Here is a 72,089-nt window from a genome sequence, read left to right as displayed (position 1 = left end):
GTAAATCCTAAGAGTTCTCATCACAAAGAAAAAAAAAATTTTCTGTTTCTTTAATTTAGTGAGGTGAGATGACGGATGTTCACTGAACTTACTGTGGTAATCATTTCATGATATATGTAAGTCAAACCATTATGCTGAACTCTTAAACTTATACAGTGCTGTGTCAATTTTTATAATATTTATTTATTTGGCTGCATCAGGTCTTCGTTGTGGCATGCAGAATCCTTAGCTGCGGCATGTGAACTCTTAGTTGCAGCATGTTAACTCTTAGTTGCAGCATGTGGGATCTAGTTCCCTGACCAGGGATTGAATCCAGGCCCCCTGCATTGGGAGCACTAAGTCTTAACCACTGGACCACCAGGGAAGTCCTGTTAATTATATCTTAATAAAACAGAAGAAAAAAAAGTTAAAGAGAAAAAAGTTAAAGAATAAGTGACAGGAAAAAAAAACAAAGAAGTCTTGGACTTTGACTTCATGCCTTCAATTTTCTAAGGAACAGCTACCCATATTTAAAGTTTGGAACTCAGGTATATGAAGATGCAAAAGGCAGCACAATTCAAGAACAGCTAACTCCAAGTCATATTATAGCTTTGGAAAAAGAAATCACGCAAAAACTTTAAAAAGAAAGCATTAGGGGCTTCCCTGGTTGCTCAGTGGTTAAGAATCCGCCTGCCAATGAAGGGCACACGGGTTTGAGCCCTGGTCCGGGAGGATCCCACATGCCGCAGAGCAACTAAGCCCATGTGCCACAACTATTGAGCCTGCGCTCTAGAGCCCACGAGCCACAACTACTGAAGCCCGCACACCTAGAGCCTGTGTTCTACAACAAGAGAAGCCACCACAATGAGAAGCCCACACACCACAACGAAGAGTAGCCACCTGTCGTTGCATCTAGAGAAAGCTTGTGCACAGCAACAAAGACCAACAAGGCCAAAAATAAATAAATAAAATTAAAAATTAAGAAAAAAGAAAGAATTAATAAAAGAGAGAAGAGGGAGAGAGATAACAATGTATGGAAAACCTTGCTCAGCTTATAACATTTTTATGTTTGAAAGCTTCCAAAAGGTTAAGGATGGTTCATCATAGGCAAAGCTGATGACTGTAAGTGAAAACTGAAAAAAATCTGCCCAGTCCCAAAAACAAGTATATATTCAACTTACTAAAGATAATATAATTCATTATGATAGTGGAATGAAACCTTCTGAAGAACAATTGCAGTTGGATGCAATGATCATATAAATTGCAAAATGAAACACCAAAGAAAAGGTGACACTGAGGGTGTTAAAATATAAGACTGAGTAATGTTCATAGTGGGTAGGATCAAGAAACCAATCAGGTTTAAACACCTGAATCTGTTGTAAAATTAGAAATAATAAAGTTGGTAAATTTTTATATTTAATTATTCATTTCCCTTTTCTTTAGCCATAAACTTCAGCCATTTTAACACATTTTGTATCAATATCTTGTTTTGGGAAACCCAAATAGTATAAGTACATGCTAAATTTATTTTGTGTTTCAGAACTACTTAGGATCGGATATAACAGTGAATCATTTTACCTTTTGATAAAAGTAAATCAGTCTGTGAACTTTGTTTATACTAGATGACTTACATAGAAAAATTATTCTTATTTCCTTATATTATGGAAGCAGGAGTTTGCGTTCCTAAATTGACTCAAATTGTAGAAGCCACAGTGTTCTATAATATGATTGTATAATTTAAAAAAAAAACAGGCAGACTAATCTAGGTAAATTCTACTTCTTACATATAATTCATATTATATTCAGAGTTGATGGTTGTACATGTGATTGCTGGTTTCTGTTGCAATACTTCATAAAAGGAACTAAGACATCTACAAACTTTTTTCTCATTATCTTTTCTTTTTCCTAAAATAAAAATAAAAAGTTATGTGAAAATTGCAAACTTTGCTTGAAACAAAAACAGATAAACCTGAGAACATTCTTAGGATACCATTGATCCATTTCTCTTTAAGCTTAATGGAACAATTTGACAGAAAAAAGATATACCTAATATATCTTAGATAGACAGCTTACATATACTGTCTTAATTCCTATAGGGTACTTTTTGCTTATTGGTTGATTGACAAGTCAGAGATGATGCATGTTTCTTACAGAAAATTAGTTATGGTTCTTAGATAAGATTACCTATCAAGGAAAAGACATGTTTAAGAGCAATTGCAAATTTCTCAATCAGGGGTCCCCAACCTCCAGGCTAGTACCTGTTAGGAACCGGACCACACAGCACGAGGTGAGCAGCAGGAAAGCGGGCAGAGCTCCATCTGCCGCTCCCCATCGCTCGCATCACAGCCTGAACCATCCCTCACACCTCCAGCTCCGTGAAAAAATTGGCTTCCACAAAACTGGTCCCTGGTGCCAAAAAATGTTGGGGTCCTCTGCTCTAAATGACCTAAGAGATATTCCCCTCTATATTTATAATATAAATAAAATATATTATAATTACAGTAAAAATATTTTAAAAACACAAAATTTATCTCTTAAATTAACTCATTTGTCTCATAAAATTGTCTATGTATATCCAGTTGCCATGCTATTCTATTATTAAATCTTTAATCATCACAAACCAATATTAATATCCCAAATTTTCACCTTATTCAGATTACCTGAGAAATTAAAGAGGCACTGGATACTTGCACAAGTTTTCATATTATGTTTAGTGTCCAACCTAAATTTTTATGACAGAAAAAAGTACTGTAAGTTTTTCAGTGATTAATTTCATGTTACAAGGTATGGTTGAAATTTAATGATATTTCCACAAGAATCTAATTATATAAGTTATTAAACAGAAGCAAGATTTAAATATTTACTCTACAGTGAGATGATAGAGTAATGATATTAAAACATGTCTTGAGTTTTCAAATTGATAGTGGAAAAGTTTACCCCTAGATAACAGTTCCAGAATTTTACTGGGTTTTCAAGATCAGCATAAACAACTGCCTAGTTCAAATGGCTGTGAGATAACAACTGAGAGTGAGAATATTTTTCTCCCCTCTCCCAAATCTTTCATTTGTCATTTGCAAATAATGTATCTATTTTGGAAGAAGATCATTGATGAGGTCATTTGAACTTGACGTACAGTACCAAAATTGTCTAAAAAACCCCAGTTATAAAATTTGAATATATATTCAGGGTAATATTCTTCCCTCAGGTTAAAATTTTCAGCATGTATAAAGTATCACATTTTATGATTATAAAGTATAAAATTCCCTAAATTATACATGTTCCAAAATTTTGTTTTTAAGTAGATTTTTAAATAATTGAATATATTTTTCCATACAAGTTGTAAGAACTTATTTTTAAGGAAGAAAAAAAAAAGGTAGATAACAACACCATCTCAGAAATGTCAACAAAAAATAATCAAAAGGATTGGAATGAAAACTATCATAGTTTATGCTGAATAGTAGTTCTGGAGGGAAAACATGTTTAACTAGAAAACGATAAAGAAGATGTTTGTGAAGGAGATGGTGTTACATTTCCAAGCACATTAACAGCTAATTTCTGTGGTTCTCCCTTTATGATTTTAAATTCAAAATGACTATTAGATACACGCACACATGTACACACGGCCCATGTACATTAGTAGATACATACATCCTTCTTAAATCTATCCACTGAAAGAGTCTAAAACAATGATATCCCCAGGACTATTTGAAGTAATGACTGATTCTGGGGCTGGTATAGGCAGTTAAATATGAGCCTTGAATATCTTTTGGTGCCAAAAAGTGAAGAAGTGCTCAGAAAATTATAGAGATATATAAGGACACAGTGGTTCCATTATAACTTTTTTTAATATTTTTTAAATTTTTTGACCACACCACCCGGCTTGTGGGATCTTAGTTCCGCAACCAGGGATTCAACCTGGGCCCTCAGCAGTGAGAGCGTGGAGTCCTAACCACTGGACTGCGAGGGAATTCTCCATTATAACTTTAAATCATAGAGCCCTGTTTCTTTATGTATTTATTCCCAGCTGTGAAAAGTGAGGGAATTAGTGTGCTTAAACCACCACTTACCTTTCTTCTCCCTCTCTACCTTCAAAACTATGTTATAATCTTGGGTTATTATCATTCAGCACGGACCTAATACCAGGCACTACATAAAGAGAAGGGTCAGAGAAGGAATAAATAAAGTAAAATAAAAATATTTTATTTTTCTTATTCTTAATCGGGCTAATAGACAACTATTTTAAAGTAATAATAGCAACAATGTATTGGGCAATTATAGTTTTTAAATAAGTAAGATGAATGACATCAATGTTATAAGAGTGGGAGAGGTGACTTGAGAATACTCTGTTATTAAAGGTACCTGCACTGTCCACGAAGCATTATAGTGTTATTTGAAGATGTTCTTAGATTTGTTGTAAATGTATATTGCAAACTCTAGGGTAACCACTAAAAAGTTTTTAAGAAGTATAATTGTTATGTTAAGAGAAGGGAGAAACTGGAATCATAAAAGGCTCAGTTAACACTAGAGAAGACAGAAAAATGGGAAGCAGAAAAGAAACAAAGAACAAGGGCGATGAATAGAAAGTTACCAATTTGTCTCCCATGTGCTCAGAAACAAAACTATCTGGTACTATGGTGGTGGAAGATTTGCCATCTTTTCTATTTGGATCACTTTGGTCACCAGATGCTAAGGATTCTGATACTCAGATGTTGTGCCTGCTCCTACTGGTGATCAGGAGAGTGAAAAGAATGTATTATATTCAGTTATGTGTATCTTTTTTTGTTTTGTTTTTGTTTATTTATTTATTTTTGGCTGTGTTGGGTCTTCGTTTCTGTGCGAGGGCTTTCTCTAGTTGTGGTAAGCGGGGGTCACTCTTCATCGCGGTACGCGGGCCTCTCACTATTGCGGCCTCTCTTGTTGCGGAGCACAGGCTCCAGACGTGCAGGCTCAGTAGTTGTGGCTCACGGGCCTAGTTGCTCTGTGGCATGTGGGATCTTCCCAGACCAGGGCTCGAACCCGTGTCCCCTGCATTAGCAGGCAGATTCTCAACCACTGCGCCACCAGGGAAGCCCAGTTATGTGTATCTTAAAGCAATGCTGCCATGAGCTCCTTGCATCTTACAGGAGTCTTAATAAAACACACCTCTCAGTTTTCATTCACCAACACTTCTCTCAGGACAAAGTAATGAATCCATGGAAACTGGGCCAAAAGATTGTCTCAATGACAGACACATTCCTTCACTCAGAATCACTGTCCCTTTTTTCTCTTCCTGAGATAATATCCTTAAATAGAACTCCATTTATTCTGAGAAGTTATTATGCATGCAACACACGATGGGAAGGACTGGTGAGCAACAGTGAATATAAACCCAGTTCCTGCCATCAATTACTTGATATTCTAGTAGAAAAGGTAGGGGACAAAAATAGACAATTACAACATAGTATAATAAGTGCTATGACAGAGAGGAGTGTATGACTATAGAAGCACAGGGTAAAAGTATTTAACCTAGACTGGAAGGGCTAGTGAGAACAGATATGATGACCAAGATAGGTTGTGAAAGATGGGAAAGGGTTAGTTAGGTGAAGAAATATACTGCAGACAATGTGAATCACATATGCAGAAACAGGGAGTTGGAAGAGAGCCTGACATTTTCAGGGCTGTGCTGGCACTCTTAGGATAATTTCTTTTCCAGAAGGCTCCTTGCTTCCTTTTACAATATGACCTCTGTCTGGGCCTGCACCTCAATCCACCAGACATCCAAGGACTTTTCTTAAACTGAAGATTAATAGTTAAAGTGCAAGATGGAATCGTGTCTGAGTAAAACTCAATAACATTGTTAAAAAGAGAATGTGAAAGGTAAAATAAGGAGAAGAAAAGAGATAAAACCTAACTTCCTTCCCCCACAAAAATCTCAGGAGGTACCATATTCCAGGTATTTTGTTGGTTCTGGGCCAAGAAGTAGGGTGGGGAGATGGTATTCAATCCATCATGCCAAGAAGAAATTTGTATTAACATATTTGTAATTTGTGAGAGATGCCAATACCTGTCAAATTAAGATATGAGAAAACACAAGCCTTTGTCAGCAACTGACTAAAATGACAGGTGCTGGCTTTCCTAATATGACCCAATCCAGTGAATTCTCATTCTTTGCTGCAAAAACAACTGCAGAAATCATCTGATGTCCCGTGTTAGTCTTGGTCATTCTGCTGGCCTAACATGCAAGACATTTGCCAGGAAGAAGAGGGTCAGTTGTGTTTTTGAGGCCCATACTTTGTGGTCCCACATTTTGGTATCCTCAGAAAATCTAGCTAATTTATCTTTAATTGCCTTTCACCTTAATACAGTGTCCTACGTTAAGTTGAGAAATCAGCCAGTCATCCCTAAGCAACCATAGATGTCAAAATCAATCAGATCTCATCCTACAAACAAGTTAAACAAGTTGCCAAAGCTTGGGATTTCATCCTCACAGTATGTAAACGTAGCAATAAATTGTGGACTTAGCATGCCAAGACAGAGGATAAAATGAAAATAATTGGTCATCTAAAGTTCTCTTTGCAATGGGGGGCTGGATCTCAAAGAGAATAATTTTTTAAAGCATGAGTGAAAATGCTTATGCTTAACCCCTTGCCTTTCATTCCTATTCTGTTCCTTCTTGATCGAGATTATTAAATCAATAAAAATTTTTTAAACTCTTACCTTGATTTCATAAACATTATTATCTCTAGCTTCCCATCTCACTTTTCCCCTGGATTCAATCCAGCAGAGAAAAGTATCTTTACCTGTTGCTTAAACCACAGCAAGCCCAGTTTTCCTTCATGGCATTTCTTTTCTTTTGCATTAAGTTCAGTTGGTTTACTAGGAAATAATTTCTTTCCTCAACATTACCCTTTGAACTTAATAAAGGTATTGAGTAGATGTGGTTTCTAGATTTGGTACCAGAAAATATTTATGTGGAGGAAAGTTGAAAATAATAGATAACTCTAGAAATTATTCATTTATGTCAAGTTTTATGTCTGTTAAGAGCCTCTGCCCCAAACCTTTGGATTTAAAAACACCTTTTTCGTTTTCAGAAAGGTTAAGGATCTAAGGTAACATATAGAAGAATAAGTAGGTAAGAACATTTAATAAAAATAGACTGTGAAATAGTAGACTGAGCTCTAAAAGATCCTCGATAATAAAACCTATTCTGAAATCAAAATAACTTTTATGATGCCATTATAACACAACACTAGACACAGTTCAATAAAACAGATTTGATGGACCGGAACTGACTCTATTATATGTAAATTATAATATAATATGGGAAGTGTCAAATCAATTAGAAACAGATGGGCAGTTTAAAAAACTGTGTTGGCCAAAATATTCAATGTCATAGAAAGTTGGGAAGAGACGGTTAGAGACTGAAGAGACACAACAAAATGCAACATATGGACTTTGTCTTGTCTCAAATGCAAAGAAATCAATTGTAAAAAGACAACCGTGAGCTATGGACTGAGTATTAGTCAATATTAAGAAATTATTTTTAATTTTGTTACATGTGATAAATGCATGGTAATTATATTTTGAAAAAAGGAGGTGTCTTTCTCAGGTAGAAAAGTATACTCAATTATTTACAGGTGAAATGACCAGATACCTGGGATTTGTTAAAAAAAAATATTCAAGATTAAAAAAGAAAAAAGGAGTGAAGGAGAAATGAAATAAGAAAGACAAAATAATCATTGGGAAAGTATAGGGATTCATTATATGATTTTTGCTACTTTCAAGTAGTTTTGAAAATTTCTGTAAAAACGTTTTTCTAAAAAACACTGGAATTATTTCTTCAAATAAATCTCACATTGAAACAAAGCAGAGTGTTTTGCTGAAGGAAGAGAGAGAAGAGAGCTACAAACTCCTAGCTCTTGACCCTTTCCCAGGAGAGTCCCTGAAATGTCTCTGTTGGAGCATGGTATGAGAACAGCAGCATCTGGTTCAACTCCCTCAGCTGATAGACAGCAGAGCTCTCTCCAAGCACCACGGTGTCCGAGTTGACTCTTCCCATCCCATAGCTGATCTTTTTATAGGAGTACTCACCTTCCTGCACAAACCCCTCTTCACCTTTCCAGGTAGGGATCTCCCTGTATACACTCTGACTTCAGCCCTTCCCTTGCTCTTGGTGCCTGAGAATTTGGTAAATATGCTATTCATCTTTTGATTTGTTGTCCTTATATGCAGAATATTTTATCATGGGACTAACCATAGTTTTCACTTTAATAAAGGATGCTTTTTAAAAAGAAAATGGTGTGGAGGCAATCGGTCAACTACTCAGAAAAAAAGTCAATAGATGCCTTAGCTAGGTTCTACTCCAAAAATACAAGAGTAGTAAAAAGTCAAATGTAAAATAAAAAGCATAAAATGAACAGCTAAAATAAAATTGTGGTTAAATATCAAGGTACAATATACCTAGGTAAAAGATAGGGTTTTTTAATCTTGAAAGTAAAAATCAAAATCTTTACTATACAAAGTCTAAAAACTTTCATCCCCAAAACATACAAATGTTTTAAGGGTTAAAATCATATAATAAGCTAGAAAAAGAGCCATAGCAAAAAAAGACAAGTGGTCAAACATTTTATTATTAAAAAAAGCTCTTAAAAATACTAAGATCACAGAAGAGCAAAAGGCTAAGGTCATAAATAGTCATTTCATATGAGAAAAATATCATAGGCATATCTACATAAATATCTATATTATTCTTGCCACTATTAATTAATGTAATTGTAAGGTAAATGAGAATTTTTACCTACCAAAACAGCAATAAAAATGTATCAAATATAGTTCTCACTCAGTTCAAAAATATCTCTAAAATATTCAAATCTTTGACTCTAATTCTTAGAATTTATCCTAAAGAAACAAATCTTATTAAAAAAATAAATTGTTCATTAAATTTTGCTTATCACAGTAAAAAGCTGAAAACAAGTTAAATGTTCAACAGTAGAAGATGATTAGATAAATAATGATTCAAATGTTTAATGACATTGTAAAAGATTCTGTTAATGCAAAAATGTTTATGTTTTAAGATCAAGTCTAAAAAAATTAAAGGATGTAGATTTTAATATGAAAATAGTCACTAATATTTTCAAATTAAAGGCTAACATTTTCATAGATTCAAAATAAAATCTATTTAGTCATTCTTTCCTTTGGATGTTGAGATTAAATGATTTTGTTCTTTCCTGTTTTTTGTTAACTTTTAAATTTCTCTCAAATTTTCTCTAATAAATACTACTTTTATTATTTTGTTAAATATAATTTAACAAAGGAAAAGATGTGTGCTCTACTTGCAGTGTAAACAACTTTACACTGTGTGTTTATTAGGAAAGAATGACATAGAAGTTTGGCAGTATGAGCTGTTCCTTGGTCTTCATAGTGTTATAGTATGTCATATTGAAATTTATCTTTTCCCTTAGTTATAGATCTTTGTATCAAGCAGCTAGCTAGGCAGAAAGTGAAAAGGAATTGCTGGGTGAAGATGAAATAAAGGTCTCTGGCAGAGCTACTGATCTTCCCTTAGCAAAATTCTTGGAGATTCCGAAAGGTAATGCCTCATATTATACTGAACCAAAAATTGCCATCATGATCAAGACATTTTCTGTCATGAGCCTAACACAATGTCAATAATGTTAATAACCACATGCTGATCATGGAACATAGTGAAATATTTGAGATATGTTATTTAGGGAAAAAAGAGCATTCTGCCTACTAAAGTTTCTTCTTTTAATTTTAAAAACATGGCTAAAATATGCATACAAGTATTGTAGTATTATTTGTAATAATGGCAAATTGGGAAAAAACTGAAATGCCCAACAATAGAGGAATAATTAAACACAGTACTGACTATTCATCCTTGTGGAATATTATATAACCATTAAAAATGAGGTAGGTCCATATACTTTGACATGGAAGTTTCTTGTAAAGAATAAATAAAATAATTCACAAGCTATATGTATACCTGTGTATAATTTCATTCTCTTTAGGGGGTGGGTTGGAAGGGGCCTTCACTTTTTTACATACTTCTGCCTTTGCTTTTTTTTTTTCTTTTGCGTTCCGTGGGCCTCTCACTGTTGTGGCCTCTCCCGTTGCGGAGCACAGGCTCCGGACGCGCAGGCTCAGAAGGCCATGGCTCAAGAGCCCAGCCGCTCCGCGGCATGCGGGATCTTCCCGGACCGGGACACGAACCCATGTCCCCTGCATTGGCAGGCGGACTCTCAACCACTGCGCCACCAGGGAAGCCCTGCCTTTGCATTTTTGTGATGAGAAGATGTTGCTTTTATAACTTAAGAAGAAGGAGAGGGAAAAGAAGAGGAGGAAAAGGAAGAGGAGGATGAAGAATCAACAGTAACAGGAGCAGCAACAAAGCAAGGAAGGAAGGAAAGAAGGAAGAAAAGAAGAAAGGAAAAAAGGAAGGAGAATTTGCAACTGACGCCACCAGATTGATGCAGAGCCATTCTCCAGAGCTGGTCTTGACTATCCACAGAGGGTGTCACACAACAGCAATGTCTTAGTGAAATCACTGTAGGTCACGGTATGGTTCTAAATTTTTATAGCTCAAATATCAGTTTACCAAGAGCCGATCTATTTCTGAAATTGAGGCCTGATGTTTTTTCCAAATATGAGGCAGATGTAAAAACTAGGAAACCACTGCATACATTTATTATTAGAAATAGATGTAAATATTGGCCCAGAGCCTCACATTCTCTGATCAACCTCGTCCGCTCACTAACGAGGGCATTTGGGAGAGCAGAGTGGGCAAGGATGCAGACATGGTTGCAGAACTTAACTGGGCCACTTACTGCTACTGACTTTGGTCAAGTTTCTTAACCTCAGTTTACACATCTGTAAAAAGAAGATAATAATTATCTCTCAGGTTTGTTGTGCAGAAAAGCATATATGAATATACAGAGGAGGTAGTTTGATGAGCATAGAAAATGGGGGAAGAATTTGATGTGGGTGGCTAGTTTCAACCTATATGTCTATTTCCCTAATGGAGGTATACCTGACTTAGAGCCAGAGAAGTGTATCTGCTACAATTGCATTCATTAATTAGCAGTCAATATATTATTACTTTGCCAGACAAAACACTAGGCAGTAACAATACTGCAGAGAAAAAGAAAAAAAAAGGCCCCTGTTTTCATAGTGAGTCCCTGACTTACTATGGTTGGAGTTATGACTGTTTTACTTCGTGATACGCATTCAGTAGAAACCGTGCTTCAGAATTTGAATTTTGATCTTTTCCAAGTGAGCGATAGCAGTACAATGCTCCCTCATGATGCTGGGCAGCTGCAGTCAGCCACGCAATCGCGAAAGTAAACAACCAATACATTTACAACGATTCTGTACCCATACAGACATTCTGCTTTTCACTTTCATTACAGTAATCAATAAATTATGTGAGGTATTCAACACTTTATCTTTAATTGGCTTTGTGTAAAGATGACTTTGCCTAACTCTAGGCTAACGTAAGTGTTCTGAGCATGTTTAAGTTAGGCTAGGTTGTTCTGAGCGTGTTCAAGTTAGGCTAGGTTAAGCTATGATTTCCAGTAGGTTAAGTATATTAAATACACCTTTACTTATAATGAGTTTATCAAGACGCAACCCCATCTTAAGCCAAGGAAAATCTGTATTAAGGAAGTCAAACACTAAACCATTCAGCCCACATTGTAAAGAAGAGAGCAAGGTGCCATGGGAGTATAAAATGGGCAGCCCCAGGAAATCAGAGAAAGGTCCCAGGAGGAAGCAACATTTCAGTTGAGAATTGAAGGGTGAGTAGGAGTTAGCTAAGTGAAAGATGTAAGAAATTAATAAGCAGAAATCTCAATTAACTATAAAGTCAGAAGACTCTCACACCCAGCTCCAATAGCAGAGCCCAACAGGAAGAAGAAAGGCTCCTCTTCTTTCCTGACAACAACACAGCCAAGGAAAAACCATGGACTCTTTGTTTACTACAGCCCTCCCAACTTCCTTTTCCCCTCTATAAAAGCATCCTCCTTCCCTTGCTGTGTGGGCCTTGCCTGTGGCTCCCTGTGGTTGCAGACCCCGAATTGCAATTCTCTGCTGATCCCAAATAAACCCATTTTTGCTGGAGAAATAACTGGCGGTCTATTAGCTTTAGGTCAACAAAGAGAAGGAATGTGACTCAGGCAGAAGGAACCATTTGTGCAAGGACCACAGGTGAGAAGAAACTGAGAGATTTGGAGGTACTAGGAAAAGTCGAGAACAGCTGTGACAGAGGGCTATGAAGAGCGATGAGACTGCAAAAATGTCAGATCCAGCAGATCCAGTCTGCTTAGAGGCAGACTGAGGGATTGCAGTCATTTCCACAAAGACAAAAGGAGTCATTAAAGATTTCCAAACTGGAAATTCATGCTGTCTCCCTTCTCCATTCTTTTCCTTTATGTTAATAATACTCCTTTTAGCTGTCTTATGGTGGGGACACATTCTGACCCTTATTCTTTATAAGGTTAATATTTATTCATCAAATTCTCAGAGTTCTGAAAGTGACCATGTGTCCCTATCTACTGTAAGAACTGAATTTATTTAAAGTATTCTCACCTTGTGTTCTTTTCATATTTGTAATGGTCTTAATTTTCTAGACCTCATGTATATCACCAAATGTGGTGTCAGACACTAAGGTTTGTTTTTCAATGGCTTCTGATTACACAAATTGTCCTAACAGTGTTTTACTTATTACAGTTTTTTACAGAAGTAGAAAACACAGAGGTAATATTTTGACATTCAGAATTTGACCACGCTGGATTTTTTTTTCCTAGCCATACTAATTTTCCCTTTGTTCATTTCCTTTGAAAGAAATTGTAGCCATTAGTTAATGCCACCCATTTGTCAAGGACTGTCCTATACACGTCACTCACATCTCATTTAATCATCACAATAACGTTGCAGGAATGAATTTCTATTTTCTTTAGAGTTGGGGGACTGAGGCTCAGAGGTTATATATCTTGTTCAAGGTCACACGGTAAATAAATGACAAACACTTCCCTAAATCGTCAGTTTCAGTTTACCTGTGCTTCTGCCAACTTCAAAAGTCCCTAGAACCATAAATGTAAATTTTTTTTAAAAAGTATTCCTAGACTCAAAAAATTCATGTTTGAAATTATAGGCACTGAAGAAGGTGAGAGGAAGAGTATTCTACTCCTCAAACCTCTGGTCCACAAACAACTAAAAATATGCAAAATCTGATCATTGATGAAAAATACACATTACTTGCTATAAATGGAACTGAATGGTTAGAATAAAAGTGAGTACTCCACGTCCAAACCATCAGTACAGCTTTGCCCTGACACATGGTTGTATTTATGGTTTGAGGAGATACTAAAAATAACAAGAAAGGGCAGAAGTCTTGTTTAAAGCAGCATCTTTTAAAAATGTGTAGCGTGCAAGGATGAACACAAGACCAAATCTTATTTAATGTGGTAAGAATTTTTTCAGACACCCTTTTCTTATAAATTTCTCATCTAGTTCCACTTACATCATTTTTGCTTGACATATCATTTCACCACAGAGCACATTTTTATTGATTATCCAAGTTCTGTGAATACTTTTTAAGAGACAACAGAGTGTATGTCTCACAAATATTGGAAATTCCCCAGAAGTCCTGGGAATTTTGGAAAATCTTAAGACATTCCTGTTTCTAATTCTTGAAAACATTTGCAGCTTTAATGTAATGTGGCTTTTAAAAACAGTGCCTGCTTTTTAAAGGTCATCTTGCATCTAACCACAAATTGAGAGGATTGTTCAAAATATTTTTTGAATGAAAAACAAAACCCTGTCTAAATACCTAAACGAATCAGATTATTTTTGTCATCACAAACTATGGGGTTAGCACTATGGTAGACTGATTCATAACAAATTGAAAGAGTGAAATTTTGTTTTAATAATTTGTTTCCAAAGCTAAAATGCTGCTGTAAGCAAACAAAAAAGCAGTAAGTTCCTTAGTCAACTAGCTAACTACACTTTTTTTCTCTTAGAACTACTCTTCTTTATCTTACAAGATTAGAATACTTTTATATGAACATATTCCCACACAGAAATCTTTCTTTAATTTGATGTTACTTATAACACATTATAGCTTTTTTAGCTCTTTTTCTCTCACACATCATAGCTATTTATCACGTAGAATCATCAGTTTAGAGGCAGAGTTTGGCTATAATGCTGACTAAAAAGACTGGTCAAATGCCAAATGGTAGCCTGCTTCCCACATTTGCCGCGTTTGGAAGTTTGGATAACCATCACGTACAGCTCTTACACTCTTTAATCATAAAGTGTTGCAAGTCCTCCAGACAAGTGAGGACGAGAGTAAAAATGAACATTAAACAATTTTTTTGATGGTTTCTGATGATACTCTTTAATTACAAATGTTAAACTTCTGCTAGATTATTCCAGAGTTACTATCTAAATGTTTAACTTGCACTAGTTTGTTAAAAGGTAAATATTTAAGGGAACAAGCTATAAGTTATATATGGCAAAAGGAAGTATTTGATACAAAAAATCAACAAACAAAACCCAACAACAAAATTGTTCTAAATGTGTATAAGAAAAAGAAAGAAAGGAATTTGGTGGAAGCTTTATATCACCGAAATTGTTTTAACTTCTACTGTAGATTCATGGTAGGAAACAAATTCCATAATTGAAACTCCAGCTATGAACAAAACCTGAGAGGAATAGAATGTATATATTATATTTTAAGCTATCACAAGTCAGAAAATTCTAGTGAGAGATTAGACTGAAGAAATAAAGAATGTGAAAATGGAGAAGAAATATGATTGAAAGTTCTAAACTGAAAGAAATAAATAACATTATAATTTATTGCATCTGCTGTCATTTTTATTTTACAAATTATGAATTATAAAATTATCAATTATATGATATTTCAAGTATACAGAAATAATATAACAGGAAAATATCTATTATAGTTTTATATTTGCCTTGAATTATAAATGACAGGATGCTGGATATAGTTACATTTAACTTCCAAATTACTCAGTCTCACTGAAATTTGAAACTCATGGTTCCCCCAAATATTTCTGAATTAACCTGCCCAAGGAAGGGCAGTCATTGACAAGCTTGGCTAAAATATGAAAAATTGTCTCAGAATAAACATTTTCTTTAACTAGCTCTCTGGTTGTGTCTACCTTTGAAAATGTCTTTATATAGGGAGTAGCTTGAATGATTAGAAATTAATATGTTAATGAATTATAAAGGTCAGTTTAATTCCAGTTGCTCTGAGTTGAGAAAAACTTGAATGTGAGCCACAATCACATTCAAAAGCAATGGCCAATTTATACTCTAGGACTCTGGGTGGAGTTGAGACTTCAAGTGGTATTTTAAAGAATCTCAAAATATACCTTTTACCCTCCTGAGTTCTTTGAGTTAACCTCAGTTGAAGTTGTTTTCTCACAGGCTTAAGGTCAGTTTAAATTTTTTCAGGGAAGGGTTTCTAAATTAGTTAACTGTGTTCAGAATTAATAAATATACCTGAATATATGAAATATATAACTCTGACCCAAGCTTTTCAAAGCAGAAGGCAGTCTTACATTTCTCTCCATTTACTTTTAAAATAAAATAACCCTCATGGTTTCTGCTACCATAGCAACTAAAAGCTCTCTTACTGTCTCTACTAATTCTGATGAACAGTTTTGTTAAAAGTAACTGACTAAGAGATTCCAGCACAAATACCCGCCCAGGCTCCATTTCATTCCATGTCTTGTAGGGACAGATGGCTCATTACATTAAATAAGGCCTGAGACCAGGGTTGGCTTTCTAAAGTGGGTGCCTCTTGAGACAGATTTTATATTCAACAGGAAAGTGTGTGGGCATTGAAATTACTCTACACGTCACAGCCCAAATAAGCATTGGGTCATTTGAGAGAAACATCCGGAGACCAGAAGAAATAATCTGACTTAAAATTTCAACACTTTGAAGACCAGGAAACAAATGCAAACATTTTCCTCCAAATTTTCTTTCTTCTTTATGTGATATTCTTGTTACTCTACTGTCCTTGAAGCAAAGTTCCACGTCTGCTCTTGAGTTCTGAAAATTGCCAGCTGCAAATTCTGACATGCCAAGGGGCTCAGCTATATTTGCCCAACCAAGAAAAGGTAAAAACAGAATCTTGGAGCCAGTAAAGATTATAAACATGTTTCTATACTTTGGGTGTGCTGTTTATAAAAAGAACCCACTTTAAGACTTTAATAAGCCCCCAAACTTCATTATTTTGCTCTCCCTCCAAGTACAAAGCACAGATGTTTTGGCATGTTGGAATATGAAGTTTGGAATTTTTAGGAGAGGCAGTGTGTGGGCAAGGACCTAGCACCCTGGGCAGGTAGAGGTTCAGCAAGTTTCTCAAAATAAGGTGAAAGAACAGCCCATGGCCTAGAAGCTTCGTGAGGACCCACAGGGGCTAGGATGATAATGCAGTGAACCAAGAGGGTTCACTAGACTTCTTCCCAATATTTAAGGACTTGGGGCAATCCTACCACTTTTAATAATAGGTAGCATAAGTTTGTGCATGAAATTCTGAGGTAAAATGATGGTAATATAAAATATATGATTATCTAACAAGACTAGGTAATTTCATGTAAAAGCAGAGGCTTTGCTTAAATAAGTTTCCTATTGTTTACAGAGTAAGAAACACTATTATAAGACTATAAAAATGACCCTGAAGTTTCTCCTTCCAGTTTCTAACATGACCATCCTTTCCTCCATTTCCACCCAATATTAATTATTTTTTCCCCAGCAGATTCTAGAACTGCACCTCCCAATTCAATAGCCATTAGCCATATATAGCTATTTAAATTAAAATTAAAATAATCCTTTTCTAAACAACCCTCAGAATAGGAGAAAATAGTTGCAAATGAATCAACGGACAAAAGATTAATCTCCAAAATATATAAACAGCTCATGCAGCTCAATATTAAAAAAACAAACCAATCAAAAAATGGGCAGAAGGCCTAAATAGACTTTTCTCCAAAGACATATAGATGGCCAAGAGGCACATGAAAAGCTGCTCAACATCACTAATTATTAGAGAAATGCAAATCAAAACTACAGTGAGGTATCACCTCACACCAGTTAGAATGGGCATCATCAGAAAATCTACAAACAACAAATGCTGGAGATGGTGTAGGGAAAAGGGAACCCTGTTGCACTGTTAGTGGGAATGTAAATTGATACAGCTCCTATGGAGAACAGTACGAAGGTTCCTTAAAAAACTAAAAATAGAATTACCATATGACCCAGCAATCCCACTACTGGGCATATACCCAGAGAAAACCATAATTCAAAAAGACACATGTACCCCAATGTTCATTGTAGCACTATTTACAACAGCCAGGTCATGGAAGAAACCTAAATGCCCATCGACAGATGAATGGATAAAGAAGATGTGGTACATATATACAATGTAATATTACTCAGCCATAAAAAGGAACGAAACTGTGTCATTTGTAGAGATGTGGGTGGACCTAGAGACTGTCATACAGAGTGAAGTCAGAAAGAGAAAAACAAATATCATATATTAACGCATATATGTGGAATCTAGAAAAATGGTACAGATGAACCTGTTTGCAAGGCAGAAATAGAGACACAGGTGTAGAGAACAAACGTATGGACACCAAGGGTGAAAGTGGGGGAGGGGGGTGGTGGTGTGATGAACTGGGAGACTGGGATTGACATGTATACACTGGTATGTATAAAATAGATGACTAATCAGAACCTGCTGTATAAAAAATAAATTAATTAAATGAAATTAAAAAAATAATAATCCTTTTCTTCAGACTCACTAGCCATATTTCATGTGTTTCAATAGCCACATGTAGCTAGTGGCTACCATAGTGCACAGAATAGAACATTTCCACAACAGAAAGTTCTACTACTTCTAGAAGATTCAAAAATTTCCCATTTTTTAAACCTGAAATTTTATGCCAAAAATGAGTATCTAATAAAAATTTGTGGAATAAAACTGCATAGTTTTCTCATAATTTTAAAACACAGCTCAATTTAATTTTTAGTTGTGGAAAATAGGCAGCCAATTAAGGTAAGCAAAACGGAGTGGAACATCATTATTAAAACTTCTGGAAGGCTTCACATTGTAAGCTTCATGGAGCAGGGGACTATGGGGTCATTCTAATAATCACCACTACTTAACAAAGTGTCGGATATATGGCTGGTGTCTCAAATTTTTAACAGTGATTTCCTCTGGAATTAGAACTTCGCTGATGTCTCTGTTGGAGAATGGGGAGACCTGAGGTTTGATTTTCAATTTCGTATACTAAAACTGTAGTTTAAAACTGTATATTTATAATATACTTAGATTTTATTTTTTTAAATAGTGAGAAGCTTTAAAGTTTGGGAAATGTTTAAGATGGACTATTTTTTAAAGATGTAACTTGCCCTCCCACCTCCACACACGTACATCAGAAACCTACATTCAGTAGTCTATTTGTCCATCTGTACCCTATGAACTGTTTGTGAATACACACACACATTCAAATAAACCACATTTCTTTATTCCCCGTAGTAAATGCAAACACATACATGCACAGAGAAAACTTGCCTCTCCCTTCAGATTCTCAGCCAGACAAATGGTAATACTTGAAGACATGTTGATACTACCAATTATATTGACTCAGAAACTGGTTAGTAGACAATCCTTTGACTTTAGGCGCATCCTGTAACATTTGTTCATTAATTAAAAAAAAAAAAAAAAAGAAGCCACTGAACTGAACTAGGTTATTTCTAAACTAGTAATATTTTTATGTTCCAGGCATTTACTAGTTTGCTTTGTGATGTGTTCATGTAAACAATGTTAGTAAGTTAAAAGCTTTTGGGACTTCCCTGGTGGTCAGTGGTTAAGACTCCGTGCTTCCACTGCAGGGGGCATGGGTTTGATCCCTGGTCTGGGAACTAAGATCCCAAATGCCACATGGTGTGGAAAAAAAAAAAAAACTTTGTTGAAATGTGACTTAAAAGTGATAATACATTTTATATTTTAAACTACAGCAATACTATCAGTTGCCCAGAATTGTTCTTGTCCCTATGAATGGTTCAATTTTTCTTGGGTGTTAAGAATTTTAAAATTCATATTTTCTGTGTTTTCACAATGTCTTGGAAAAATAGAATCATAGATCTATTTCATTCTTTTGTCACACAGCATAACCATACTCAAACCAACCCTGCATTATTCTTTTATATCTGGGAGGCCCTATAGCTTTAAAATTTTAGCACCCTCATCTTTTTATGCTTACTTCTGTCATGTATGGATCTACTAAATTACTCACTTTAGACTCTATCACACATCTCATTAATTTTATATTCCAAATTCAACACTCTAATACTTTACCTTCTCTGTTGAATAAATATCCAAATATGTTCATCAATGTTGCACTGAATCTAGCTAATAATAAATACTGTCCTTTTAAAGATTCTGGAATCTTGTGAATCTTATTTGCCCATATCCTCATAACCAATGGAAATGTCTTTGATAATTGTGAATTGATGCAATAAAAGTTTTAAAAAATCACATGGGATATAAAGGCTATCTTTATACTAAATTAAAACTTTATTGAATAAAGAACACTCTCCAGAACACATGATCAGATGGACTAGGTCTACATTACATGCAATGAAGCTGAACATGACAGTAGTTTAACATGGAATGTCAAACAAATTAGTATTTCTCATTGTACAAAACTGCTTATGTAGTTGACATGCAAGAAGAAAAGTATGATACTCTGCATTTTCACTAATCATCCGTGATGAATTTTAAAAAGACATTTGAAGAAACTGGTAGATTTCTTTAGGATAGATTTCAAATAAATTAGTTACATGTGTACTATTGAAACTTCTTTCAACCTCTCTTGCATTCCAAATAAAATCTTAGTGCAAACATCAAAGTTGCTGGTTACTCCAAAAGACTGTCAAACTCATGATAGAATAAAAGTTCTGAATTAATGTGCATAAGTAGGACAAAACCAAGAATACCAGTTACTGCAAAATTCATCTAGACACACTTAATAGTCCACTCTAAGCATTTTTTCTAAGTCTCTCACATTAAGTACTAAAGCCTGTTTACAGTACTAAAATTCTATCATTCAAGCATCAATGATTATATTTCAGAAAAAGAAAATCATTCATTTCAGCAATAGCATTACTGCTATATTCTAAAAAAAGAAAAAAGAAAAAAAAAAGAATCATAATTAACAAAACCAGTATCCATAATAGGATACATGGAGAAAAAACATTTTAGGGGAAAAAAAAAAAATGTGCTTTACTTGCACAGCAGGAATTATATAATGTAAACACCATATTGGCCCACACCACAAAATCCATGAGAAAGGTTCAAATTTGAACACCATGTGTGCATTATTTTCAAATCTGTGTTTGTGAGTTTATACTGCATCTGCTTGTACCAATACATGACAAATAAAACACACTCTTCCACACACATTCACATACAAGTGATTGTTAAACATTGAGCATGGCTTGCTTCCCTGACTTTAACTCAAAAAATGGTAAGTGATATCCCAACTGTTTTTTAAATGTCTACAGAAATCATTAAATGAATGTGAATAGTAGTTGAGGAATGATGCAAAGTGATGGTAATAATAACGTGGATGTAAAAAAGAATGTACGTAAAACTGGCTGAGATTTGCAAATGCATGGAAAGTCTTCTTCTGTGGGCCGTGTCTGAACTTTTAACTGATACCAAGAATAAAAAATATAGTAGCACAAGTCCATTGACACCTGGAGGGTCAGGCCTAGAAAGCTTACCTTCAAAGTGCAAATTTTAACAATGGAATGTTTTAGCAGGGACATAAGGACAATCCTCTGTCTTCTTCTTGATAAAGAGAAGTAGGATGTTCAGGAAGTATTTTCTCCTGGCCAAAGTTATTTCAGTTTCTTGGTAAAACAAAAAAGTATTTGACCAAAAATATCACCCACCCAGTCTTTCACATACACAGAAGTATTCTTAAGGGTGTGTGGGGAGGAAAAAGCCCTTAACTATGGATCACCTAATGCAACTTTTATTTAAAATTTAAGTTCTTTGAATCAACTACATTAAATACCAACATGTACCTCTCTCATCCCTTCCCTCTCCACCTGCCTATCCCTAACACCCCCAGTGAACCAGGTATTCTAATGTCTTTGTATTTTCTAAGCCTCGTGACAAGGCTGTTGAGTACCACCTCCACTGGAAAAAAAATGAACACCTAAGGTGCACTTTCTATAGCACCTTTTTCTTCTCCACAACTGAGTGGAATCTTTATGCTCTCAAGACTGGACCTAGATCTCTAGGTCATCAGGCCGAGGTCGGCTGCTGGCACGACTGCTGGCTCTGCTGGAAGGCCGCTGGTCCACAATGGCTAGAGGCTGTAGTTCATGGCCAGCATCGAGCTTTTTAGAATTCTGGTGGTCATCAGGGAAATCAAAAGGCTGTGCGTGGGAGTTAGAGATGGTGCTTCCTGCCTGCCCCATTCGATTTTGTTCTGCACTGTAATTAGCCCAGTTTTGCTCACTTGCTTGTTTGTTGTAATTGCGGCAGGAAGAATTGTTTCTGTCTCCGGTAACCAGCTTGTACCCGGGAGGAGACATGGGTGAGAGGGGAGCGGTTGGGGAGGAGCAGCCATTGAAATAAGCATATTTGGGAGATCCACAGTCTTTGGCGTGGTTCGGTGGGCTGCTGGTAGTGTGGTAAGGATCGTTCTTTCCCTTCACGCGATCCTTAACACCCTTGAAGAAGACATAGAAGAGTTCGATGATGTTCAAGCCAAGAGACACCAAGGACACGACCAGCATGAAGATGATGAAGATGGTTTTCTCTGTGGGACGAGAAAGGAAGCAGTCCACCTGATGCGGGCAGGGATCTCTTTTACAAGTGTAAACAGCACTCAAACTGAATCCATAGACGTACCACTGGATCAGCAAGAAGGCTACCTCAAAGACAGACTTGAAGAGGATACTGATGATGTAGGTTCGCAGCAAACCCCCTCGCATTTTCACCTTGCCATGCTCTTCGATGCCATACTTGAACTTCTTTATTTCAATCTGCTTCAAGTGCATCTCCAAATTCCTATCATCATTTTGGGCTTTGAGTTCCTCCTCTTTCTTGTTCAGTTTCTCTTCCTTTCGCATCACGTAGAACACATGAGCCAGGTACAAGAGTGTGGGAACAGACACAAATATGATCTGCAGGACCCAGAAACGCACATGAGAGATTGGGAAAGATTTGTCATAGCAGACGTTTTCACAACCAGGTTGTTGAGTGTTACAGCGAAAGGCAGACTGCTCATCACCCCAGGCTGACTCAACTGCTGTCCCCAGTAGCAGGATTCGGAAAATGAAAAGGACTGACAGCCACACCTTCCCTCCAGCGGTAGAATAGGCTTGAACCTTGTCAAGGAGTTTGCCTAAGGCACTCCAGTCACCCATGTTGCCTGGGCACCACCTGAAAAGAAAAAGACAACTAAATGATCATAGGCCACAGATTGTTAGTTTAATATACAGTTTCTTTCAGCCAGCAGTCAAAGTACTGTAAAAGATCTCCTATCTTTCTAGCACTCTTCAAAAACAAACAAATAAACAAACAAAAAAGCCACAAGTGCAAACTCTTCCATTTTCCCCTGAAAAGAGCTCTCAAATTTTCTTGAGATACGCTAAATCTTCGAAACAGCAGAGCCTATGTGCAGAGTAAATTGCGATCTTAACCTTGCGAAGATGTATTACTTGCTCAACCACTGTCTTACCACGTGACTTGAGAAGTTGTCTGCGCTAAGTGTCTCTGCTTATTTTATCCCCCTGGACGGTCCAATTAGAGGACTGTTCTTACCTGATAGGCCTGTGTCTGCATGCACACCCAAGCAAAATGCTGATATGTGGTATTCAAAAAGCATGGGTACCTAAGAATTGAGGTAAGAACACCCATACCCAGGCACATGCATGCAACCTGTTTTCAAACCTCATTCCTATTACATATAGTACTTTATTCCTAATTGTATCCTGAAATGTTTCTCCTTGGTAATTCAAGTGTCATTTGTGCATACTCTACAGTGTAGTCATTTATACTTCTCTGTTTCTTCTTAAGCAGTGACTCATGTGGTTCAGAAGTCTGTCTTCTGCCCAGAGGAAAATACGTTGTGCTGAAACACACCATTTTGACACACTGTGTCCCTAGATGCAGGAACGTACTTTCAAAAAACAAGACTAAATGCACATCACGTTTCAAGTAAGAGTTCAATTGACCTCGATACTAATTATAGCCTGAGAAATAAAAAGACAACTTTAGTGTTATCTCTAGTAAAAAGGATTGGTTTTAATCTTTGGATTGCTGTACAAGTAAGTTCCTTTACTGGGCTTTGGGTCCTCAGCCCACGCACTCTATTTAACTTCCTATCAATACCTAGATATCTCAAGCCTAGGACTTACCCATTATTGGGGCTGATATGACAGGAATCCCAAAAGTTATTTAGTTCAATTTATTCTTCTAATGCCAATAGTCCTTTTAACTGATGAAAATTGAGGTCTTAAGTATATAGGAAATATTCAGCTATCCGTAGAGCCAGAAAAAGACTTTCAATCCCAAGACCAAGGCATCCCAATGCATGACACTGGTCTTAAAATTATAGCAAAGCTGGGTTAACGTTAGAAATGTTTCCATGCTTTAACATATACAATCTTAGCGGGGGCTGAGATCTGGTAAGAAATGAATAACATTGCATGTGGCAGCCAGAGAGAATATAGTCTAATTTTCAGCAGAGAGTAATTGGAGGGTTCAGAATGGGATGAAGTAGTCAAAGATTATTTAATCATTAAAAACAAGCAAAGCAAAGACTTTTCAGGAGCTTACTGAATTTTAAATAGTATAACTAGGGCTTCCCTGGTGGCGCAGTGGTTGAGAGTCCGCCTGCCGATGCAGGGGACACGGGTTCGTGACCCGGTCCGGGAAGATCCCACATGTCACAGAGCGGCTGGGCCCGTGAGCCATGGCCGCTGAGCCTGCGCGTCCGGAGCCTGTGCTCCGCAACGGGAGAGGCCACAACAGAGGCCTGCGTACCACAAAAAAAAAAAAAAAAAAAAAATAGTATAACTAAAAGTAGGATTATATAGACTTCCTAGAAATATGTTTGTTGTCTGGATATAAAGAATTTTTCACCTGGTATTAAACTATAAGCCATCTTCTCCTTGTGGGAAGTAAATGAGGTCCATGGGAATCTTCTTCCCCACCAAGCAATGTTACATTTCTGTCTAATGCCTGTACCTCCTGGCTATAGAGGACAGAAAAAAATGAATTGGATACTGGCCTGGGATTTCCTGGATGGAACAAAGAAGAGATGGCTGATTCATAAACTGAAAATGTATCAGCTATCTAAATTAGCAGTCAGTGAGTATTTTTGATGACAGCCCAGAGACTGGTGCCAAAGAAAGGGGGGTGGGTGATGGGTAAAGGTTGGAGGTGAGTGGTAAAGGTTGGAGGTGGGTGGGCAAATTACAGTAAATAACTTTTTTATGACCCTGCCAGTGGTCATAAAAAAGGGAGCTTCACCTCTAGGAAGGGCCATTTTAGATTGTGAATCGAAAGTGAAATTGATGTATGGAAAGCAGTCAAACAAGAACAAAGGCTTGTAGGACTGACAAAGAGAGTGAAATAGCCAGGGGAAAGCTTGAGAAGCTTGAAGAGAGGCAGTAATTTAGCTTTGACGGACGGTTTGATATGACAGAATGTAAAAGAAAGAAACTACAATTTAGCAGAAGATACTACACTGGCAATGAAGAAGCACAGTCCGTGAGGACAGAATTTTTGAAGCTCTATCAATAGACAGTTTCGATGTGATGATGTGTAAATTGGTCCCAATTCTGTGTAGAGAATTACAATATTTTGCCAGTGTCATCTGCTTTTGCTCAATACTCCAGTTTTGGGGGGGGTGGGGGTGGGGATGAATGACAAAAACAATCAAGTATAAAATGATAAACTGCACACATCTCTTCACATTCACGCGATGATCGAGCTCAAGAAAAACTTAACGTGCTTCAGGTACACTGAGAAGTTGTCATTTTAGTCAGTGTTTCGTTATTATTCAAAGTAAAATATGTAGATGCTTGTGGCAATTAATTACTAAGTTTCTTTACACTCTATGGAAAAATAAAACTTGAGTTTCCTATAATTCTGAGATTCCACAAAAATACCCTATAGTGCCACAGTATGTGAACTGGGTCACTGGACAGCTCTCTAGGTAGTAGCCAAGTTGTCTTTTCTTTAAGCAGCCACCCAGTTGTCATTTGCATTAACTGAGTTATACTCTTTTACCTGAATGAGTTGAATTATCCAATTGGACACCTAGTATCCTGCAACATGTAGATACCTGTTATTAGCACTATCATAGAGACCATCAGATAATGTTTAATGTGATGGCTTATAATGCCGTTATCTTTTTGGTAGTCATTCACTTTGCTGTGAATTAAAAGTTCTATCAACCGGTTGTCCCCTCATCCCCATTATCATTTTCATTTTTCCAAGTCATAATTGAAAAAGTAATGCCCTTTTATAAGAAGAGGTCATAATTATGTTTACAGAATCCCTAGCATTGATTTATAGACTATATACCCCATTCACATTCACTAGTATGAGATAGGTATATTCCTTATTTGATATATGATAACATCATGGCAGTTGAGCATATATCCTGTATATATTCATGCCTTCACCTCTAGGTTCCCAGGGTGGAAATTTATATGTAGATTAAGGTCTAGGTTAAGGAGTTGTACAAACTTCTTATTAGGAGCATATGCTTGACAGTAGCTGGACCGTCCTTCTTGTGTCCTCTATGTACCATGTTAGATCACATTTTCCATTGCTCTTCATGGCCCTCTAGACTAGAAGCCAAAAACCAGTCACGCCAGGTGTGACCCGCCCAAGGACCCTCTGGGCCCTTTGCAGGTTCCCGAAGGGCATCAGAATCACTTAGCAGCATGTGTTAAGAACACACATTCCTGACACTCACCAGTTTGAATGAATATCATGGGGTGAGGGTGGGGGGTGGCTTGTGAATCATTCTTTTGTTTTTTTTTTCTTTTTCTAAACAAATGCACCAGGTGATTCTGAAGTAAGTTTTCAGGCCAAGAGGCAAATGTTTCTTGACATTTTTTGGTGCTCTGTCTCGTCTCTCATTCAAAATATTTAGGAGTGGAGAAATGGCAGGAGAGCAGAAAGGGATTGAGTGTCTAAAAAGGTCAAGGGGATGGGGGGGCAGGGTTAGTATGGGGGGCAGAGGTCTCTGGGCAACTGGGAACTGAGCTTACCCTTTACTGTACAGCCCCCTGTCCCTCCACCTCCATCGGCTGCTCCCCAAGAGCACAAGGACTCAAATGCTTTATTCAAAATGAAAAAAAAAACTTCTATTTTAAGTTACTTTTTGACCGTCCCCTGTTCCAGAGCCATATAAACAAATCACTGTGCCAAAGCTAGACACTTTGCTGTGTCATTAATGTTCTAATAATTATTAGGAGAATTAGAATATATTTTACTCCCAATTTTAAAGATTTTCCCAAGAAGAGACACTGTAATGAGTTGAGAGTGGGGAACTAAAATAAAATAAAGGTAAATAGGAGTGCTTCCTGATAAAAATCCACTTAATGGATTTGGGGGGTGGGGCGGGGCAGAAGTACTGTGTGTGTTTCTAATATCCTAAACCAAACATTATAAGCCTTTTGGGACTTCCCTGGCAGTCCAGTGGTTAAGACTCCGGGCACAGGGGGCACAGGTTCAATCCCTGGTTGGGGAACTAGGAGCCAGCATGCCCTAGGGTGCGGCCAAAACAAAAAAAACTATAAGCCCCAAAACTAAACTGTAAACTCTCCTAATGTTTTTCTTTAATTTTTGTAAGAACCCCTCTCCCTTGCAGTAAATGTCTTTGAGTGGGCTCAGTTGTGACCATTCCTCTATAGTTACAACAGCCAGATGTGTTTTTGGTAATATTCATACCCACACATAATTAACATAATCTACATTCAACCTGTCTGCAAATTCTATAGGTTTTATCTTCCACCCAAAACAGACTATGAGTCTCACCACCACCCCTGCTCTTAGCCTGATCTCAGCCATCATCAGGTTACTTGTCACCTTTCTTCAGGTTATATGTCAAGACCCTAGTTACCCTGCTCGCCAATCTATTCTCCTCAGTCAGTCTTGAAAAACTAACAAGCCGATCTGCCTTGATCAGCTTGGTTCCATCTCCATGGCTTGTTCTGGTATCACCTCATCAGCCAGCACTCTAGGTCTGTCACTTGCTACTCCCCTTGTTCTGTTTTTGTTTTTTTAATGGCCCTTGGCTCTACTTGGCACATTATGTATTTACTTGTTTATTGTTTGTCTGCCTCCATGACAAGGACTTTTCACTATCTGCTTTCCTCAGCTAGAATGTGAGCTCCATGAGGGAGTTTCTTTTGTCCACTGCGGTATCTCCAGTGCTTAAAAGAGTTAAGAGATAGTGAATATCTATTGAATGAATTAAAAGCGGCTTGTACAAAGAAAGGTACTAGGTTTCACCAGTTTTGTTTGTTTGTTTACTATCTCCTTGGGACTCTCTTAATTATAGTTATATATCCCAAACTTCTGAAGTTTCAAATTAATTAAAAAGAGACTTCCACAGTAAAAAAAAAAAGTGGTAATTGTCAGCATCTCATATTACACGGACTATTAAATTTTCAAGTGATAATTGCTGTAACAGAGAACTGTCTGAAACAACATACTTTAAATGATTCCTGAACAGGCAATATGACTGAATTAAGAAAACAGACTCTTTAACAAAGAATTTGTTAAACAAGGTCTTGAATTTATTACACAAGGTCATAGTGATTTGGGATTCTTGCAGAACTGCACCAGGTATCATAGATATTTATGCAGTTTCACTATTATGCTGTTTTACAGGTTAAGATTTTAAAACAACACCACCAAAAAAAAAACTTGTTCGGTCCAATTCTGCAGTATTCTAATTCTGACTGGACTACACAATTCAATTGTCGCCGAAAGAGACCCCACAGTGTCTTGCAATAGAAGAAATAATCTGTTAAAACTTGTGTATATTTTAAGAATGATAAATCTCGGGGTAAGATTGGGGCTCTGAACGGAAGAATAACAGCTGATATCAACCCTGGTTAATATAACATCTCTATATAGTTTGAGTGTATGTTAGGCAGTTAAGTGATTTGAATCAGGTACCATAGAAAATGTATCTTCCCAGTTCATCAGGTAATATACAACCTTTGCTTCCTTATACCTGGGTAGTTAGCCTAACTCTGTGATGTATCAAACCTATTCCGTGTAAACCTCTGTTCTATTTAAAATTCTGTCTCATGGCTCCCTGATTATCCTTAGATTCCTTTGTAAAGACTGAAATACTGCTACATTTCTGCAGGTATCTGATGTGTGTGGCATTGCTTTTTTGAGGGAGGTAGGATGGGGAACACACTAACAAGCCTTCTTTCCACGGCCCTCACCCTTTTTCATCACCCTGTCAGCACACATCAGCCTCCACAGAACAATGAGATGAGATGGGAGTTGAGGAGTGAGGGACTCCATCCAAAGAGACAATCCCCTCCCCTAGTCCAATAGCTACCACTCAACTCCCCTACTAACGGAAGTTTCTAATGGTCACTTGAGGGGTGCTAGAGGAAAGAGCCTAAGTCAGAAGCTGCAGGCTAAAAGCCATGTTCTTAGATTGTGATTGGATGGACTTTAAAATAACGCTATTTCTATCAGTTTTGGTGCTTCCCCCAAATGTCACCTCCAAATTTACTATTTTTATTGAACAGCCTAGTTATTTTGTCATCATATAAACACACTCTTAGAGCCCTCACAAGTGTATTGATTAAGAACAGTCTATTTTCCTTAATGAGCATTGAATGAATATCTCATGCACATGAAGCTCTTAATAAAAGCTCAATAAAGTTTAGCTATTACTCTTTAAATGAATTTTAGATGTAGATATAGCCCACTTATTTTCTAACTTTGGCATCCTTTCTTTAGCAAAATAGCAACTAAGAAGTGATTAACATTTGCCTAATGGTAATCAAAATTAGTTTTCTAGATGCTCCTGTAATGAGTACAATATTGCTATTTTAGCAACCTCAAAGAGATTTATGAGAAGGAGGAATTTACCCTTTATCAATTAATAGGGAGAAAGGACCATGAAGAGGGTCTTTGTGTTTCTATTTGGAGGCATCTCCTCTAAATCATGGAAAGTCATATACTATAGAATGTATCTGCCTTACAGAAATTGCTAAAAAACACTATATATTTTCTATATTACTGTAAATTTTAAACATTCCATAAAACACATTTTTTTTTGGCCATCCTGCGTGGCATGTGGGTTCTTAGTTCCCTGACCAGGGATCAAATCCGTGCCCCCTGCAGTGGAAGTGCGGAGTCTTAACCACTGGACCGCCAGGGAAGTCCCAAAACACATATTTTTAAGAAACTATTTAGAAAGCTAGGAAAACTTGGATGTGAAAGTTATTGAAAGTTAAGAAATTCTTAAAGAAAAAATTTATATATATATATGTGTATATATATATATATATATATATATATATACACATATATATATATATATATATATATATGGCTCACCCTGGTTTGTGTTTTAACTTTGGCAAAAGACAGTATGTACACACATAGTCAAATGGTGAATCTAGACAGGCAAAGTGGAGACAAAGTGAAGAATTTATGTAGTTACCCGAAGGAGGTTGGGGGGGACTTCTGTTGAGAAATTCTGGGGATATTTTTTTAAACTTGACTTATCTATACTGAATATTGACATTAATGGTAAACACTAGATAATTAATAATTAATAACTTGTCTCCCCAGAGCTGAACCAACTTAACGTGTGTGAATATGCTCCAACAATCTATTCAAACAATTAAGAATCTTGAAGGGAAGTCAGATCAGAACAGGAAAGGTGGAGTAGAAGGTATTAATCACTGGTGACTTTCCTATCATTCCCTTCCCTCAGTATCATACATAGAGGCTCTGAGGCTCATACCAAGCTACCCCTCTGGATATCATCAGAGAAATGAAGGAATGCACTGTAATGTGAGGTTTCCATCCTTCTCTACGCAGGAACTGGAAACATGTACGTAACAAAACAACTCTCGATATCTGAAAACACACCCTTTCAGACACTTGCTTGGAACTGTGTTTCCCAGGGTCAGCAATGTAAGAATTACACTGTAAAGGGCCAGGAATTGAGTGGATGGGGTGGCAGTGATAAACTATAAAAGGTAGTAGAAAAATGTGGAACATATTTAAACAGTGAAGAGAGTAGGATCAAAGCATTACCACTGCATTTTCCAGGCAAAGGACAGGTGATAACTATACTGACTTTGGAAACTACAAAGCACCAGACATGCACACTGCTAGGACGGAATAACCTTCTGGCAATCTGGCCTACATAGAAGAATTACCCTTTCTCCTGAAGGGTTTTCTACTTGGCTTTTTTCATTCTTTGAGACAGGGTTAATTTAATGAGGTCTCTGCATTACTGCAGGATTTTATTCTTGGCAATCCTTGTATAAGTTAGGCTTTTTAAAAATTTTTCATAATCTACTCTTCAAACTGCCTGAGGCATTTTAGACTGAGTTCAAGTGTGCCCAATTATCAGAGGGTGAGATTAAGCATCTTTTCATTACCAGCTTGGTTTGGGAAGCAGAAGAAATTAAACCCACCTCCAAATAAAGCCACGTCTATTTTTCCAACAGTTTGTAGCTCTCCTCTTCCCACCCCCACTTTGTACTCCTGGAGAGAAACACTGGCACGCCCTAGGGTTGAGGGTGAGGATGAGGTTGGTCAAGGAGAGCTTTTGATAAGCTTTATCAGAGATGCTCTGTAAACATCTGGATGGCCAGCCAAGAGGATAAGGGTGGGCGAGCCGCTGCTGGGAACTCAAGGTTTGAGTTTCCGAATTCTGATCTGCCTCTGGACACGTCATGAGCTCTTTACTCATTTCATTATGGGGCTTCCTCCGCTCTCCCCACCCCATCCCTATTCTTGGGAAGTTTTGAGAACTTACAGAAGAGTTACAAGTGCCATTTAGGCACGGTAATTCCCAAGGTACTCAGATTTCCTTATGCTTTATACAGTAGGATTCAACAAGTTCAAAAAAAAAAAAAAGGACACTGCGGGTGCGGGTTTTGGAAGGGAAATTAGATTGACACATTTAATTCAATTAATCACTTGCTCTTCTTTTACCATTTGGCCACAGTCCATCTCTCCCCCCACCCCCGCCTCTCTCCCCCTCCCCCTTCCTTTCCAGTGGCGGAACTCGGACCTGCGCTGGGTTTGACCGTGAGGATTTGAGGGAAACTTCTCAGCAAACGTTTCCAAAGCGCGGAGGCTCGGCAGTGCAGGAGCCCCGGGCGAGCCGGGCAGATGATAAGATGGCAGGAGGCTCCCCGAGCCCTCCCGGCCCCAGGCCCCCGTCCTCGTTCCGCAAAGCTTTCATTTTTATTTGCTTTTCAGCATTCTCTGGTGCAAATACTTCAAACTGCAGGGTCACACCAAGAATTTAAACTAATTAGTCTGTGGAGTTAGAACAGACAAAATCCCGACCGGACACGAAAACGCACGGTTGCATTTCTGGCTAACAGAATGTGTGTTACCCATAAGAGCATGTAAGAAATTGAGCCCTTTAAAATAACAAATCAGTGTTATCTTTGCCTACTGGCAGCACCGCACCCTGCGGCTCAAACTCAAAAATGTTGCCCAAGAGCTCTGAAGTCTGCTACAGGTTCGGACAAGCGGAAGGCGGCGGGGGCGTGGGGCTGGGGGGAGGTAGCTCCCTCTAAGGCGCCGATTTAAGAAATTTCGTTTCCTATTCTTTCTAGGAGCCCCTGTCTTAGGAGACCGTTTTGGAAATGCACCCTGGCATATACTCTCTTCTAAACGTCCGTTCTCTCTCTGTTAATGCTTTGTTAAGTAACCACCACCCATTCAAGGGATTTCACCTCCGGAACTGCCAGCGTGGTCGACTCAGTGGTGGCTCTCCTGAGGGTCTCAAGATTTTTGCATAGTGGGTGCTAATACAAAGTAACCCTTTACTGTTGCTTTAAGAACCTCAATATTACAGCTCTGATTTTTATACCTTTTTGTTTACCGGGTAAAATTCTAGGAAGGGACCACGTGGAAGTCAAGCAGCAAGGTCTTAACAAAGCACTTTGTTAAGAAATTTGCATTGCAAGGCTATAGAACATCAATCAAGATTTCCATATGAAAAAGTACAAAGAGTAGAATTCTATAGCAAGCACGCTAAGCAAATTTGCACTTTGATTTTTCTGCTGTTGTCAGTCAAACCCCCCAACCTAGGCCCCCTAACCCCGCCCCCCTCAAAGTTACAAAGCACCTAGACTATTACTGATTACCCAAAAACGTAGAATTATCCTCTAAAATGGAGAACCAAATATCCAGTAACTTTATTCTAATATTCTGATTCTAATCAGAAAGATCTGAATCTTATTTACCTGTTGCATTATTAAAAGAACTTTTAACAGTCAAAAAGTAAATACCGTAAGTTCAATTTTAAGTTTAAAACTATAGACACTTTCAAGTTCATCATTCCCTTTACAATATCATGTGAAAGCTACATTTAACAAATTTTAAAACTTTAGAAAAGTTTTTCTTGTAGAAAAAGAAAGGAATAGGTAAAGATCTTTTAAAAAACTTACTGTTTCTCTTGAAAGAAGTGAAGTAGTCACGCCAAGTGATTGAACTCCTCAGAGAATGAAGTCAAATGCAAAAACAAGTCCAGGCCCTCAGACCTGTCTATTTAAAGTTTAAAAGTCTTCAGCTATTTGGTATTTTCCTCACTCCTTCCCCCTAATGAAAGAAAAGTGCTGATACCTCATAAAAGCTTTTTTCTTACTTGGAGCACAGAGCTTTTAAAAGTTTCAAGCCACTGACTCAACAAGGAGGAGGGACTAAAAGAAAGGGGCGGGGAAGAGGAAAGGCGGGCAGGAGAGTGGAGAGGAGGCCGGCGAACGTGGACGGGTGGGGGAGAAGAAGCAAAGAGGAGTAACCAGCCCGGATAAAGCTGTACTTTAAATCTGCTGACTAGAGAAATGAAATAGCATTAGAGACGTGAGTTCCACTGCTTGTAGTTGCTCCTTACAAAAACAATTATGGGTTTTAGTTAGCGCTTTTTTCACCAAAAGTCCAGGGATGATAAAAAGCAGTGTATTTTAGAATATTACTACCTCTTCTAAAATTTTACTTACTGTAATATTACAGTAAATTAATGTGGTGGAAAAGAGTATAGCCAAGGCATACTTGTTGCCTATTGGCCAAGGTGTGTGAAGTTAAAGGTGTGTGTGAGTGAGTTATTTGATGAGCTAATTCCTTTCCTCTTAGTTTAAGTAGGGAGAGTGAACAGAGGAAATGGAGATGGGAGAGAGAAATGTCAGAAATGAACATTTTATGGTGGTATGCCCATCCCAAATCCACCTTCCATCCCCGTGACTGCTTCGAATTTTTTTCTTTACTGCAGTTTAGCAAAACCAATGTAGTTTTATGTAACAATAGTTATAACTGTATAATATATAATACATTTTGACTGTGAAAATCTTGATATCTAACCTCTGCCAGATCTCCAGGGAACTGAAGATTTATAATATCTCAGCCCCACTCATGCCAACTCACTAAAAATGAAATCTCTTTTGTAGTGAAATGTCAGGATATTTTTATGAAATACTCATATGTTAAGTTGGCATTAAGTGGGTCCCAAAACTATCAACCTTCCTTGAGACCATCTCCCTCTCTAAAACCCACTGGATAGTTTTCTGCCTGATGACCGCAGAGGTCTGCATATAATTTTTATGTGCTTTTCCACTACTTCCATGGTCCTCCCTCTTCAGCACTCTGCATTAGGGTTTATAATAGCCTGAGTCATGGGGCCTCAATCTTAGAGTGGGTAGGTCCTTTGAGGACTCTCCAGATGCCATACTAGAGGGCTGTGGTAGGACAATTCCCATAAACTGGCTTCAGTGATGCTCCTGAGGTTGGGCAGGGAAATCTCTTGGCCATTATTCTCTGGAAACAAAGCAAACTCATCCAGCCTTAATACTCTTTCCTCTTCTCAGTAGTACAGATATCAGAAAGGGAGAGGATGGCAAATATTTTCTGATAGATACCTCTCCCTAAGTTTCAATTCATTGAAATAAGTAATAAAACACCTTTTGAAATGTTGTAGTGTTAAGACAGAGTTTTGCTCTCTTATTTGCTGGCTATGTTATTTCTAAGGGTACATTTTTCTTTATGTTAAAGAAGGGGAAAAAAGAAATGGAAATTATAATCTGACTTTCAAGTTTTCATGCTCAGCAATCCATAAATATTGTTTTGGTCTGGATTTACATTGTCCTTTCCTTCAAATGAGTTTATTGTTTTGTCCTAACTATTTAATTTACGTAAATATTTGGTTTACTTTTGTAAAAGGATTTATCAAGTACAATGATTACTGAAATCATCCATTTTATTTTTAAAAATTTCCTAAAATGCTAATTCAGAATTAGTTACAAGAAAGAAAAGTTGCAATTGGCTATTCTGTAACAGGGTTTTTTTTAAATGAAAAATTGTGTTTATTTCCAATTCTGTTAGGTGTATAAAATGAAATTGTTATCTAAGTATTCTGGAACCTTTTCTTTTAGTCTATTGCTTATGTGACCAACTGGAAAGAGAAAGACAGAACTTCTTTATACCAAAATAAGTTACTCATGGAAATTGCTTGAACCATTTTCTAAGCCAAAGAGATTAGTCATAGCATTAGCCAGCAATTAAATAATAAGATCTCCTAACATATGGACTGTACTATATCTTTTATTTCTAAAGTGATTTCCACAAAATCTTTCATAAAAGATGAAGACATTCTATGTGATCTTCTCTTCTTTTGGAATAATGCCACCAAGATTTGATCCTATGAGTAAGAGTGCTCAAGAAGACCTGGGCTGCTGAATGGCTTCCTTGTTGGAACATTGACAACAGTTTCCTTTCATGGACCCCTCGAAGCTTCTCCAAATGTCTAGCAGCAACTCCTATTATACTTCATGCTGTAGCAGTGCTGGTGAGTTGTATTTTGACCAATAATATACATTTTTAAAAGTATCCCATTTATTTGAACTTAGAAGCTTATCTCCATTGGAATCTTTTGCAAAAATTGTGGGATAGCTTTTTTTTAATGTTTTTCTCATATTCTTAAAAATGCCAATGCCATTTCATTAATATAAACACTGACTTTTCAGAACTGTGTATTCTCTGACTGCCAGGCCCTGTCTATGCAGAAGAAATGGATGCGGCCTGATGTGCTAGGCAACACTGCTCTTTGAGAGATGAGGGACAGTCACTTAGAGTTCTGTCCTCTGCAGAATTTCTTTAGGTGCCACCATGAGCCAGGCCTTGGACTCCGTTTTATCCATGTTGCTCTGTGTATTGAGAGACACACATTATTGGCACAGTGAAGAGCAGACTATTTTTCAGAATCGTGCGAAGTATTTCTTAATATGAAAACCAACTGCGTTTTTTGATTTTTACCTTTGTTTCAAAATAGCAATTTTTGAAATTTTAAGAGATGAATGGATTAATTTTTAAGGATTTTGAGTGCTTATCTCACACAAACTCTGATGGATTACTCCCACTTCAATGCGTCGCATGGATGTTAAAAAATAATTGATGGATAAAGATTGAAGATTAGTAAGGAGAATATTGTAATGGTAGAGGAGTGAGTTAGTTATAAGAATCTGAACTAGGGTACTAGGAGTAAGAAAGGACAAGAAGGTAGATTTACCAGAACTTGATGATAGATTGAATGGGGAGGACAAGAGAGGAGTGTGGAAACTGATTTTGGAGTTTTGATTGGGAAAATGTTACTAACACACAAACAAAAAGGAAGTCCGGAGGAGGAACTGATTTGCTGAAAGATATTTAATGATTTCAACTTGGAAAATTTGGTATGAAGAACTGAAACATCTTGGTGAAGATATCTGGTTGGCAGTTTCAAACATGGGCTGTGGAGTTCAGTTTAAAATTGCTATGAGATTTGGGGTTTTACTCATAGAATTGCTATTTGAAACCACAGGTACAGGTATTATAACTGAGATGGTATGTAGGCAGTGTGCCAAAAAGACAGCACTCACACAGCCTCAGTGGATTTCCTCATTTAATACAGGCAAAGAAAAAGAATGAAGAAAGAGGCAAGGTAGAATCAGGTAAAGGGAAGTGGGTTTATTTGTAAGGAAAATATCACCCTGGTACTTGGGGGAGTCTTGACTTTGGATAAAAGGGCAGTTACTCCTTTCAAACAAGAGTGAATGAAGACCATAAAGGAAAAAAAATGTTTTAAAGTAGAGAGTATATGCTTTAGAAAGCTAAGGTTTAAAAGTAACTTCTCAAATAAAGTAGATGAGGTTATCAGCTGACTCTCAGATTAGAACAAGTTGATCAGAGTTGAAGTTTGCAATACCTCTGTGGGAATTCAAAGGCAGCTGTAGAAGAATAAAAGGATTATCAAAGACTGGGAGGGTCTAGGATGATTTTGTATTGGATTAAGATGGCATTGTTTTATGGATTTCCTTTCATTAACATCAGAATAATTCTAACCAGGTACCAAATTTCCATTTTATCTAATGTTTATTGGACTGTAAGGAAGGAGAAAAAGTTAATTTGCAACCCCAAAAGTATGCAAATTCGCAAATACTCTACCCAAATTGGTAAAACCAGCCAGAAAATGAGTTCTTAAAGTGACTGTTGGTCAACCATATTTCCTTTGGAATAGTGTAGATTTCCCAATATATTACCCACTTGTGCTAGAATCCTTTTTCTTTTTTTTTTTTTTTTTTTTGCGGTACGCGGGCCTCTCACTGTTGTGGCCTCTTCCCTTGCGGAGCACAGGCTCCGAGACGCGCAAGCTCAGCGGCCATGGCTCACGGGCCCAGCCGCTCCGCGGCATGTAGGGTCTTCCCGGACCGGGGCACGAACCCGTGTCCCCTACATCGGCAGGCGGACTCTCAACCACTGTGCCACCAGGGAAGCCCTAGACTTCTTTTTCAATAGATATATTTCTGGGGTCTGACAATTTACTTCGGAACTCCAGAGTACTCACTTAACTGAAACTTGCTTGCCATTTATTTATCATTCTGTCATCCTTGAGAGGGGTTTGAGGATAAAAGGTTGTCTCAACCTGGGTAAAATCTGAACTTATTCTCTAGCCTACACCTATTTCCAAGTGAATTTTTCTGTGAGGCTACACACAAAGTATTTGTCGAGGGAAGAATCTTTTGTGTTGTTTTGTTTAATGGGAAAGACTCCCAGCCAGTAGATAAATATGTCTTTGGCTCCACCTACTGTACAGAGTGAAAATCAGCATCAGAAGAAGTAACTGGTAAACCATTTATTTAATACTTTAACTTTGTTCACCTTTTTCATTAAGCATGGTTAATTTTTTGGATCATTTGTGAATATTTACATTAATTCATTTAGCAAATATTTATGTCTCAGGAACTATGCTACTGAGGGTTTGTTAGTTATGCAGGAAAGTGGTTACTGATATAAAAACAAGGTCCAATCTGTTGGAAGTTTTAGGTGACTTTTTAAATTCTTGGAGATTCATGTTGTCACCTACAACAAAACACTAGAGGCCAAGGTCAGCTCAATATAAAGTCAGAATATTGTCACCCAGTGAAGTACAGCTTAAGGACATGCAAAGCTCTTTCAGACCAAAACCATCAACCTACTCATTCCCTGTAGAGGCTAGGTTTTCCATCATTAAGTTCCACCTTTGGATTAAGACACTGGAGTTTTAAGAAGGTGAAAATGGAGATGAAAGTATACTCTTGGAAAGGGTAAAAGAAAAATTAACAAAAATTAGTTTACCGTTGTGACTTACAAAGACAGTTTGAAAAGGCTGAGGATATAAATTCTTATGGGAATGAGCAGAAATCAAGGGGCCTGTGAACTCACCTAAATTTGATAGAACTGACCTTTAGTTCTTTTTGGCACCTATTAGTGCACATCACAAAAGACTGAGGTGTATTAAAGTTACTCCCTCATGACACCAGTACCAGCTCAAAACAAAACAAGCTTTAGACCAAGTTTGGCTTCACATTTAGACACTTATTTAATAAACACCTATTAGTAAGCAGACTCTAAACATTTCATACAACTTGCTTTGTATTCTCTACAACGTCCCAACTCTCTGTTCTTTTTAGGTGCTGAGACTATCACCTTGCATGAAAAGTTCTTTTTTTTTTTTAAATACATTTATTTATTTTTGGCTGCATTGGGTCTTCGTTGTTGCATGTGGGCTTTCTCTGGTTGCGGCGAGTTGGGGGCTACTCATTGCAGTGTGCGGGCTTCTCATTGTGGTGGCTTCTCTTGTTGCAGAGCACGGGCTCTAGGTGCCCGGTCTTCAGTAGTTGTGGCACGTGGGCTCAGTAGTTGTGGCTCGCAGGCTCTAGAGCGCAGACTCAGTAGTTGTGGCGCATGGGCTTAGTTGCTCCGCAGCATGTGGGATTTTTCCCAGACCAGGGATGGAACCCGTGTCCCCTGCATTGGCAGGCAGATTCTTAACCACTGCGCTACCAGGGAAGCCCGAAAAGTTCTTTTAAAGCAGAAGCGACAATATTCCAGAAACAGCACTTGCTTGTACTAGAAAGACTCAGCCACCGGATATCCTCCCAACCAATGACTGGATACATGACCATTTGGGGGTCAAGTAAATAGTTTCTTAAATTCTGTTCATGCAAATGTCTCTAGATTATAGCCAATCTACGCAAACTGAATACCACTCATTTCGCCAAGGAGAGGCTGTTTCTACCAACCATTATGCTAATTAACAAATCACTAATTTCATCAGTAAAAATCCATATCTGACATTCAGGATGCTAATTAGCAAATATCTGGTGTGTTTCAAAGACATGAATACAGAAGCACTTGTAGTCCTCTCTGAGGTGGCCTTTTTGATGTATGTTTGCCACCCATGCTATGCCATGAATTCTTGATTAAGTACCCATACTCTACATGTAACTAACTCTGTATGCAACCAACCAACACACACGTTTATAGTACTGCATCTTTGCTGAAGTTTTTAAAAGTAAATTACAGACATCATAAAACAGGGAAACTGTGTATTGCTTTTATATTGCAACTTAGTACCCTGGAAAATGGAATTAGCTCCTGGCTTCCTGGTGTTAAGAGATGGAAGCAAAAGCCATGAGTTGAAAGGAGATACCAGAAGAATTGGAGCATCTTAAGAACATATAGGGATATTTTAACAATTTTACATTTGAATGGCCCCATCTCAAGACGTTATATATCTACCTTTAAAAATGGCATAGCTATTTTAAATGCTTTTTGTTTGAAGTTAATATGTGTTCTTAATGCTTCATAATGCTTTCTAAATATTTGCTTCATAAGTAACTTGAATCCTACATCATGTGAAGTTCAGACTGATTCATATTCAGTGGGCTTTCCTTTGTGTTTCACGCTGACCCTTTTCAGTCCACCCCTGCACCCCTGTCATTTTCCTGGCCTTGGGCCACTCATGTTGAACTACCGACAGGAGGTTGTTATCACCTAACTTCTGATCTTACTAGCATCAGCAACAGTTGGTCTTCAGTATTCTCCTGGCAATCCTGTTTTATAAAATTTCCAGTCAAAACAGCAAACTTGATGTGTTTGGAAGATTCAGGTGACTTTTTAAATCTATTAGATGGGATTCATTCCAATAACTGATTTCCCCTCAATAATTTTAGTAGTTCTTTTATTTTCATTCTTGAATAAAGTATGAATGGATTTTAAATATTAAAGTTCAAAATATTAACGTGTGGAAAGTGAAAGAAATCAAGCTTTGATTATTATAGATTATAGAAGGTTTTTTTGTTTTTGTTTTAAATTCCAAAGCATCAATAGAGGCAATGGATATAGCTCAGAGATATGATTCTCCTTTTATGGATTTCTATATAAAGAGTTTCAGTAACTTTCTTGGCTTTTTATGAAACAGTTTATCCATTGGGGGAAAAGACTACAGGTTTGTGAATCAGACTTTTCACTTACACTCATCCATAAAAAGATAGCATATTGTGTGTTTAGACTAAATTCTAAATTATAGCCAGTTTTAACAGAAATTTTTAATGAATTGACCACTAAACCAGATAGGACATAGAATCAATCTTTATTTTAGACCTTAATTAGGCAATGAAAACTGCAATTTTGGATTCAGATTCAAGAAACATTTATGGAAACCCTATTATTTCTTTAATATTTTTGTGGTTTTACGTACAGGCAATTCTAATAAGTCAGATTCATTTGGAGGGGCTTCCGATATCCTCAAAAATGAAGACATGCCAAAGCCATATTATAAAATGCTTGATATACTTTGAAATTTAAATTAACTAGTTAATAACTTTAATATAAGCCCCCATAAAGATATATAACTTTGCTATTCATATCATAAATTACACGATCTACTAAAACGGTATATAATTGTTTAATAGTTTATCATAAGGTAGGATGAGCTGGTAATGTTTAAAGATTCTTGATGAACATACTCTTCAAAATGTCAGTTTATCTCCTAACTATATGTATAAACTTATTTGGAAGTGATATAAAAACTTCACATTTGGGGCCCTTCCTGAATAGGAGGTCCAGACCAAATGGTCCTTCTGATAATGGCCTTTTTGTCCAGCCCCCACTCTGTCCCCAGCCTCTGAGTGAAAGGATCTGCATTCCAGGCTAGAAGTTAGAACTCCTCTTTTGCCACTGACTTGCTAGTTAATTTTGCTTTGGATAATTCCCTCTGCCTCTCTTTTGTTTTATACGAACTTTTTGATGTATAACATACTTAAAGAAGAGGGAACATATCCTGAATGTAAAGTTTGGAGGACTTTTGCAAATCAGATACACCTGTTTAACCAGCAGTCATATCAAGAAATGGAAAATTACATCAGTATCATCCCTGTAGCTTTCCTTGAAGGCCCTTCCTTTCATTAATACTTCCTCCATAAGCATAATCACTATTAATTCTTTCCTATTTTTCCCCTTCTCTTTAATAATCAAGTTGAATCTTAAAGAATGTACTATTTTGTGTGTCTGGCTTTTTTGGGGGGATTATTAAAAACTTTATTATGATTATAAAATAATGCTAATGTGTTAACTTATTTGTGTGTCTGCCTTCTTTCATTTTCATTCATATTCTTGCAGGCCGTCATAGATCATTCATTATTATTGATGTGTAATATCCCCTTGTATGACTATATCACAATTTATTTATCTTTTCTACTGTTAATGGGCTTTTGGGTAATTTCCAAGTTGAGGATTTTATAAATACATATCTTCTGAACATTCTAGTACAGGTCTTTTGAGTTGTCTGTCATTCTGTAGGAGTTCTTTATTTATTCTGTCTATGAGTCCTTTGTCAGGTAAGTGTATTGTGAATAGCTTTTCTTTCTCTGGGTTGCCTTTTTACTTGCTTAAGGGTTTCTTTTGATTAAAAAAAGAATTGTAGATGTAATATAGACTAAATTGTCAAATTTTCTCTCTACAGTTTGTACTTTTTAGAATCTTTTAAAGAAATGTTTGCCTACTCCAACTAAAATCAAGAAGATATTCTCTAGGAACTCCGCTGGTGGTCCAGTGACCCTGCACTCCCAGTGCAGGGGGCCTGGGTTCCATCCCTGGCCAGGGAACTAGATCCTACATGCCACAACTAAAGATCCTGCACGAAGCAACGAAGATCCCCTGTGCCACAACTAAGACCTGACACAGCCAAATAAATATTTTTTAAAAAAAAGATACTCTCATGTTTCCTTCTAAAAGTTTTACTGTTTTATCTTTCACATTTAGATCTACAATACCTGTGAAGTTGAATTTGTGTATGGTATAAATTAGGGGTCAGAATACATTTTTGTTGCTATAGAAATTCAGTCTACTCAGCATCATTTATTAAAAAGATCATCCTTTTCTCAGTATTATCTTTGTTGTGAATCAGGTGACCATACATATCTGGGTCTATTTCTGAACTCTGTATTTTGTTCCATTGGTCAGTTTGTTTATCTTTGCACCAATAACATGTTCCCTTAATTACTATACTTTTATGATAGGTCCTAATATATGATAGTATAAGTACTCTAGCTTTGTTCTTCTTCAAGATTGTCTTGACTGTACTTGGCTCTGCATTTCCATATGATTTTTTAAAACCATCTTCTCAGTTTTCACATACACACAAAGTATTTAAAAGATAAACAAGAAAATTGAACTGTTGGGATTTTGATTGAGATGGCATTAAGATGGTTCTATAGATTTTTATTCTGCCTTTATTTTCAAGGATATTTTTTCTGGTTATAGATTCTGGGGTTGACAGTTTTTTCTTTAAGTATTTTCATGCATAATGTTCCACTCTTTTCTGGCCTCATAATTTATGAGAAGTGAGCTGATTAATTGGATTATTATTCTCTTATATGTAAAATGTCATTTTTCTCTTGCTTCCCCACAATTTGCTCTTTATCTTTCATTTTCAATAGTGCAACTACTGTAACTGAAAATTTCTGTCTTTCATCAGATTTGGGAAATTTTGGCCATTATATCTTCAATTAATTTTTTTTCTATTATAGTTTCATTTTCATATCCTTTTTGAACCATTATGCATATAGAACCATTTGCTATCATCTGACAGATCTCTGAGGCTCTCTACTTTTTTCCTCTTCATATTGGCTAATTTCTTTTGATCTATCTTCAAATTCATTCTACTGTCATCTCCATTCCTCTAAGTCCAACCATTGGTGATTTTTTTTTAACATATTATATTTTTTGGTTCTAAAATTTCCATTTGGTTTTTCTTTTACCATTTTTATTTCTCTGCTGAGATCTCCTACCTTTTTATTCAATCGTGAATATATTTTGTTTTACTTCATTGAGGTAAGTTAAAATAGCCACTTTAAAACCTTTAATTTCTAGTACCGACACTTGTGTCATCTCAGAGTTGCTCTTAATTGGTTTTCTTTTCTATTGGCAATATGTTCCATTTATCTGGTTTCTCATATGTCAGGCAATTTTTCATTATACCCTAGGGATTATAAACGTTAAGTTGTTGAGATTCTGGATTCTATTATTTTCCCCCGATGTGTGTCATTTCTTTTGTTTTAGCAGGCAATTATCTTATTGGAATTTGTGTAGGATAAAATTATTTTAGATCTGGACTAGAACAGCTCTATGTTTATCTCCAGGGACATCTGGAAGTTTGGCACCTTATCTTGGCCAAGAAAAGATCAGTCAGCTAACTAATGATTTATAATATTCTGTTTTAAGTTCAAAACTTCCCCGGAGGCACCCAAGATCAGCTTGTTTATTGATGAATTACACCTGACATGACCATTTAAACTTTTGGGCTTGGCTTTTATACCCAGAAGAGCATAAAAGAGTCTGCCAGAAACTTTTGGGCAGCTCTCCTGAAACCAAGATTTATCAGAGAAATATTGGCAATTCAATCCCAAGGTGAAATACATATTCATTTTGTGAACATAACAGACCCTGGGGAGCTGTGCCTGGAGGTTTCAAGCACCCTCAGTGCTTTTTTTTTTTTTAACTTTTTTTCCTCTCGACATACAATATCCTCTGCCTTTAATAAAAGTCTTACATGAGTACAGTCATCTCTCGGTATGCACGGGAGATTGGTTCCAGGACACCCAGCAGATACCAAAATTCACTGATGCTCAATTACCTTTTATAAAATGACATAGTATTTGCATATAACCTACCCACATCCTCTGGTATACTTTAAATCATCTGTACATTTACTTCTAATACCTGATACAATGAAAATGCTATGTAAGTAGTTATAAATACAATGTAAATGCTATGCAACTAGTTGCCTGTACAAGACAAATTCAAGTTTTGCTCTTTGGAACTTGCTGGAATTTCTTTTTTTCTGAATATTTTCAATCCACGACTGGTTGATTCCACAGATGTGGAGCCCACAGATAGAGAGGGCCAACTGTGTGCTCTGTGGAGTCTGATAAATCCTTTCAATTATCAATCTATGCAAAATTGAAAATGCAAACTTTGTTTCTTGGGTGGCAGCTTTAGTCTCCGTTCAGTTCGATTACTACTGGCCAAGATGCTTTCTATGTTTCATGCATGTGTGGTTAATGGGTCAAAAATATGGGTAGGGAAGAATTTGATAACGCTCTTGTGATTTTTTTTTTCTTCCAGAGTTTACTTATTCTCACAGTTTTCTGGCTTCAGTATTCTGGTTTACCAGAGGCCATTTTCCATCATGTCCCCACTGCCTTCAGCACAATTTGCACCTGGTCTCAGGCTAAAAGTTTCAAAAAATGGGGACCCCACTTTTCTAGAGAAGTATAATCCACTATAGTCGATCTTTTTCTGTTTACTTTCCAGTGCTTCACGTAGCTGCTATTTGTATTAGGTCCAGATTTTATGGTTGTTTTCTGTGGAGGATTCAGTCTGGTTTGATCTTATTCCATCATCATTAGAAGTGGAACTGCTCCCATAAGATTTTTCTATAAAAGGTGTCTTAAAAAAAAAAGCTGCATTTTAGTTTGTTTGGCACACAAAATCTATTACCAATCTTGAGCTAATGGAATGTTTAGAACCAGAGCATTTAAAGGAGAGGCTCCTCTGAAGAATAATCATGAATCCATTTTTTTTTAAGACCGGGATGGTCAGAAAAATTATTTTTACCGAAAAAATAAATAAAATTTTCCTCTCACCCCCCAAAAAGCTTCATCAGTTGACTGCTAGTTATAACTGAATGGTTTGGTAATGTGTTTGACTCTCTCACTACAGTCCTGGCATTATTGAACAATGACAAGTAGATGTCAATGAAATCTAGAAAGATTGCTATGTAACACAGGAACATAATCCTTTCTTCCTTTTTACCATGTCAATATGCTATCTCATTTAATCCTCATATTACTTAAATTAGGTAAGCATTATATATCTATTTAACAGACGATCAAACAGATATTCTGGGAAGTTAAGTAACTTGCCTGAAGTCACAGTACTAAATGATAAAACCTAGTCTAGTGCTCGCTTTGGCTGCACATATACTAAAATTGGAATGATACAGAGAAGATTAGCATGGCCCCTGCGCAAGGATGACACACAAATTCATGAAGTGTTCCATTTTTTTTTCCAGATTTTACTTTATTTTATTTTAATTACAAAAGCAAAGACATTGATAAAGCAAATACAATCTGCAATAATAAATACATCTGCAACAGATGCTAAATATCATTAAATTATTATATAATTTAGACAGTAAACATGGTCTATTTTTGCTTCTTTCCAATAGAATACATTTGATCACATTTTTTTATTATACAGCAGGTTCTTATCAGTCATCAATTTTATACACATCAGTGTATACATGTCAATCCCAATCTCCCAATTCATCACCCCCCCCCCACAGCTTTCCCACCTTGGTGTCCATATGTTTGTTCTCTACATATGTGTCTCAATTTCTGCCCTGCAAACCGGATCATCTGTACCATTTTTCTAGGTTCCACATACATGCGTTAATATACGATATTTGTTTTTCTCTTTCTGACTTACTTCACTCTGTATGACAGTCTCTAGATCCATCCACGTCTCAGCAAATGAACAAATTTCGTTCCTTTTTATGGCAGAGTAATATTCCATTGTATATATGTGCCACATCTTCTCTATCCGTTGATGGGCATTTAGGTTGCTTCCATGACCTGGCTATTGTAAATAGTGCTGCAATGAACATTGGGATGCATGTGTCTTATTATTATTTTTTGGTGGTACGTGGGCCTCTCACTTCTGTGGCCTCTCCTGCTGTGGAACACAGGCCCTGGACACACAGGCTCAGCTGCCATGGTCCACAGGCCCAGCTGCTCCACGGCATGTGGGATCCTCCCGGACCAGGGCACGAACCCGCATCCCTTGCATCAGCAGGTGGACTCCCAACCACTGCACCACCAGGGAAACCCCGCATGTGTCTTTTTGAATTGTGTTTTTCTCTGGGTATATGCCCAGTAGTGGGATTGCTGGATCATATGGTAATTCTATTTTTAGTTTTTTAAGGAACTTCCATACTGTTCTCCATAGCACTCCCTTCTGGCTTGTAGTTTCTGCTCAGAAATTAGCTGTTAACCTTATGGGAGTTCCCCTGTATGTTATTTGTTGTTTTTCCCTTGTTGCTGTCAATAATTTTCTCTGTCTTTAATTTTTGTCAGTTTGATTACTATGTGTCTTGGCGTGGTCCTCCTTGGGTTTATCCTGCCTGGGACTGTCTGTTTCTCCTGGACTCTGGTGGCTATTTCCTTTCCCATGTTAGGGAAATTTTCAACTATAATCTCTTCAGATATTTTCTCTGGTCTTTTCTCTCTCTCTTCTCCTTCTGGGACCCCTATAATAATGAATGTTATTGTGTTTAATGTTGTCCCAGAGGTCTCTTAGGCTGTCTTCTTTTCTTTTCATTCTCTTTTCTTTATTCTGTTCTGCAGCAGTGAATTCCACCATTTTGTCTTCCAGGTCACTTATCCGTTTTTCTGCCTCATTTATTCTGCTATTGATTCCTTCTAGCGTATTTTTCATTTCAGTTATTGTGTTGCTCATCACTGTTTGTTTGTTCTTTAATCCTTCTAGGTGTTTGTTCTTTAATTCTTCTAGGTCTTTGTTAAACATTTCTTGCATCTTCTCGATCTTTGCCTCCTTTCTTTTTCCAAGGTCCTGGAACATCTTCACTATCATTATTCTGAATTCTTTCTCTGGAAGGTTGCCTATCTCTAATTCATTTAGTTGTTTTTCTGGGGTTTTATCTTGTTCCTTCATCTGGTACATAGCCCTCTGCCTTTTCATCTTGTCTATCTTTCTGTGAATGTGGTTTTTGTTCCACAGGCTGTAGAATTGTAGTTCTCACTTCTGCTGTCTGCCCTCTGGTGGATGAGGCTATCTCAGAGGCTTGTGTAAGCTTCCTGATGGGAGGAACTGGTGGTGGGTAGAGCTGGGTATTGCTCTGGTGGGCAGAGCTCAGTAAAATTTTAATCCTCTTGTCTGCTGATGGGTGGGGCTGGGTTCCCTCCCTGTTGCTTGTTTGTGAGGCGACCCAGCACTGGAGCCTGCAGGCTCTTTGGTGGGGCTAATGGTGGACTCTGGGAGCAGTCACACCAAGGAGTACTTCCCAGAACTTCTGCTGCCAATGTCCTTGTCCCTGTGGTGAGCCACAGCCACCCCCCCCCTCTGCAGGAGACCCTCCAACAGCAGCAGGCAGGCCTGGCTCAGTCTCCTATGGGGTCACTGCTCCTTCCCCCAGGTCCCGATGCGCACAGTACCCTGTGTGTGCCCTTCAAAATTGGAGTCTCTGTTTCCCCTAGTGCTGTCGAAGTCCTGCAATCAAGTCCCACTAGCCTTCAAAGTCTGATTATCTGGGAATTCCTCCTCCCATTGCCAGATCCCTAGGTTGGGGAGCCTGTTGTGGGGCTCAGAACCTTCACTCCAGTGGGTGGACCTCTGTCATATAAGTGTTCTCCACTTTATGAGTCACCTACCCAGCAGTTATGGGATTTGATTTTACTGTGATTGAGCCCCCCTTAACATCTCATTGCAGCTTCTCCTTTGTCTTTGGATGTGGGGTATCTTTTTTGGTGAGTTCCAGTGTCTCCCTGTTGATGATTGTTCAGCAGTTAGTTGTGAATCTGGTGCTCTCACAAGAGGGAATGTGTGCATATCCTTCTACTCTGCCATCTTGACCCAATCTCTCTCTTTCTCAAGTTTGAATTGGAGAAATTTCACTAGGGGAAAAAATAGATATCACATATCTAAAAGTTATGCAATAGATTTAAAAAAATGTAACACATATGGGAAAAAAAAGCTAGAAAACTTTGTATAAAACTAATAGAGGTTGCATAAAACCCCATCAATAATCATCATATATAAATGGGAAAAGTTGATTAACAAACAAATTAAAATGGTTAACACATTTTAAAAATTACCACCACTAGTTTAAGAAATATAGATTAAAATAAAATAGCATTTCCCCTATAAAATTAGTAGAGATTTAAAAATAGCAATGTGAAACATTGATATGATGATACCCTCATTAAATGGTACTGTGTATATAAATTACAATTTCTTGAAAGTAGCAATAAAGCATCAATCTTAAACATGCTACACTCTTTTAACTAGTCTGGTCTCTGAGGATTGCAAGTTGTAGAAACTCTCACCTTACACCTGCTTAGGTCAAAAAAGAAATTATTATATCCTAGTTTTAGGATGGAATCTGCTACTGAAATTCTGTTATTAGGAATCTGCCTTTTTAAATCTCTAGCTTCTGCCTTTCCTCTGTGTTAGCTTCATACCAAGGTTGGCTCTCTCCGGTGGCAATAGAAAATTGGGATTGTATCAGATCACATTAGCAATCCCTAATGAAAGGGAATGACTCTTCCACAGTAGTTCTTAGAAAAACCAGGGCTGAATCTCGGTGCCTGTGTTGGGTCTCCCATTCAGTCCTGAATGAGTAACTGCAGCCAGGAGGGATGGAGATGACTTTACTCAAACATCTTGGGATACAAAGTGAGGTGCTGCCACCAAAAGGAGGGGAAAAAAGGCCAGTCAGGAAAAATCAATAGATACTACATAATTTCACCCTTTAATAACTCTCCTATGAATCAATGTTAAGAAATAATAGATGCAGATTTACATCAGTGTTTATTACAGCTTTAGTTTTAATGCTAAAAAACAGAAAACAAGAAAACTTAAACAATCTTATTGTCCAACAACAGGGAAATTGTAAATTAAGGGATATAAAGTGTTTTAGGGAGTCATTAAAATAATATTTTCAAATGGTTTTTAGTGCTTATGAGGAAAGAACATTTTATAATAGAAAGCCATAATAGCAGAATATGAGATAATTTATAGAGTATGATCTCACCTCTATAAAAAATGTGCAGAAAAAATGAGGAAAAACCTATTAAAATAATAATTAGTTCTAAGAACTGTTGGAATTCACTTATTCATAAAAATATTTTTGGAATGCTTATTTTATGGCAGGAATTTTTATTCAGAATATTGTTGTCTCTATAATTTCCATATTTTTACCTATGTTACAATAAGCAACTGAGAGGTGCGTTACATTTAGACTGAAATTCTAATAACCTTACTTAAACCCTTACTATGTTCCAAACATCATTCATCATGCTTTCAGGTACACTGTCTCATTCAATGTGTCCCTTATGAAATCAGTTGTCAGCCCTATTTGCTCCACGAGAGTATTTTTCTTCTATAGGAGCCATAAATAAAATCTGTTGATTGACAGAGTGATTCATTTGTTCATTCATCCAATCATCACCTATGAATTGTTGAAGAGATTAAAAAATAACCCCTAAATTTCCTAAAATTGGAAAGGTAAGAAAGCTTTTAAATTATCATAGGTCAGTGAACAGGTTTTTGCTATGATTAGAATATGTTAGTTATTCTTTGCTTTAAGTAAGTGAAGAGTTACACGAATGTCAGCAATTATGTCAAAGCCATTGTGTGTGAAGAGATTATATCCATGTATAGTAGCATTCAATTGCAATCATAAAAATCATTTATTATGTAAATTGTCTTTCTGCAAGATTTTGGAATTATTGTAATTCCTGTTATTAATGTTTAAATATATAATGTATATACATTATATATATATATATATATATATATATACTATATGTACATTAAATATATTCAGAGTTTATTTTCTACACATTTATTTATGAATAATTTTCATTCCATCTGCTGGCTCAAGTGGGATAAAAGGTTACAAAGTTTTCTGACCAAAGGATCTTCTGGTGGGAGTTTGTGGCTGCCACACCCTGAAATTTCAGATCATGAGAGGACATTATTTGGGGAGGCAGTACATCCAAACCTCCAAGGAGACTGCTGCAGCCAACTGTCACAAGAAAGAGATGTAGGCAGAGGTTTCTAGGTTGAAACCTCTGATGGGGTTGTCAACAGTAACTGTGAGAGAACGTTTTTATAGAGTGTCACAAAGCAGGCTGCAATGGCCTGGGGTAGTTTTTGAGCAGGACAGAGGAGAGACACTGCATGCTTATTATTTTCCCCACCTAACGCAAAGCAAGAAGGTGACAAATGCTGCCCATCTAAACGCAGAGCTTAGCGTGTCCAGATAACTTAATTCTTAGAGATTCACACACAACAGTTCACTTACTCCTCACTAAACCCTATAGGATAGGTACTATTATACAGATGAAGGAGCTTTTTTTCTTTTTTTTAACAAATGAAGGAAATGAGGCTTTGAAAAGTTACTTGACCAAGATCACACAGTTAGTAAATGCCTGAGCTCAAATTCATGCTCTGAATCCCAGGGTTGGTTTCTAAAATGCTGAAAGGAAACAGACGAGTTATACTTGATAGTGGTAGGTTTCCATTTTTATCTTCATAAAAAATGCATAATTTTTACACTGAAACTGAATAAATGAAATTTCTTTCAAGCTTACCTGATGTGTTTTTTTTTCTTTTAAGAAAGAAAGAACACATCTTTTAAGATGTGTTTAGCATCTTTTAAAATATCTTTGTTCTTGGAAGTTTTGGGCATGGGGGATAGTCTGTTAAATATTATAATCCAATTCCCTATACCACCCTGCTTGTATTGGTGCCAGCACATGGGGAATTCAGTCCTTCCAGCTGCATTTGCAATGCTTACCACTAGAGGGAGGGATCAGGCCATGGAGAGGAGCAGCAAGTCCACTAAGGAACTCCTTGGTCAATTCATTTATCGGCAGCTGGAAGTAGCCTGAGCAGAAACTGGGGAGCCCTTTGTTAGTAAAGACAGATGTCTTCTTGTTACCTGGAAGAGATGATTTTGCAACCTCAGTAAAGAGAAGAGCCAAGTTGTGGAGGCTTGAAGTGAGAGAGGCTAATATACTTAGTATCCTAGATTTGATCTTCAGCACTATTGACATTTTAGACCAGTTAATTCTTTGTTCCTGGAGGTTGTCCTGTGCACCATTAGAGGCTTAGCAGCATCCCTGGCCTCTACCTACTAGGCATCAGTGGCACTCTCTTTCCAACTGTGAAAATCAAAAATATCTGCAGACATTGCCACATGTCTCTCCAGGGGCAAAATTGCCCCTGATTGAGAACCACTGTCTCAGAGATCCAAAATCTCCTGAAGACTTGAGGCCCCAGGATAAATAAAATATTTCCTCTCCCTGGTGACTGGGGAATTCCTCAATTCAATGCTATGCATGGAAAAATGAGGTTAGTCCCGTGCATAAATGAAGCATGGATACAGAACAACACATATTGTAACACTAGTGAAAGTGGATAAGGAAGCAAGAAGCAGGTTGAAATTTTGCAATTAGGGAGAAAAAAGTAAGAACTGAACCCAAAGGGATGATAGGAATGATGTTAGGCAAGAAGGAGTTATCAGGCTCAAGAAGCAAAGCCTAGACTTCCCTCGCGGCACAGTGGTTAAGAATCTGCTTGCCAATGCAGGTGACGTGGGTTCGAGCCCTGGTCTGGGAAGGTCCCACATGCCACAGAGCAACTAAGCCCATGTGCCACGACTACTGAGCCTGTGCTCTAGAACCCGCAAGACACAACTACTGAAGCCCGCGCGCCTAGACCCCATGCTCCGCGACAAGAGAAGCCACCACAATGAGAAGCCCACGCACCACAACAAAGAGTAGCCCCCATTCACCACAACTAGAGAAAGTCTGTGTGCAGCAATGAACATTCATCACAGTCAAAAATAAATAAATTAATTAAAAAACAAATGTGTAAAAAGAAAAAGAAGTAGCAGATTGGTTCAAGAAGGCGGAGTAGAAGGACGTGCCCTCACTCCCTATTGTGAGAGCACCGGAATCACAACTAACTGATGAACAATTATCAACCGGAAGACACTGGAACTCACCAAAAAGGATACCCCACATTCAAGGACAAAGGAGAAACCGTAATGAGATGGTAAGAGGAGTGCAATCACAATAAAAACAAATCCCATAACTGCTGGGTGGGTGATTCACGAACTGGAGAACACTTATACCACAGAAGTCCACCTACTGGAGTGAAGGTTCTGAGCCCCACGTCAGTCTTACCAACCTGGGGGTTCGGCAACAGGAGGAAGAATTCCTAGAGAATCAGACTTTGAAGGCTGGCAGGATTTGATTGCAGGACTTCAACAGGGCTGGGGGAAACAGAGACACCATTCTGGGAGGGCACACAGAAAGTAGTGTGCACTTCGGGGCCCAGGGGAAGGAGCAGTGACACCATAGGAGACTGAACCAGACCTATCGGCAAGTGTTGGAGGGTCTCCTGAAGAGGCAGGGAGTGGCTGTGGCTCACTGTGGGGACAAGGACACTGGTAGCAGAAGTTCTGGAAAGTACTCCTTGGTGTGACTGCTCCCAGAGTCTGTCATTAGCCCCATCAAAGAGCCTGCAGGCTCCAGGGCAGGGTCGCCTCAGTCTAAACAACCAAGAGGGAGAGAACAGCCCCACCCATCAATAGACAAGTGGATTAAAATTTTACTGAGCTCTGCCCACCAGAGCAACACCCAGCTCTACCTACCCCCAGTCCCTCCATCAGGAAGCTTGCACAAGTGTCTTAGATAGCCTCACCCACAGAGGGCAGACAACAGAAGGAAGAAGAACTACAGTCCTGCAGGCTGTGGAATGAAAACCACATTCACAGAAAAACACCAGACAAAATGAAAAGGCAGAGGACTTTGTACCAGATGAAGGAACAAGATAAAACCCCAGAAAAACAACTAAATGAATTGGAAATAGGCAACTTTCCAGAAAAAGAATTCAGAATAATGATAGTGAAGATGTTCCAGGACCTTGGAAAAAGAAAGGAGGCAAAGATTGAGAAGATGCAAGAAATTTTTAACAAAGTGCTAGAAGAATAAAAGAACAAACACCTAGAAGGATTAAAGAACAAACAAACAGAGATGAACAATACAATAACTGAAATGAAAAATACGCTAGAAGGAATCAATAGCAGAATGAATGAGGCAGAAAAACGGATAAGTGACCTGGAAGACAGAATGGTGGAATTCACTGCTGCAGAACAGAATAAAGAAAAGAGAATGAAAAGAAAAGAAGACAGCCTAAGAGACCTCTGGGACAACATTAAACACAACAACATTTGCATTATAGGGGTCCCAGAAGGAGAAGAGAGAGAGAAAGGACCTGAGAAAATATTTGAAGAGATTATAGTTGAAAACTACCTTAACATGGGAAAGGAAATAGCCACCCAAGTCCAGGAAGCACAGCGAGTCCCATGCAGGATAAACCCAAGGAGAAACACACCTATGCGCACAGTAATCAAATTGACAAAAATTAAAGACAAAGAAAAATAAATGAAAGCAACAAGGGAAAAATGACAACATACAAGGGAACTCCCATAAGGTTAACAGCTAATTTCTGAGCAGAAACGCTACAAGCCAGAAGGGAGTGGCACAATATATTTAAAGTGATGAAAGGGAAGAAACTACAACCAAGATTACTCTACCCAGCAAGGATCTCATTGAGATTAAACGGAGAAATCAAAAGCTTTACAGACAAGAAAAGGCTAAGTGAATTCAGCATCACCTAACCAGCTCTACAACAAATGCTAAAGGAAGTTTTCTAAGTGGGAAACACAAGAGAAGAAAAAGAGCAACAAAAACAAACTCATAACAATTAAAAAATGGTCATAGGAACATACATATCAATAATTACCTTAAACATGAATGGATTAAATGGCCCAACCAAAAGATACAGGCTTGCTGAATGTATACAAAAACAAGATCCATATATATGCTGTCTACAAGACACCCACTTCAGACCTAGGGACACATAGAGACTGAAAGTGAGGGGATGGAAAATGATATTCCATGCAAATGGAAATCAAAAGAAAGCTGGAGTAGCAATACTCATATCAGATAAAATAGACTTTAAAATAAAGAATGTTACAAAAGACAAGGAAGGACACTACATAATGATCAAGGGACCAATCCAAAAAGAAGATATAACAATTGTTAATATATATAAACCCAAAATAGGAGCACCTCAATGCATAAGGCAAATGCTAACAGCTATAAAAGAGATAATCGACAGTAACACAATAATAGTGGGGGACTTTAACACCTCACTTACACCAATGGACAGATCATCCAAAATGAAAATAAATAAGGAAACAGAAGCTTTAAATGACACAGTAGACCAGATAGATTAACTTGATAATTATAGGATTTTCCCTCCAAAACCAGCAGATTACACTTTCTTCTGAAGTGCACACTGAATATTCTCCAGGGTAGATCACATTCTGTGTCACAAATCAAGCCTTGATAAATTGAAGAAAATTGAAATCATATTAAGCATCCTTTCCGACTACAATGCTATGAGATCAGAAATCAATTACCAGGGGAAAAATGTAAAAAACACAAACACATTGATGCTAAACAAAACGTTACTAAATAACCAAAAGATCACTGAAGAAATCAAAGAGGAAGTCAAAAAATACCTAAAGACAAATGACAACAAAACCACGACAATCCAAAACCTATGGGACGCAGCAAAAGCAGGTCTAAGAGGGAAGTTTATAGTAATACAATCCTACCTCAAGGAACAAGAAAAATCTCAAATAAACAATCTAACCTTACACCTAAAGGAAGTAGAGAAAGAAGAACCAACAAAACCCAAGGTTAGTAGAAGGAAAGAAAACATAAAGATCAGAGCAGAATTAAATGAAATAGAAAGAAAGAAAACAATAGCAAAGATCAATAAAACTAAAACCTTGTTCTTTGAGAAGATAAACAAAATTGATAAACATTGAGCCAGATTCATCAAGAAAAAGGGGGAGAGGACTCGTATTAATAAAATTAGAAATGAAAATGGAGAAGTTACAACAGACACCGCAGAAATACAAAGCATCCTAAGAGACTACTACAAGCAACTCTATGCCAATAAAATGGACAACCTGGAAGAAATGGACAAATTCTTAGACAGGTATAAGCTTCCAAGATTGAACCAGGAAGAAATAGAAAATATGAACAGACCAATCACAAGTAATGAAATTGAAACTGTAATTAAATATCTCCCAACAAACAAAAGTCCAGGACCAGAGGGCTTCACAGGCGAATTCTATCAAACATTTAGAGAAGAGCTAACACCCATCCTTCTCAAACTCTTCCAAAATATAGCAGAGGGAAGAACACTCCCAAACTCATTCTATGAGGTCGCCATCACCCGGATACCAAAACCAGACAGAGATACTACAAAAAAAGAAAATTATGGACCAATATCACTGATGAATATAGATGCAAAATTCCTCAGCAAAATACTAGCAAACAGAATCCAGCAACACATTAAAAGGATCATACACCATGATCAAGTGGGATTTACCCCAGGGACGCAAGGATTCTTCAATAGACACAAATCAATCAATGTGATACACAATATTAACAAACTGAAGAATAAAAACCGTATGATCATCTCAATAGATGCAGAAAAAGCTTTTGACAATATTCAACACCAATTTATGATTAAAACTCTCCACAAAGTGGGCATAGAGGGAACATACCTCAACATAATTAAGGCCATATACAACAAACCCACAGCAAACATCATTCTCAGTGTTGAAAAATGAAAGCATTTCCTCTAAGATCAGGAACAAGACAAGGATGTCCATTCTCACCACTTAGTCAACATAGTTTTGGAAGTCCTAGCCATGGCAGTCAAAGAAGAAAAAGAAATAAAAGGAATACAAATTGGAAAAGAAGAAGTAAAACTGTCACTGTCTGCAGATGACCCTATACTATACATAGAGAATCCTAAAGATGCCACCAGAAAACTACTAAAGCTAATCAATGAATTTGGTGAAGTTGCAGGATACAAAATTAATGCAAAGAAATCTCTTGCATTCCTATACACTAACAATGAAAGATCAGAAAGAGAAATTAAGGAAACAATCCCATTTACCATTGCAACAAAAAGAATAAAATACCTCAGAATAAACCTACCTAAGGAGGTGAAAGACTTGTACTCAGAAAACTATAAGACACTGATGAAAGAAATTAAAGATGATACCAACAGATGGAGAGATATACCATGTTCTTGGATTGGAAGAATGAATATTGTGAAAATGATTGTACTATCCAAAGTAATCTACAGATTCAATGCAATCCCTATCAAATTACCAATGGCATTTTTTACAGAACCAGAACTAAAAATCTTAAAATTTATATGGAGACACAAAAGACCCCAAATAGCCAAAGCGGTCTTGAGGGAAAAAAACAGAGCTGGAGGAATCAGGCTCCCTGACTTCAGACTATATTACAAAGTTACAGTAATCAAGACAATATGGTACTGGCACAAAAACAGAAATATAGATCAATGGAACAGGATAGAAAGCCCAGAGATAAACGCACACACCTATGGTCAACTCATCTATGACAAAGGAGGCAAGGATATACAGTGGAGAAAAGACAGTCTCTTCAATAATGGTGCTGGGAAAACTGGACAGCTACATGTAAAAGAATGAAATTAGAACAATTCCTAACACGATACACAAAAATAAACTCAAAATGGGTTAAAGACCTAAATGTAAGACCGGACACTGTAAAACTCTTAGAGGAAAACATAGGAAGAACTCTCTTAGACACAAATCACAGCAAGATCTTTTTTGATCCACCTCCTAGAGTAATGGAAATAAAAAGAAAAATAAACAAATGGGACCTACTGAAACTTAAATGCTTTTGCACAGCAAAGGAAACTACAAACAATATGAAAAGACAACCATCAGAATGGGAGAAAATATTTGCCAATGAATCAATGGACAAAGGATTAATTTACAAAATACATAAACAGCTCATGCAACTCAATATTAAAAAAACAAACTACCCAATTTTAAAAATGGGCAGAATTTTGTAAAACTAGCAACAATAAAAATATTTCATGTACATGTTAAAAAAAAAAGGCAGAAGATCTAAATAGACATTTCTCCAAAGAAGACATACAGGTGGCTAACAAACACATGAAAAAATTGCTCAACATCACTAACTATTAGAGAAATGAAAATCAAAACTACAATGAGGTATCACCTCACACTGGTTAGAATGGGCATCATCAGAAATCTAGAAACAGCAAATGCTTGAGAGGGTGTGGAGAAAAGGGAACCCTGTTGCTCTGTTGATGGGAATGTAAATTGATACAGCCACTATGGAGAACAGTATGGAGGTTCCTTAAAAAACTAAAAATACAATTACCATGTGACCCAGCAATCCTACTACTGGGCATATACCCAGAGAAAACCATAATTCAAAAAGACACATGCACCCCAATGTTCATTGCAGCACTATTTACAATAGCTAGGTTATGGAAGCAACCTAAATGCCCATCGACAGATGAATGAATAATGATGTGGTACATATATACAATGGAATATTACTCAGCCATAGAAAAGGAATGAAACTGGGCCATTTGTAGGGATGTGGATGGACCTAGACACTGTCATACAGAGTGAAGTAAGTCAGAAAGAGAAAACCAAATATCATATATTAACTTATATATGTGGAATCTAGAAAAATTGTACAGATGAACCAGTTTGCAAGGCAGAAATAGAGACACAGATGTAGAGAACAAATGTATGGACACCAACAGGGGAAAGTGGTGGGGTGGTGGTGGTGGTAGGAATTGGGAGATTGGGATTGACATATATACACATATGTATAAAATAGATAACTAATAAGAACCTTCTGTATAAAAAATAATTAAATTAAGTTTAAAAAAAAGAAGAAGAAGAAGCAAAGCCTTCCACAATGGGAGAACTCTTAAGAGACATGTGCATGCATGGGAAAGGACTAAGTTCTCTGAGCCAATTCAAACTCACAAGCTTCCTCTTCCAGTATTTTCTGTCTCACTTGCCAGTACTGTTCTCCATTATGCTAGAATCCTTGGAGTCATTCTTTGCAGTCACTCCCTTCAGGAGAGAAGTGATTTAAATATGTTTCCATAGCTATTAGATACATTCTTGACCCACAGAACCTAGCTTACATTGAGCGTTGTAGTGAACTCTGCGTATTCCAGCAGGATGGCTACAGCTTCCTTACTTGCAAGCATGCTGGCCACATATAATGCAAAAGAAGTTTAATCAAGAGGAAAAAACACGTATTATGCAAGAGGACAAAACCAAACCGATAATATATAACTTCTAGAGCAAATGTATTCAAAGCCCCACATGTTCTTTTATGTCATATAGGGACTCATACTGCCAAGAGCTCTGTTTATATCAAAGGTAATATCCATGGATCCTGGGTTTTGACACCAACAGGCCAGTGGTTGGTGCTCCTGGTAGGCTCAAGTCCAGCCTTGGGTGGACAGCTCAGTCTAAGCTGTCCATTCAGTTCTCCTGAGGCCCTTTGAAGAAAGGATAGTGTAAGGATCCATCCCATCCAGTGATGAACACTTTTGTTAAAAAGATATGGTTTCTTGGGAATTCCCTGGCTGTCCAGTGGTTAGGACTCTGTGCTTTCACTGCCAACGGCACGGGTTCAATCCCTGGTCAGGGAATTAAGATCCCACAAGCCTTGCGGCCAAAAAAACCCCCCCAAAACAAAACAAAACAAACAAAAAACAACAACAACAAAAAACGATTTCTTATACCAAATCACTAAAAACCATTAGTTTGGCACATTCAAGGGTGTCTGACTTGAACATAGTTGCATTGTTTACTGAAGCAGGTCAGAGTAAGCAGGACTCAATGTTTATTAATTGATTATATGAAGAAATTAATGAGTGCATGCATGGCTACACTCAGAACTTAGAATATTCTAGTATTAACACTTCTACTTTTTTGAGTACTTGCTTCTGCTCTGGGAAGTAAAGGAATTTTAATCAGAGGATGGTGTTGGTGCTTGCCTAGATTCCTTTTGTTAGCCGAAGCACCCATCTTACAGGGGCTCCAGGTGTTAACTACTAACAAATCAAAGCTTCCCCTTTCTCTTATAGAGAAATTCTTACAGAGAATTGCCCTAGGTCAAGAGGCAGCCAGGAGCCACCTGACCTGCCTTGGAGGCTATACCTTCCCAAACTTGGCCAGTGACTGACTGACATAGGAGACCAAAAGTCAGCCCCTTCACCTCAAGGTGAAATCTGTGGTGTAATTCCTATTCCAGAGCTTCTCCATGGGATCAAAGCTATTGTTTAGCTGAGAATACGTCCCTGCCAGCTTTATTTTTCCCTGCCTATTCCTCTTCCCTCACGCCCCCCACCCCACTCCTGAGAACACTCCTCCAACAAGGCATTTGAATAGGTATCTCCACCTCTGACTCTTCTAGGGAACGTGGTCTCATCGATTGCACACTCAGAGCTACCAAGACCACATGTCAACATGAAATGGAGCAGGACCTATGGTCCTTGTCCTCCCCACCCCATGTCCTCAGCCTTCCTTTTTTCTGTGGAAAAACTTTAGCCAAAGAATAAGTTTAATCAGAGAAGTGAGAAAATGCAGGAACAAAGGAAAACGGTCAAAGGAGACCAAATAATAATAGTTTAGTCATTAAGTATAGTCAAGAACATTTAGTTCCTCCTTAAGGGCTATAGATAATATTCTGAGCCATATCATGTGAGCTGTCTTATAGATACTGAAACTCCCAGCAGGTGGAAGAAGTTAACTACATGATGACCAGGCTGTAGCCATGACATAAGATGCCACAATTCCGAGAACTGGCCTCAAAGAAATGGAAACAAACTGACCCTGGAACTGAAGATTAACTGTACCTGACATAGTCAAGATGACGCTGGTCAGACCACTGATGATGACTGTCAGAGCTGACTATACCGTTTCCACGTGTAGCCCCCTCCCTTTGTCTATAAAAGCTCTTGTCCCCTGATTGTCAAGGTCAGGGGGAGTCGGCCTTTGGACAGGTGTCCACCCTCCCCCCCTCCACTCTCCAGTTGCCAGCATCCAAAATAAAGCAAACTTTCCTTTCCACAAACCTGGCCTCTTTATTGGCTTTTGAGTGGCGAGCAGTCAGACCCCGCTTTTGGTTACAAACAGTGGTGTCTTTCCCAAGCTTTTCAGAAAAAAAAAAAGGAATGGCACAGCATCCCAATCACAGATAATTCTTTTTTTTTTTTTTTTTTTTTTGGCCGCACAGACGCGGGATCCTAGCTCCTGGACCAGGGATCGAACCCTTGCCCCTGCAGTAGAAATGCGAAGTCTTAACCACTGGACCATTAGGGAAGTCCCGCAGATAACTATTCTCCAGTTGTTTTGAAGTCACCGCCCTCATCTTACTTTAAACTTTTACTTAAAGTCAGTATTATCAGTAAATTCTTGGGTGAAAGCAATGTAATGGTAAGACCTGAGGACTGGTATTTGTAGAATGGTAGACTATACAGCTGGAAAGGACCTTAGAAGTCATCTAGCTTAACTTCTTATTTTACAAATGTGTTGATTGTGATACAAAGACATGATTTTCTCAGGGTGATACAGTTAGTGAGTGGCAAAGCTGGGATAGAACCAGGTTTCCAGTCTACCATTTTAGTGTTTTCTCCAAACCTCTCTCTTTCTTGTTAGTAACTGTGCTTACATGAGGGAATCTTAAAATTTGGGTGCTATGTAGGCAAGCTGGAAGAAATACCTTTTAAGCACTCAACATCATAAAATATTATTAAAATAAATTTAAGAACAATGTGATTGTAGGATGCTTGCTATATAGATCTTTATTTTTGAATCTTCTATAAAAATTAACTGAATTTTCTTGCTAGGGATAAATGCATTAATAAGACAAGATCCCATTTTCAGGAAGTTTTGGGGCTACTGTAGTGCTATAAGCAAGCTGTGGAGCCAGAGAGAGGTGGTAATTAATCTTACCTGGAAGAACCAGGGAAAGGTTCCCAGAGGAGGTAACATTTGAGACGGTCCTTGAAGAGTGAGTAGAATTTTGATAGGTAGAGAAGAGAGAAGGACATTATAGTTTAAAACAATAGAATGAGCAACTGCACAGATATTGGAAAGTTTGGGGCATGGAAAGCCTTCCCATGTGGCTGAAGTAGGTACATCTCAAGAAGAGAGGCTAGGAGCTTGACAGTTTGGATGAGATTGCTATGAAGGGTCTGGGATGCTGTACATAATGTTTTGTCTCCTGATTATAATGCCTTTCCATTCCTTCCCCCAATTTTCACCTCCGCATAAATTGTTTTATTCTTCTTTAGTTCTCATAGGGTATAGCACCATGCTGAATGCTTGGTAATATACACTTAAATCAAATTAGAGAAGGGGGAAAAAGAGAAGAAACCTGCAGCTGTCATCTTCATCTCCTTTCTCGGGTGTTAATGAAGAGAAATAAGATACAAAATCAGGAGATAAAACTGTAGCTTTGACACAAAGGTTAAACTGTCAATTCCTTAACTAATGAAGAAAAGAACCTGACATATTGAGCTTGTACTACTACTATTAACTATTACTGTTACTACTAAATATGTAAGCACTTTAGAATTGTCTAATTTAATTCTCACAATTTGCTCCATGAGATATATAACTGTAATTATCTCAAGTATAAAAATGAGAAACCTCAGGTATAGGAATTCAGTCACATGGCTAAGGTCACAGAACTACCCTGACATGGAGCACTATGAACAGTTTCATCTGTGCAAACGCTTCCAGGGTCTCATTCAGGATACCACATTATATTTAGTTGTCATATTTTCTTAAGCTCTTCTTGGCTGTGGCAGTTTCTCAGACTTGTTTTTGATGACCCTGACAGTTTTAAAGAATATTGTTTAGGTATTTTTTAGAATGTCCCTCAGTTATGGTTTTTCTGAGATTTTTCTCACTATTAGATGGATATTGTGGGTTTTGAGAGGAAGACTACAGAGTTAAAGTGCTGTTTTCATTGCATCATATCAAGGGTACATACCATTAACATGACTTAAACTACTGATGTTGACCTTGATAACCTGGTTGAGCCAGTGTCTGTCAGGTTTCTCCACAGTAAACTTTTCTTTCTCTCTTTCTCTCTTTCTCTTTCCATTCTCCACAGTAACCTTTTCTTTCTCTCTTTCCATACTGTAATTTTTGGAAGGCTGTCACTATGAATAGCCCACACTTGAGTGGGAGTCATGCTCTCTCTCCTTGAGGGCAAAGTATCTACATCAATTATTTGGAATTCTTATGCATGAGAGATTTGTGTCTTCTCCCCCACTTATTTATTTATTCAATCATTAATTTATGTTATTATGAACTTACAGACATTTATTTTATACTGTGTTATAATCCAACACTATTTTATTGCTCAAATTGTGCCAGTTTGGGCCATTGGGATATCTTTTAGTTGGCTTCTGTGTCCCTTTGACATACCCCCATCATTGCAGGTTTTTGTTCTATTTTGAGCACTTCCTTACTTTCTGACACTACAAGATAATCCAGTACATGTTGTCTATTGCCTAAGCCAGTCCTAGAATCAGCCATTTACCCAACGATCTCTTGTTCCTTTTACTGGAGAAGGATCTTAGAAACCAGATCTGAGTGCTAGTTGTGCTCTTTGCTTTTGAGGTGTTATGGCTTCCAGGCCCTCTCAGCTGATAGAGCAAGGAAATACCTATGTGTATACTGACCTGTGAATATATACATATCTAATAAATATTTCTATATGTAACCATCTGTATCTATATTAAGCTAAACATGAGTTCATACTGATATCTCCAACTTTAATCCACTACCACATGGATCATTCTCGCCTTCCCTACTTATCTGTAAACTCTCACTTCAGCAGTGAGACAATGACTCTCACCACTTGCCATCTATTTACTTAATTTTTCAATTCCAATGTAATGGATAGCAGTATTAAAATTGTTAACCTATACCACTGTGGAGAAAAAAACTTTATCAACTAGAGTGAATTGCTTATGTACATTTTTTTTTGCCTTTAGTTTTACAAACGCCACATATTTGCAAAGTTCTCAGGTCAGCACATTTCCCCCTCATCCTCTCTTATACTTTTCCTGCCCTTTGCCTGAAGTGGGATTCTTTAATTTTTCACATGGTTTGGAGTCTCAGAGGTGGGAGTGAATGACAAATGACATGCCGAACACCTACAGTGGAGCTTCTACCAGCAGGATTGGGTTAATGTCAGAAGGCGTGAAGGTGTTCCAAGTCCTTTTATTACTTTCCTCAGGGAAGAAATTGTGGGCCCGTGGTTAGACCCACTCATAATCCTCACACCTCATTTGGGGCACTAGGAGCAAGTTTCTCCTTACCCTTCACAGAAACAGAAAAAACAAAACTGATACCTAAACCAAGCTGTTATGAGCTGAGGATTTACACACTGCAAGAAATTCTCTTTCCTAGCAGAGATAGCAGCCTATTTTCTAGGAAAGGGCCATAGATGTTGATACTTCACTGAGTAAGAACAATAGACAAAAATCATGGCTCCTTAAGTTCACCTACAACCCATGTGGAGGAAAGAAATCATTACCTGGTGGTGGCAGATATTTCAAGTTCCGCAAATGAGATTTTTCTGAGGGTCTCCCGTAAGACATTCATCTCTTTGCACTAAAAAGATCACTCATACACACACAAAACGTTACAAAATATTTTCAGAGTCAACTAAATAACTTTGTGGATGAACTCATCCACACAATGAAAAGTTCTTGGGTTTTAAATTCCACATTTAGGGAGTCCTTTGGAAAAACACAATAGGATGGTTTAGAAATCAGTCTAGTCTAGGTGATTCTGGGAACACCCTCTTAGAATGCTAGTAATGTTCTCACCATTCTCAAAACAGTCCCTTAAGTACTACATTTTGAAGTGACTTAAGTTGTTGTTCTATGAGAAATTTGTTTTCTAGGCAATTTCCTATGGAAGTGGCAATTTTCATTCAACTACAGAGGATGATCCTGTTAAAGCCTCAGTATAGGTCATCCTCAGGAGAATTACTTATTGAGATGGTGAAGGAAATGTTGCTCCATAGCTACCCCATCACGATTGTTACATGGTGATCATTGGATAGATTTCTTCATAGATTGACTCTTTTAGCGCCTTGCTGGGACCATTTCCCATGTGTTACTTTTTAAGGTGACCATGAATTTTAATGGATATGTCTGTGTCCCTAGGTTTCACACCCATCAGCCCTATTATGTCCCTAGAGCAACAATGGATAAATCTGATAAAACTTTCTCAGGAAGCAACCAGATTCAACAATAGGATTTATATCTATTAGTTTTGCCAAATACATATAATATATATTAAATAAGTTACAGTATATAACATAATTATCTATCAATCTGATTCAACAATATGACATATCTATTAGTGTTGCCAAATATATATGGTATATATTAAATAATTTATAGTATACAATATATATTTCTCCATCAATCTATTTATCATTACTCTCTGCAGACAGCCTCCATTGTTTTGTAGCATATGGGAGTAGAAATTACATGTTCTTAGACGCCCTTGTCCAAATTTTCCCTTTATAAGTCTGAAACACCCTGACACACTACGTTTTTCCTCACTTAAGAGAAAATGTAGAAAAAAGTGACTTTTCTATTTTTTCTCAAATAAATTGCAGCAAGATTTATGTGTGCAATACTCAGTAGCTGTAATAATGACAGCTCTAGCCAGCAAGGTGAGTAGGTGGATTGGGTAGAACATAAACAAAATACAATACAAATATATTATTTGTATTATTGAGAATAGGATTGTTTTAAACTTCATACTGTGAAAATTGATTTCCTTTCATATGTTTTGTTATTAATTATTAAATGCCTTAATATGTTTTTCTATTTGGGCAAGTACCAGTAATATAATGTTTTACTGTTTAGAGATTAAATATAAGCCTTGATTAAAGAGCTGGTATAATCTAGAGGTTAAGAAGGCAGGCTCTGAAACCTGACTACATGGTTTTGAACATAGCACCATTATCTACCAGCTGGTATTGTGTGACCCTGAGCATGTTATTTATCTTTTTCCTGCCTCAGTTTCCTCTTTGGAAAAGTAGGGAAAAACGCAATTCTACATCACGGAGTTGTAGTGAGCTTATCAAATTAATTAATGTGTGTGAGATGGTTTGAATAAAGCCAGGCACGAATAAGTATTCAATAATGTTAGTTATGCATTATTGCAGTCTTACAATGCCACAATCTGTTTTAATTTGCGTGAACTATTCAGTACGTGTAACCAATAGAAGATACTGAATATATCAGTTTCTTAATCATCTGGATTATTATGTTAGGGCTTACAATAAAACTTGGAAGAAAATGAAAAATAAGATTAATTTTCTTTGAAATTATAAATTAAATATCTACCACCTCATAGAACAATAATCCATAATCTATGTTGTCATCCATATAAAGTTGGACCTTATTGTTCTCACTCTGAAATCAACCTGAACATGGTGTGTAATTGGAAAACAAACACACAAATGAAAAACATAATACAACATTCCTAAAAATTTAAAAAGCAACTTAATTCACCAATGTAACCCCCCCTAAAAAACCGCCAAAGAGGAGATTCAGTCATAACATACCAACAAAGTTCTTTGAATCCTCTTTTTTACCTATCTTTTAGAGTCCTGCCCCACATGGTAGAGAAGATCAACCTAAACTTTCATCCGCAATGCTTCAAACATCCCCTAAAGCGAGTCTGGATTGATCTTTAACTTTCTTGCCCTCCATTCCTTTATTTTTTCTTCTTTTCCATAATTTTCTTTTGCAAATCTTTGTCATCTCCAATTTAAAGCAATCCAACTGGCTCTGACTCCTTTCAATTCTTCCCTTGCCTGGTAACCTGACTGCCTAAGACCCAGGAATTTAACAGGCAAAAGAGAAATGTTTTTAGTGGGCAGGGAAAGAAAGAGGATATGAAAATATCTTATTATTTTTTTTTCTGCAGCAAATGGAGTTGTAAAACAGGAAAAAATCAGAATAAATGATAATTAATATAGATGCATACTTATATATATATTAATTATCCAGTCCTCAATTATGCTTACTATTCAACTGGCAAAATAAATATGAAAAAATAACTGTAATTACAAATTGTGGCTTCTTTAGACATATGGCAGGCTTAGTAAGACTAAGCTCTACTTTCAGAAAGAAAATGAAGATCAATTGATCCTAGTCAAAAAATGATATTTTACACCTTAAAATAGTTACATATTAGTGGTAAGTATAATTAAGCATGTGTTTTGGATAGTGTCCTTTATCTCTAAAAGTTGACAAAAATAATATTAAAATGCTGTTTCATCAGAATATTTAGTTGAGCTACCCTTTTTGAATCTTTGTATCATTTTTTGAATGATATTCCTTATTTTGTTTAAACAAAAAAATGAAAGAATGGAGAACTTAATGCCTTATCAATCAGGTGATTTTTTAAAATTCAGTAAGAAAGAATTTCTGCTACTTTGAAACATTCTATTGGAAAGTGAAAGAGAAAGGAAGGGTCAGAATAGCAATACTGACTAGTACCCAGTTCAGTAAATCTTATTTACTTTCTAGTTTCTCTGACACAACTTATTCTGATACCTCATTTCATCATGAGAAAGTATAATCAGGAGTGGATAATTTGATACAATGTTATTACCAAGTGATAAAATGTTTGATTGCTTTATATTATTGCCTAAACACATCCCAAAATGAGTTTTTAGATTAGGAATACGTTTTGAGGTATTATATTATGTTACAGACTGTGAAGTCATTTGAAAAATGTTTGAGGTTTAAATGAAGATAAATCAATAGTTGAAAATATTGTTCATATAAAAAAGCTAGGGATTTTATCCTAGGCATGAGACTGACACTTCTTTTGATTCATATTTACAAACAACTTACTGAAGGGTCAAAAATACAGGTTTCTCTGAGCATACCTTTGAATATTTCGAAGAAAGTTATGAGCATGTTGTTATTCTCTACCACAAGGAAGCATTTTTCTGAAATACATTGGTCCTCTAAAATAAAAATGAACACAATCAATAGCAAGGGTTTCTGAACCTCAGCCTAGTATCTGACTATTTTGCTGCAGATTATCAAACTTTTATTCAAAGCCTTACCAGCTAGGTATCAAAATGCATTATTTGTCTTCACTTTTGGCCTTAGACAACAGTTTAAAGTAGATCTAAGGATTAGACCTTTGGGAAAAAATGAATCATTCAGTTCTTCCCTGTATAACTTATTGTCTCCACCACAACTACATATTAACAGTTTTTCATAGTGAGTATAAGTAGTGCTTTATGTTTAACTATGAGAAAAGTTAGCCCAGAAAACAAAACAATGGGCTTCCCTGGTGGTGCAGTGGTTAAGAATCCGCCTGCCAATGCAGGGGACACGGGTTTGAGCCCTGGTCCGGGAAGATCCCACATGCCGTGGAACAACTAAGCCCGTGCACAACTACTGAGCCTGCGCTCTAGAGCCTGCAAGCCACAACTACTGAGCCTGCTGAAGCCCATGTGCCTAGAGCCCGTGCACTGCAACAAAGACGAGCCACAGCAATGAGAAGCCTGTGCACCACAATGAAGAGTAGCCCCTGCTCGCCGCAACTAGAGAAAGCCTGCACGCAGCAATGAAGACCCAACACAGCCAAAAATAAATAAATACATTAAAAAAGCAAAACAAAACTGTTGCTGCATGAGAGGATAAGTTCTCATTTAGGTACTATTATAAAATCTGAGCTATTTAGAGAAAATTCTGTCACCCTTAGCCAAGTTGTCAGATAATGTTTTAAGACTTATTCCACAGGGCTATTCTTAATTACTGTTAGTCACGTTCAGTAGCTTCTGAAGATATACGCAGAATATAAAGTTGTGTCATAAATTATGGTCATTACCACAGGAGTGACAATACACAGGATACAATTTAATAGGCATTTTTATGCTTCTCTTCTATTGGCTGCTTTTTACACCCATATGAAATTATTCTTCTGTAATACTTAAAGGAAAGGGAAGCAAGGACTTGCCTGGTAGTCCTGTGGGTGCTCTCAATCAGGTGGCCCGGGTTTGATCCCTGGTCAGGGAACTAGATCTCGCATGCATGCCGCAACTCAGAGTTCACATGCCTCAACTAAGAAGTAGGCATGCTGCAACTAAAAAAAAGAGATCCCGCATGCCGCAACGAGGATCCTGCGTGCCGCAATGAAGACCCAGCGTAGCCTAAATAAATAAATATTTTTAATGAATAAATAAATAAATAAATAAAAGGGAAGCAAAGAGTTCAACATAGTGAGAGGCAATTGTGGTTCTCAACTGCCAAGACTAATTATGTGTTTTGTTTCTGCCGAAAACTAAACAGCAAGATACTGAATTAATAATGGGCAGAATCTTGGTTGTCATTTACCGTTTACCCACAGGTCCCTGAGGTTGTCTGCTCTGTTCTGAAATGTGAAGTAGCTGATGGCAGGGTATCTTCTTCACTGGGATTCTATTCCTTCCTTTAAGTCTATCTAGTGCTACTGAAAAAGAAATCACTAGCCCTAACAAATTTGCCCTGGGGAAGCTCTGTCTTGATATCAAAAAGTAGGACCAGATTTTTGGTAGGCATAGGCTAATTAGCAAGCAACAGAAGAACATATAAAATCTGCTTTTTTTCATTGGTTTACTAACTTGGAAAATAATGTTTCCAGACTATTGGACAAGGTAGAGACATTATCAAAGATTTTATGAATTATAACATCCTTCCCCAACCTGTCAAGCTAAGAAAAATAATGAAGTATTGATAGAATAAATTAATTATGTGACATTAGGTAGAACAGTGTAAGTTTGCATTTACAATGATTAAATTTGAGGGAACAAATTTTCTTTTACCTTATGCTTTTATTCTAACATTTGAACCAAGTTTTTTGTTTGTTTTTTTTAACTGCCTTTTGGGGGTTCTTGATTCTTTAGTTAGTAAGTGGATAACACTGTATTTTATGTGTCTTAAAAGCACTTTTTTCTTTCCATATGCCATGGCTTGTAGCTACTTGAATGCAAATACTTATAATACTATGCTAGTCTTTTCCTTATGTCTACTGCAAGCAATTGAAGTGGTGATGAGTATCAATGACCATTGTTGTTGTATTCTATGTCTCGAGAGTTGAAGTAAGGCCTAAACATGATTCAGACAAAACTACACAGGAAGCCAATGTGACACCTATTACATATATTAAAAATACAGAGATTTTGGATTCTATCACTATCTTTGTAATCTGTAAACTGTAAAAGTGCTAGGTTTATAATTTTATTCATACCACTCTCATGTCCTTCTTGCTATCACTTCTTGGATTAAAAAAAAAATTGGTTGAGGAAGCAAAACTCAGTGACCATCTTTCATATTTTACTGCTATTAAAACCTTCAGGGCTTATATGATTTTCTTTGTACAAGTAAATATATTACTGTAGACTTTATCTTAGAGATAATTTGTTCAAATAAGCAAATCAATAAATATTATTGAGTCAAGGAAGGTGAGCTACAGTTGGCTGATTGCCAAGAAACCTCACAGGACTGCACTACCTTGGAGAATTTACTACAGCGTGACAATAAGGTCTGACGCAGTGTTTCAGGCTGCTAAGATTTAAAATATTTTTGTCAATGGGCCACAGTTGGAAAACCAAAAGCTCACTCAAAGTAGATCAAGCAAATCAGATTCAAGAAGTATGTTAGGTTCTTGTTCTGACTGGTCATCCTTTGTATCTTTTTCACCATCTTCACCTGACTTCTCTTCTTGTTCTTTACCTTCAGTTGTACTTTCAGTCTTCTGGGAACCATCAGTTTTGGATTCCTTATCACTTGGAGATTCTTTGCCATCTGGAGAGTAAGATCTTCTCTGGGATTTATCTTTTTTCAGTAAGTCAATGCCTCTGTTGGGAGTCCTAAGTACCATTGTTTTGTATTTTTCAGACAGGTCAACTTTTACATATCTCCCTTGAAACCAAAGGGCCTTTTTCAAACAGTGGTCAACCATTGCCATTGCATCTTCTCTGGTCTCCATCTCAATAAAGGCCTTTATTCTTTTATACTTCTAGGATAAATTAACTCTCACTGGCTTGCCAAATACTAATGCTGGTATAGCTGTATAATAATCCACTGCAGCCTGAGCATCTTCTGTGGTTGCCATTTCAATAAATGCCTCATTAATTTTATTTAGAATCAGATGATTTGAATAATTCCAAATGGTTCCACCAGCTGTAATAGTTGATATCTCAAGTTTTTCCCTTGCCAGACATCCATGATGTGAACAACTCGGCTAGTTCCCACTCTGCATGTGTCTTGGTCCTTGCAGGTTTCCATTTCCAGCACCCAGATTTCCTCTTGGTCCAACTGCTGGTCCCCCAAGATGAAATGAGGGAGGTGGAGGTCCCAGAATTCCTGGTGCTGGGTTTGTACATTGCTGCAACATGAATGGATCACCCATTGTATGTCCTATATCTTTGTTAGGGTTCCATTCTGGGTAGATTTCAAGAAGAAGCTGGCATCAACAACTGTGACTTGCTCCATTGATATGTTGACTCCACTCCTTATTAGAATGAACTGGCAAATCACATATAGAGCACAGATGGGGATAACCCTTTGGTAAGAGTCCCTGGAAGTCTTCTATATTGCTACTTGGAGGAGCACCCCTCTTTTTCTCAAACAGAGATCTCTCTTGTAAGAGGCCAGGACCATGTCCCATTCTCTCATACTCACTGTCAAATTTATGATAGTTACGTGAGGTCTCACCAAAAAAAGAATCATCCCTACACCTTTCTCCATCTCTTAATCTGTCATCTTCATAATCCATTCTGTCATAATAACCAGATTCTTGCAAATGACTTCCACAGTCATAACCAAGCACTGGGTTGAAACTAGGACCATGATCATCAAAACTATCTCTTCTTGGGCTTCCCTGGTGGCGCAGTGGTTAAGAAACCGCCTGCCAATGCATGGGACACGGGTTCGATCCCTGGTCTGGGAAGATCCCACATGCTGCGGAGCAACTAAGCCCGTGAGCCACAACTACTGAAGCCTGCCCGCCATGCTCCGCAATAAGAGAAGTCACTGCAATGAGAAGCCTGTGCACTGCAAAGAGGACCCAACACAGCCAAAAAAAACCCCCCCAAAACAAAAAAAAACTATCTCTTCTAAAGTGCTTCTTTTCTTTCCAATCGTCCCTAGGTACTCTGTATGGTGGCTCCCATGTAGCAGATCTGCCATCTCTACCATAACTCAATGTAGGGCCTTCTTCAGTTCTCCTCCTTTCAAGTTGTAGAAGGATTGGGGGCAAGTTCTCAGGAGTAATCTTGTCCTCTGGATAACGACTCAGTTCATCTAAGTCTCTAGCAGACAGACCAAAGCTGGCCAAAATGTTACTGGGCTGGTATGCACCTCCACGGTGCTGAGAAGACAAAGGGAGGGGACCTCTACTTCCAATGTTAAATACAGAAATCAAATTATGGGAAGAAGTACTAGCAGAAGACAGTGCACTATGGGCTCCTTGTTGATTCAATGAAGAACTCATTCCAAGATTTGTCAAAGTAGCAAGGTGTGCAGTACCCTGGTTCATTCTTCCAAGAGACGCTGGCATACTTAAAGACTGGGTAGCAGCAGCAAGAAGGCCTATTCCTGCTGCAGACAGGTCACGCCCACGGCCCTGCGAGTCGCTACCAAGAGACGACTGCTGGAATGACTTGGACATTGTAGAACTATCTCTTGTCTAGTTTATAGATTACATTTTTTTAAAAAAAAAAGATGGCTACAAAGAAAGCTCAAACTAGAAAACTAGGTTAACTTTGCTTCAAAAAATGGTAATGCCAAGAAAAAGGATCAATAATGACTGTAGAATCTTCTTCAAGCTGAGAACCAGCAGACAACTCTCAGTCCCATTTCAGCACGCGCCAGGCCCCTCCCCCTACTCAGCGCGTGCACGTCGCTCGCACTCTCAGCAGTGGTCGTTGTTCTCTCGCGATAATTTTTAAACAGTATTTGAAAAAGTGGGAAATAACTTACTGAATAACAACTTTGTGCCAGGAACTATGCTAGTTGCTTATGTGCCATCTCACTTAATCCCCACAATTCACGGCCCTGTGAATTAGGCATTATACCCTTCCTTACAGATTAGGAA

At 37.5% G+C, this 72,089-nt stretch overlaps 1 protein-coding gene, 1 long non-coding RNA gene, 1 other non-coding gene and 1 pseudogene across 3 annotated transcripts; 2 read left to right on the top strand and 2 right to left on the bottom strand.

The window, feature by feature from the left end:
* Positions 1-19,562: 19,562 nt before the first annotated feature.
* Positions 19,563-32,929, bottom strand: GJA1 (gap junction protein alpha 1). Its single transcript, XM_004324524.4, has 2 exons — positions 32,737-32,929; positions 19,563-22,471 (listed from the first exon to the last, which is right to left on the bottom strand). The coding sequence occupies exon 2, from the start codon at positions 22,453-22,455 to the stop codon at positions 21,310-21,312; it is 1,146 nt and encodes a 381-aa protein (XP_004324572.1). The 5' UTR covers positions 22,456-22,471; positions 32,737-32,929; the 3' UTR covers positions 19,563-21,309.
* Positions 32,930-32,995: 66 nt separating this feature from the next.
* On the top strand, positions 32,996-41,972 carry LOC109552819 (uncharacterized). The gene is made up of 3 exons (XR_002179697.3): positions 32,996-33,148; positions 34,892-35,123; positions 41,598-41,972. It is a non-coding gene; the product is annotated as an uncharacterized lncRNA (long non-coding RNA).
* Positions 41,973-45,096: 3,124 nt separating this feature from the next.
* Positions 45,097-45,203, top strand: LOC117307551 (U6 spliceosomal RNA). The gene has a single exon (XR_004521318.1). It is a non-coding gene; the product is annotated as a U6 spliceosomal RNA (small nuclear RNA).
* Positions 45,204-69,611: 24,408 nt separating this feature from the next.
* LOC101338559 (matrin-3 pseudogene) lies at positions 69,612-71,672 on the bottom strand (annotated as a pseudogene).
* Positions 71,673-72,089: the final 417 nt, after the last annotated feature.

The sequence above is a fragment of the Tursiops truncatus genome, chromosome 12, assembly GCF_011762595.2.
Source record: "Tursiops truncatus isolate mTurTru1 chromosome 12, mTurTru1.mat.Y, whole genome shotgun sequence".
Classification (NCBI taxonomy): Eukaryota; Metazoa; Chordata; class Mammalia; order Artiodactyla; family Delphinidae; genus Tursiops; species Tursiops truncatus.
This window is presented reverse-complemented; position numbering and strand designations above follow the sequence as displayed.

Bases quoted from the DNA above. Each gene is read 5' to 3' on its own strand.
- GJA1 (XM_004324524.4), bottom strand. From the start codon at position 22,455: ATGGGTGACTGGAGTGCCTTAGGCAAACTCCTTGACAAGGTTCAAGCC.